This window comes from Physella acuta, unplaced genomic scaffold (assembly GCF_028476545.2).
Source record: "Physella acuta isolate Inbredline_101_S28 unplaced genomic scaffold, ASM2847654v3 ptg001308l, whole genome shotgun sequence".
In the NCBI taxonomy this organism is placed as follows: domain Eukaryota; kingdom Metazoa; phylum Mollusca; class Gastropoda; family Physidae; genus Physella; species Physella acuta.
In genome coordinates, this window is record NW_026732823.1 from 1 (window position 1) to 72,089 (window position 72,089).

The 72,089-nt window shown below is 37.1% G+C and overlaps 2 protein-coding genes across 3 annotated transcripts in view; one reads left to right on the top strand and one right to left on the bottom strand.

Moving 5' to 3' along the window:
* Positions 1-8,039: 8,039 nt before the first annotated feature.
* Positions 8,040-47,846, top strand: LOC131958269 (uncharacterized; the record flags this gene model as incomplete). Of its 2 annotated transcripts, none has more annotated exon segments than XM_059323200.1 (4): positions 8,040-8,081; positions 38,638-38,747; positions 40,569-40,715; positions 47,655-47,846. In XM_059323200.1, coding segments are annotated over 4 exon segments (344 nt in total), but the record flags the coding sequence as incomplete, so codon positions are not given.
* Positions 47,847-61,756: 13,910 nt separating this feature from the next.
* Positions 61,757-72,089, bottom strand: part of LOC131958270 (L-sorbose 1-dehydrogenase) — a 16,082-nt gene continuing 5,749 nt past the window's right edge. Inside the window, exons 6-11 of the mRNA XM_059323202.1 lie at positions 70,597-70,764; positions 69,508-69,658; positions 68,434-68,582; positions 67,508-67,685; positions 65,759-65,981; positions 61,757-62,259 (exon numbers count right to left, since the gene is read on the bottom strand). Of these exons, the coding sequence (XP_059179185.1) occupies positions 62,133-62,259; positions 65,759-65,981; positions 67,508-67,685; positions 68,434-68,582; positions 69,508-69,658; positions 70,597-70,764 (996 nt within the window). The 3' untranslated portion in view covers positions 61,757-62,132. The remainder of the gene's footprint in view (positions 62,260-65,758; positions 65,982-67,507; positions 67,686-68,433; positions 68,583-69,507; positions 69,659-70,596; positions 70,765-72,089) is intronic.

The following is a 72,089-nucleotide window of genomic DNA, read 5'->3' on the forward strand; positions in this document are numbered from 1 at the left end:
TATATATCATATATATATATATAATATATTTATATAATATACTATATATATATATATATATATATAAACTATATATATATATATATATTATATATATATATACTATATATATATATTATATATATATATACACTTATATATATATATTACACTTTAATACTTATATACTTATTATATGTACTTATATATATATATATTATAGTATATATATATATATATATATTATATATTATATATTTTATATATAAATATATATATATATATATATATGTATATATAAATTTAAACAATGTTTTCTAAAGAAGTCAGAGTACTACTGACCCGCCTGAACCCCAGCCCACGTGATTGTGACCGTCTCTATGTGAGGTAATTAACAGAAACAAACTGGCCACACCACTAACAACGAGCTACTAAAAAGAAAAGAAAGCCGTCGTTTCTCGGGTTTTTCCTGTTTCTGCCCACTAGTGCCGTTTATAGGGACCATTAAATGCCCCACCCGCTGGGCACCGTCACGGCAGGGTGGGCACCGTCTCTCTGAACATACACACACATACACAAACACACGCACACACATATATAGACATACACACATTATCGACATTCAGTGTTGCTTCTGTTAATTGGTCTAATGGTGGTTGCAATATTTTTTTTTTAAGTTTACTTTTATTTTACTTTCTTCTTTTTCTCTTAATCCTCTTCACTCCCTGTGAAGTAAAGGGCAGCAACAAATCTCCGCCATTCCACCCTGTCTTGGGCGAGCCACTTTAATTCATGCCAGGTCTTGCCAGTAGCCTGCACTTCTTCTTCAATCCCTCTCCTCCATGTTCCCAGTGGTCTTCCTCTCTTTCCTTTTGCAGGTGGGGTCCATTTTTGATTTACAAAGTTTCTTCCAGTCATCTCTTCGGGGGGGGGGGGGGGGGGGGGGGGCGGGGGGGGGGGAGGGGGGGGAGGGGGGGGGGGGAGGGGGGGGCACAAGTAAAAGTATATGTTTACTATATAAATCCCCCCCTTCCGAAAATATCAAGTGCCCCCCCCCCCCCCTTGGAGAAAAAAGTCTGAAAGAAACACTGCACCGTAAATTTTAAAAATGTCACAATAGGCATTCTGTTGTTTTCAGTGACTCAAATAAAATTTTGCTTTAAAAAAAGTTTGGACTAAGTTAGCACAAACTGTACACACGTATTTGCATTCCTGAAGTAATCGTGTGCGATAGATACAATACTCAAAGCCTATATTCAATTATATATGTGTTTGTCATGTGATTCGACAGTTTATATTTTACCCTACATCCCTTAAACAGATGTCACAGAAACCTGTGAACTCTACTTCATCTGCCGTGCTTGGACACCATGTCCGAAAGTTATCGCTACTTTAGTTACACATAGCATCGTTCCCATCTAATCTAGGCATTCATAGTGAATTTCACAACGCATTACTTCTAGTAAAAAAACAGATCGTGTTCATTTACTTGATACAGCAGGAAGAAGCTCCATTACACATTTTAATAACGTGTGAAAATCCTCCCCCCACCACTATATACACGGACTTAAGTAGTCACATGACTTTAGGTTAACATCAACACCTCCACTCCTCCACCCCCTTTTCTAGAACTTTCAACACGAACTTGACCCGTCCATTACTTTAAGTTAGTTAGAGTACTCCCGCCTTTTCACATGACCTCTCGCTCAACACCAGAAAAAAAAAAAAAACAATCAACATCGCCGGCCAGTCAAACCCGTCCCAGATGGGGCCTGATACAAATCAAGACGGGCCTCCGTCAAAAGACCCCTCTAACCCCGATCTGTCGTCCAGAAAGTTCTGCGCTGGTTTGGAAAGAAGGTCAAAGAGATATCAATCACAGAGTGTTAATTAGATTAGTTAGATCAATGACAATATGTTAAACACAACTTAGAATGTTGACAAAAGCTAATCATCGGCACAAAATAAATTAAAATTAAAGAATTCTCTTTAGGTCTAATTATAAATTGGACAGATGAAATAAAGTTCATATGTTTCTTGGCCTTGGCTTATGAAGGTAGGTAGGGTCAGCACTTTGCCCAGTCGTGAGTTAGGTACCCATAAAAACAGGATGGAATCAGGGAAGTTCTACCTACTTGAACGCGGATTCGAACTCGAGACTTCCGGATTAGCAGCCAGCGCTTTAACGCTTATGATTATTGGCATAGATAACTGCAATACCTTGTGAAAGTGTACATATATACACCACCGATCTCTCTCTCAGCATATATATATATATATATATATATATATATATATATATATATATATATATATATATATATCCACAAAATCAGATATATAAATATTTATATATAATACATTTTATACTTGATTTGTATTTATATACATACATACACATATATACATATACATACGAACGTAAATATATATATACATACATAATTTGTATGTACTTACACATTATTAAATATATGAATAATATACAGCAGCATTAATGTATATTGCTTCATCAGAGATAATTCAAGTTTCCAAACCCGAAATGTATTCATCGGTGCTGTAAAATCTAAAAATAGACACATCCATCTACATTATAACTGCCTTTGTGTTTTTCCCCCAAAAACAATTCATGTGAGAAACGGATTTACTCAGGGTTGAACAAATGTATTCGTTTTATCCCCCACGCAGTTAACCAAGCGAACACCCAAGAGACAATAATCCCGCTTGTTAGTTCAGCACGATATAAAAAAAAAAACCCAAACCGCTAGACGTCTCGCGAAAATTATTTTTAACTCTCCAGACCGCCTAATGAATTCTTCTCAACAAAAGCTATGAGTTGTTTACATTTTCCTTTCCCCTTTTAAATAATTACTTCTGGGTTGATCTCCCCTTTCTTGAATAGCTTGATAAACGCGAGACGTTGGACGCGTTTTGTGAGTGTTTTGTGTTGCTGTTTTTTTTTTTTCCAGATGAAAACTCTTAGATTGATTCGATATCATTATTTTTTGTTGTAGACTTGTGATGAAATTATACTTCTAGATCTACGAATTTTCTTTTTCTTTTCCTCTGCGCTACGGATTAGGATGTAAAAAAATTATATAATAATCGAATTTGTATAAAAATAATGCAATATTGAAAAAATAACTGAAGTAATTTTTTTTGTAATATACAGAACCAGAGGCGTAGCAAATGGGGAGGGGGGGGGGGGGGGCAGGGGGTACATATGTCCCCGGGCGCCGACCTTAGCGGTCGCCAAAATGGGTTGTAAAAACAAAATAAAATATCATTTTAGCTGCATTTTGGCATTATAAATAGTTTGAGTGGGCGCCAAATTGAAAGTTTGTCCCCGGGCGACGGGAAGGGTCGCTACGCCTCTGTACAAAACATAATAATGACGGCATGTTTGTGTGATAGCGCTCGACTTCCAATTTAAAAGTCTCGAGTTCAGATTTCGGTCCGGCTTTAGTCTGCATGCAGGAAGAGCCTGAGTCCACTCAGCTCAGATGGGTACCTGACTCATGTTGGGGAAAGTGTTGACCACACTATTCGTTCAGATGATGAGGTCTAGAAACAATTCTTCATCTATGCTAAACATCATTAGATCTGATAGAAGAACTTTACTTACTCTACACTATAAAGAATGAAGAAGTCGGTTAATTCTTTCTTCTTCTCCGTTCTTAATTTTAGTGTTGGATAAATTATACGTGTCAACTGGTTATGCACCATATGAACCGTTGACTCTGATTTCAGCCTGCTTTTCTTTTTTTTTGGATTTGCTTCCATAGCCTTTGTCCAACCAAGAACAAACTACAAGGCAGCAGTTGTTTGATTTTCGAGTTGTCTCTCCTAGAAGAGTGTCTGTCCCCAGCTAACGAGCCTGATCTGTCCGAGTTAATTATTTTTAATAATTTTAATAGTTATTTTTGAAAATCGCACGTACGTTTAGATTTGACTTATTTACCGACACTAGGGTCCGTGACTTTTTTCTTGTAAATCTCGTTTTCATGCTGTTGCGTCATATTCATCACAACTTTATACAGGTTTAAGTCTAGACTACAAACTACATCCATCACTGTAGAGTATCGGCCCCTTCTCTATCGCATCAGTAATTCACTTCTTTGATACAACTGACTGGATCTACTACTTTTCTAAAGCGGTTGGGGAGTTGTCGTTCTTGATTGGGGGGGGGGGGGGTTGGGACTACGTGATGTTTGATTACACGTTACTATAGAAATATTTTTTCGTCAGCGATAAATCTTCGATTTTCGTCTATCAATCTATTTCGATTATTTATTGGAAGTCGAGTTGGATGATTGAATAGTGTGTGTGTGTGGAGGGAGGTGAGGGGGTAAGTACATGAGTTGAGAATAGAAGTAAGATCTCTCATTATATATTTGTTTGTATATATGTTGCCAGTAAGTTTTGAGAATACGCTAGAAATCGTTTTAGGGACTTAGGTTAGAGGTGTATGTGGGGGGGGGGGGGGAGATGATAGATCACCAATGGTCATCAATAATATAAATGTTAATACTTGCGTTTATAAAAATATATGGAAACAAAATTTGAAAATATCCCCCCCCCAAAGAACAAATTCCTGATTTGTTTCAGCAATGCATAGTTTAAAAAATATCATCATCATCATCATTATAATCATCATCACCATCATCATCATCACAGTTGCTATTACCATCAAAATCCCAATCATTATCATAATCACAATTACAATCACCATCAACATCACCATCACTACCACCATCGTCATCACCATCACCATCACCATCGTCATCACCAGCACCAGCACCAGCACCACAACCATAATCATCACCATCACCATCACCATCACAATCACAATCACAATCATCATCACCCTCACCGTCTCTACCACCATCACCATCACCCTTTCCATCAACATCACTATCACCATCACCATCACCATCACCATCACCATCACCATCATCATCATCATCATCACCATCACCATCACCATCACCATCACCATCACCATCACCATCACCATCACCATCACCATCACCATCACCATCACCATCACCATCATCAATTTGACACTGGGTCGCAATCACACTTCTCTCCCTGACCCCTCAAATAACATCCATTCAATCCCGCACATTTACCATCATATTTTCCAAGCAGTTCACCATCTCGGAAATTGAATTCCAGATAAAAACAAATCTCGCTGAAATACCACCCACTCCCCGCCCCCACCCCCACGGTCTTTGTTGTCCCTCCCAGTTAACCTCAGCCACCACCCCATTCTAGAAGAACTCTCTTGAAACATCCAACCCGCGCCCAGAGCCAAGAAACACTACATTGCCTCTACCTTACTGAGTGCGACTTATTATTCAATCACTTTTCCCTCCTGATCCCAATGACCCCTACTTCTCTGGGGGTTTTGACAGGGGTCGCGCCAGATGTGAAAAGGGGAGATAACATCTCCGCGACGCCCCCGTAAATTGGCTACAGTTGTTAATGTGTTCTTGGCCGTAACTGGTGGGCGGATAAATTTTCGGAAGTTCTGGCCAGAGTTTAGGGTGTCTGACTTTTCTCGTGACGGGGGGACCTACATTGGATATACTATAAACGTGATGGATGGACGGTATTTATAAATTACATTGAATAGTTACGGTGTTCGGATTACGTAGGGGTACAGCGATTCGTCAAAGAAAATAACTCGAAGACGTGGAGGGTTGCGTCATAATGCCGAAAAATCAAGGGAGCTAATCAGTTAGAAGAAATGCGTTAAGCCTATTGCTTTTCTCACCGAATTTACAAGGGAAATAAATCGGCTAAGAGAGTGATGATAGAGATGAGTTGGTGGGAAGGGGTGGGGAGGGGCGGAGAAAAAGTAAAAATATATAATATATATATTTTTCGAAAATATATAAAGGGGTGGGGAGGCTAATAAAAACGGCCTGGTGAGGTGTGGGTGTATACACAATTTGTTAATGTGTGATGTTGTACATAAATTACACTTTTTCATACCAATAGACAATTAGAGGATATAACTCAACTAAACTAATACAGATTATAATATAGAAGCACAACATATGAATGACAAATAGTCACATGTAGGAACAGTTTTTCTTCCAGAATTTTTTTTTTCCGGGGAAGGGGGCATTTGAAATTTCCGGGTGGGGTGGGGACTAAAATGTCTGGGGGGTGGGGATCGGACAGTGTTAAAAGTTTATATTTTCTAAATAAATTCCCTTTTGATCCGGGGGGGGGGGCGGGGGCGGTAGAGTGTCTTCGGGGGAAGAGATGCCTGGAAGAAACATGTGAATTATACTTCACTTACCTCATGGACTGTCAGGTTCTAAAAAGAACTTTACTACTTTACTATTACACGTGGGCCTGTGATACATATTGTAAGCACTACTTCTCTGTTATATTTTTACAATGTGATTTATCTTAAAAGTTTACTCTATGAGCCACACAATATTATTCTTTACTGCTTCACCCTAGAGTAAACGATTTATTTAATTTTAGTTTAAAATCAGGAATTAAATTTGAAAAAGTACAAATTTAAAAAGGTGTTCACTTCAGCTTACAGTGCACTCTAGCCTAGAACCCAATTATATTTCCTCTGTAAAGATAGAAAACAATCTACAAATCCCAAATGTAAGCTAGAATCTGATTGGCTGATTGCGTTTCTTGTGGACAGAATCGCTGAAATAATTGGTATCGTATCGTGAAATATTCGCTTGAGCCACCGGCTCGATTTTGAGAAGAAAAAAAATCTCAAGGGAGGTCATTACCAATTTTTTTTTATTCAATTTTAACATTGAACAAAATTGTTTTGAAATTAAAATTTCACGCATTTCCGGAACTCAATAAACTGTTCAAATTTGGTTTCAGCGCAAAAACATTTTAAGAATTGAATTTTTTTTTTCATTTCTATTTGTACTTATTGGGACTGCGTGGTCAAATAGTTGAGCGTTCGTCAGCTAACCCTAAAGACTAGAGTTCGAATCCCGGTACATAGTAGGTCACTGAGTCTTCTCATCTCTGATGGATACCCGACCCACTTTACGAAAATTAAAGGCAGCTATGCAGAGCCCTGACTACACTGTACCATCATATGGCGAGGTCACAGAAACAGATGAACTCTACTTCACCTGCCATGCACCTAAAATTTCGGATCCCTGGCTATATTCGTAGCACGTAATTGAGTCCACTCAGCTCTGATGGATACATAACTCACGTTAGGGAAAGCAAAGGCAGGCTGGGCATAGTGCTGATCACACTATCCCTTCTTTGCTGAGGTCACAAAAACTGATGCACTCTACTTCACCTGTCCCATGGGCAACCATATCCGAAATGGAACTTTACTTATTACTTACTGACATCGACCTACGATTGAAGGGAATTTTACCTTTAATCCTATGTTGACCACACCGACAATATTTCTTATAACCAAAAATAAACTTGTAGACAACTATCTAGCAATACTTTCCTTATAATTTGTTATTATCTCTGACACTGTCTTATGGAATGACTTGGTCGGGGGATAGAGCGTTCGACTGCTAACTGGAAAGTCTTGAGGTCGTCTGTAGGACGTACGTGAGTACTACCAGCACTGATGATGCCCTGACTCACGTCATATGTTAAATTATTTAATTGCTACATATATCCTTGCTATTCATTGTTCGACAAACTCTACTTTCTCAAACCTTGTGGACCGTTTGAAAGTGAACCTTCACGTCAACGTTTCGCCTTATCTACATGATTGTATGACATAATCTACGTCAGTGTATCACATTATCTACTTCACTGTATCACATTATCTACGTCACTGTATCACATTATCTACGTCACTGTATCACATTATCTACGTCACTGTATCACATTATCTACATCACTGTATCACATTATCTACGTCACTGTATCACATTATCTACTTTAATGTATCACCTTATTTACGTCAGTCAACCTCGACTTGCCTTACCTTTTTATACTAAAAAATTTTTACTTTTTTTTTTGTCAGATAACTAAAAAAAATGTAATGTCAGTAAACTAATGTATTTGTTTTTTTTTTATTTTAGGGAAATGCAAAGGCAAGTGGCAGATACATGCGTGCTTTGGCGGTAAGTACATCTATTTCATTCAAATCAATTGATTGGTTGGGTTCAGTTTGAATTATGTAAACTGCTATTTGATTGGTTTTTTGAAAAATTCAAATATCATTAAGTATGTTTTGATTGGATAGATATTAACATTTCATTTCTACGGCTAGGGAGAGCTATTTAAAAACTTAAGAAAATAATTGATTGTGTAAATATGTACATGATTTATTAAAACAAAAATCAACATATTCTGATGAAGAAAAGAAATTTAAATAAAACCTAAACACTACGCAGAAAAATTGTTCAGTTGGTTTTTTTATTTAACTAAAGCCTGAACGCGTTTCAAAAATTTCCGCTCTTTTAATCTCGTACAATGGAAAATGTTCGCCAATATTTTTTTTTATGCTACGAATATTAGAAATTAAAGATTTTTATGCTTTTATAAAAATATCATTTCATTAAAATATGACAAAGTGCATTTAACTGTCTACTTAACTAAACCCATTAGGCACTTCTGTTGCGGAGATTGTAATATAAAAGATGAATGTATCGAATGTTTAGATCGAATGTTTCGATAGATTTATCTATCAACGTGCATGCTCGACATGGTTACACATGAAACAACAATCACACATTCCTTGCAAGCAGTGTTACATTCAGACTTTTTTTCTATGGAGAGGAGAGTACTTTTAATTTTCTGGTATGGGGGGGGGGGGGGCTAAGTTTTCGATCAAGAGCCAGGGGCAGAAGACGTTTTTCGAGTGGGGATGGGGGAGGGGGGGACTCTGATGCCTGAAAGAAACTCTGCTTTGCTACATGCAAACATGCGTGTTTTTTTTTTTTACGTTTCACACAAACTTCACGTAACGAGCAACGTTTTGAGTGCCGGTTCAAAATATTAGCTCGCAACATAAATCAAGCTCTAATAAAGCTAATTGCCTCTTTCATCAATCTCCACAAGTGGATTGAATTCTTCAGTAATTACACACGTCATATCCGTACCCTTATAGCGTTGATGCGCTCGTATTTAATACAAACAACATCGGAATGTATTTTGCAAGTGTGCCGTAATTAATCAAGTCCATACATTTCATGGAAGATAGATCCCGTATATATATATATATATATATATATATATATATATATATATATATATATATATATATATATGTATATATATGTATATATATATATGTATATATATGTATATATATATATATATATATATATATATATATATATATATATATATATATATATATATATATATATATATATATATATATGTATATATATATATATATGTATATATATATATATATATATATATATATATATATATAAGTGTGTTCGCATACATAATATCAAAAGTGCATCGAAGTACCATGTAGCATTAAAGACAACAGTTAATAACATAGTTTTTAACTTGTAAACATACTAGCCGACCTTTGAACTCTGCTCACATAACTCCACATCACCACCGACACGTGGCCTCCCATCATAACATAAACGTATCAATTTCCCTGAGTTGATCTTTACATACCCTCGACTTAAGACGCAGCTATTAACTAATCGTCAACCCTAAAAAATAACGTCACTAAGCGTCCCATGTCTTTAAATAGTTCGTATTAGAGGTATCAAACAACACTTTAAACAAGAGTAAATGTCATTGACAGTTTTTATTACATTTGTAGCTATTTACTAGGTCTTTAGTAGTAACTACAAACTTGCATGAATCGGGGTTTTAAAGGGCGACAATTCAATTTTTCTTTTATGTAAGAACACAATAATACGGTAAGAGTTATCTAAAATGTTTTTCATAATAATACCCAAGATTATTTATTTTTTTGTGCGGCAACAAAGAGTTCAAACTTACATTTAATTATCTATTAAGTTAAGTGTCGAGGGAAGAGTAGGCGAAATTAAGGCTTGACTTTGTCTGTTATGGAAATAATTCCGGTGATAAGAATTTTCGAGACTTCCTTAGTGTATGATTGTTAGTGTTTAAAAAAAAAACAAGGATAATTAGCGATGATAAGAATAATTAGTAATGATCCATTCTTCAAATGAGCAGGAAATGTTCTGTTTTTGCTCCAGGCGGGTTGGTATGGAATGGAGGTTAATGGGTTGAGGAATGGATGTGTGTTAAGTTGTGGTTGACTCAGGGTTGAGCATGGTTGGTGGTTAATAGATTGACGAATGGATGTGTATTAAGATGTGGGTTGTCTTAAGGGTTGGGTATGGTTGTTGGTTTGATAAGTTGTGGAGTGGTTGTGTTAAGTTTAGGTTGGCTCAGGGTTGGGTATAGTTGATGGTTTAATAGGTTGAGGAATTGTTAAATCGTTTGATGTACTTAGGGTTTAGCATGCTGGGGGAGTGGAGGTAATTGGATTTGAAGTCTGGTGCTTTAGTTGTACGGACGATGTCGCGGCAGGGGTTGATGGGGGTGGTATTAATAGTGTGCGTGGGAGGGTGGGATATTAGTGTGGAAGGGGGGGGGGGGGTAACAATAGTGCCGATGGGCTGGGTAGGTGGTCTTGGTGGGAGAGTGTTTGTGTGTGTGGGGGTGGGGGGTCATTAGTATAGCAGGGAGAGTGGGTGTGGTATCAGTAGTGTGGGTGTGGGGTCATTAGTATAGCCAGGGAGAGTGGGGGATGGTATCAGTAGTGTGGGTGTGGGGTCATTAGTATAGCAGGGAGAGTGGGGGATGGTATCAGTAGCGTGGGTGGGTGGGTGGGGGGTCATTAGTACAGCAGGGAGAGTGGGGGATGGTATCAGTAGTGTGGGTGGGTGGGGGGTCATTAGTATAGCAGGGAGAGTGGGTGTGGTATCAGTAGTGTGGGTGGGGGGTCATTAGTATAGCAGGGAGAGTGGGGGATGGTATCAGTAGTGTGGGTGGGGGGTCATTAATATAGCAGGGAGAGTGGGGGATGGTATCAGTAATGTGGGTGGGGGGTCATTAGTATAGCAGGGAGAGTGGGGGGTGGTATCAGTAGTGTGGGTGGGTGGGGGGTCATTAGTATAGCAGGGAGAGTGGGTGTGGTATCAGTAGTGTGGGTGTGGGGTCATTAGTATAGCCAGGGAGAGTGGGGGATGGTATCAGTAGTGTGGGTGGGTGGGGGGTCATTAGTATAGCAGGGAGAGTGGGGGATGGTATCAGTAGTGTGGGTGGGGGGTCATTAGTATAGCAGGGAGAGTGGGGGATGGTATCAGTAGTGTGGGTGGGGGGTCATTAGTATAGCAGGGAGAGTGGGGGATGGTATCAGTAGTGTGGGTGGGGGGTCATTAGTATAGCAGGGAGAGTGGGGGATGGTATCAGTAGTGTGGGTGGGGGGTCATTAGTATAGCAGGGAGAGTGGGGGATGGTATCAGTAGTGTGGGTGGGGGGTCATTAGTATAGCAGGGGGACTGGGGGATGGTATCAGTAGTGTGGGTGGGGGGGTCATTAGTATAGCAGGGGGACTGGGGGATGGTATCAGTAGTGTGGGTGGGGGGGGGGGTCATTTGTATAGCAGGGGGACTGGGGGATGGTATCAGTAGTGTGGGTGGGGGGGTCATTAGTATAGCAGGGGGACTGGGGGATGGTATCAGTAGTGTGGGTGGGGGGGGGTCATTTGTATAGCAGGGGGACTGGGGGATGGTATCAGTAGTGTGGGTGGGGGGGGGTCATTAGTATAGCAGGGGGACTGGGGGATGGTATCAGTAGTGTGGGTGGGGGTTGTATTAATGATATCTGTGACAGGTCGGGAATGGCGCACTACCTGCATAGTCATCGTGTCACGTGTTATAAGCAGGTGATAACCGCTGACAACATATTAAGTAACGAATTCGTGTCAACTAAACAGATAAACTCTACTTCACCTTGTTTTTTTGTCTGATCGGTTACATTGACTCGCACTGTACTTCGAAGAGTTTCATTCCAAAAAACATTACGTCTATCGTAGTAAATAATGTGGGTGGTTGGGGGGGGGGGGGAACTATGTGAATATAAAACCCGCTTTGATATTTATAAATGTGTAAAGTAATAAAGACAACTCTCCTAGTACCAGGTTTGTATTGGATTGTAAACATGTCAAATCTCTCGGTATTTTAAAAAAAAATGGATCCTCTAAACGCTGTTTTGTTCCGTTCGGCTATAATTAAATATTTCATCAGTGATTACGCTCGTTTTAATTGTACAGCACGCTTCCCACATTGTTTGCAGATATTCCATAATATCTTTCAATTCGATAAACAATGAACTGAAATCAATAAGATTTTACAGTGTTAAAATGGGTTTCTTTTTAAAATATTGTATCAATAGCACTCGTCGCGCGCGCATTTAAGAGCTTAAACTAAATAAAATTTTATGATGCCCCTTTTTTTTAATCGAAGCCTATGTTAAAATTTGAAAAAAAAATAGGCATCTCGCAAAAAAAAAAAAAAATAATAACCTACGTTACCTTGACTTGCATGTTGGCTGTAGTATTACAGTGTTCATCATCGGCTTGTGAGGACTGATTCTTTCATACTTGTAATCTACTTTCATTCAGTTAATCAAACTATTAATTGAGGTTATTAAGAGAGTAATATATCAGTACTTGAAGACATTGTTTCTGTAATTAAGACACAAAACATTGCGAATATTAAAGTTTTTAAGAACAGTGGTATCTAGTGTATACCTTGGGATTCTTGTAAAAACAAAAGAGTAAATAATTAATAGAAATTAATCAAACAACATTTCCATGTGACAAAATATATTGCTTTATGAAAACTCGTACTCTATGTAGCTTCTAACTAAATATTACAAATCTAGAATTCGCCGGCCAATAATTTCCATTAATTAAGGCCCTTTCAACCATTTTTCAAAACTCGAATATACGCATCCCACTAAACGACCCCTTTTATAGAAAAGAATATATTTTAGACGTATCGAAGGAAAAAAAATAACCGCTCACGCGAAAAAAACATAAAATCATCTCCACCCATTCATGCACGTGAATTCCATTCAACGGACAAGACTCCTTTTAATGCCAAATTTAATGATCTCTCGCGAGATTTGATTTTATATTTACCCCGCATAACACTGATTCATCGCGCTCCTAAAATAAACGCCGAATCTGAAAGAAATTCGTTAGAATAATTGAATCAACTTTCGCGGCTGTTGCCGTAGTTTGAGAAAAATACGCGACCCCGAATTTTCCGGGTTAACGACTGCTCATTTTTCAAAATTCTGCAGCTGTTGCTTCTAAGCTAATTGCTAAACGAGGCGTTCGGTCAGATGCAGCCTTATATTAGTTCATATTCCTCTTTTGTGTTTAAACAGGGTTAACAATTTGGGACAAATAAAATATTTCAAAAGTGTGAAATTTTTTGAAACTTACATTAATCAAGGCAGTGATGTCTTTTTTTTTTTAAAGATCTCGAAATCTCGTATAGTCATCATCATCATCATCATCATTCCTTTGTGGCCCCTGGGGAGCAAAGGGCTGCAACCACACATCTCCATATGACTCGGTTTTGGGCTGCCCCCTTTATCTGTGCCCATGTGTACCAAGCTGTTTTTGACTCTTCTTCAACCGTTCTTCTCCATGTCTTCCTTGACCGGCCCACCCTCCTTTTTTCCCTGGGGATTTTCGTATAGTGCTAATGACGAATAATTTGGAATCGCGATGTAATTACAACTTACATCGCAGACTTTGAGGCCGTAATCTTTTGAAAACAATTAATGCGTTGACGAGAGAAAATATAATACCACGAATGCCAACTCAAAATGGACGTAAATGGTATCATCTGGTCTGTTAATAGTTTTAAGAAATAATAATCCCTAACTAAATGAACAAATTAACGAAGATTGTGGCTGATAATCCCTGTTTTAGAGAGTACACTAAACAAAAAATACAATTTTTTTATAAAGTATTTGACGTATTGCTTTCCATTCGTTGGGTATGAAAAAAGTGCTCACGTTGTATAAACGTATCACCACTCTATAACTTTACAGGCCGAAGTCAACAAAACAGGTTAACAAAACTTCATTTACTGTATGTGCAGTAATTTATTCAAATTAATTCAATTTGTTCAATGTAATCAATAACGGTAAAAATAGAAGGTACGGAGGCATTTTTTCACATTGGCTGTTAAATTTTTTTTAAAGTAGTACCCACATAAAACGTATATTGACTTCCTAAATTTAATAAGTTAATGTAGGCAGAGTTTCTTCCAGGCATCATCTTTTCGAACGAAAAGGGATTTATATAGAAAACACATACTTTTACCAATGTCCGCCCCCCCCCCTTCTTTAAAATGTCAAAATAGCAAGTGCTCCCCTCCCCACCCCCGGAGAAAAAATTCTGGAAGAAACACTGAATGTAAGCCTTCTTCTTTAAGGCTTATTAGCCAGCAATTATTCTCATGGTGGTCTTAAATTCAGTACACATACACACACACACATATATATATATATATAAATAAATAAATATATATATATATATATATATATATATATATATATATATATATATATATATATATATATATATATATATATATATATCAAGTATCAGAAGTTTAATAGTATTCAATATTTATTTGAATGGAGGGTCCAAGGAGGGAGGGTAGGGGTTCATCTCCCTTACCCTCCCACCCCCTCCCCCCGCCCACAACAACTATTGTTCTTACCCCTGTAACCTGACCCCGATTCCTTTCGTCAAACCACGATCCCATTAAATCCCACATAATACATTATTCACATGTCACTCTACACTGCGTCAGTTCCCCGCCCACGATCCAGTCATTTCAATGACCAACAACTAGATTAGTCTTTACCAAGCCGAACGACGACCATTGTTCTTTACTAAACAAAACTCTATTTTTAGACTTCGCGAGACATACAACCACAATGCTCTACATCTCGAGTCTAGACTCTGCAAACATTGAAGAAACGAATGAACGAAATTGGTGGAACATGATTTCAACTTCTAATTTCGCATTCTTATGCATAAATAATATAATATTATTTTCTTTAAAACTTTTCACAAGGCTTTAATTTCTTAAAGAATACGAATTAGATATTAGGATCTGTTGGTAATTAAAAATAATTGGATCTAATGTGGTCTGTGTTCGGGAAAAAAAAATTAGAACTACTGCTGTCTTTGTTAACTAAAAATAACTAATTAGTAGGAAATGCAGTTATTTGTTAAGTTACTTTTTTTTTAAATCTGTTCAGTTAAAGAACAAATAAGATAGAACTACTGCTACTTTTTTAGATCCATTTTTGTGTTTGTTAAGGAAAATCACAAAGTAGTTACAGCTACTGTTAGCTTTGTTAAGTAAAATAACGAAGTAATAGCAGCTTCAGGAAGCTTTGTTAAGTAAAATCATCAATTAGTTTCGTTACTAGTGTCTTTGTTTAATGGAACAACTAATTAGTAGGAGAGTCTACTGGGTACCGGACGCGTCCCACATTGTTGACCGGAAGTGAGCGCCTCAAGATGGCGTCCACACAATCGCATTCACATCTTACACAGAATAATTCACCTCGCATTATATCGAATCGTATAGGCTACAAGTGTTACAAAACTATTCAGTAACAAGACATGTAATTTCTAAGTTGCCCAAATAGATTCAATATAGAAACAGCAGCCTGTTAATTGATTACATTAGAAATAATTAATTCAGCTTCAGTGCTTCACCAACCGGTCTATATAAGTTATAACTTTTAATTAACCTGAATGTATTATAGTTAACTTCCCTTTTCGAACCTGACATTCCCTATTGCAAATGAAGCAGAGTTCAACTGTTTCTAGGACCACGGCATATGAAGGGATAGTGTGGCCAGCACTATGACCAGCCGCCTTTACTTTCCTTATAGTGCGTTAAGTACCCTTTTGAGCTGGGTAGACTCAGAGAAGTTCTACTGACGCGTACCCGGATTCGAACTCGAGACTTTCGGGTTAACAGTCTAGCTCTCTACCTCTACGTCACGTCATATTTGTACTGGTAAAATATTGTTATCGTATTATGAGCTAATCCAGATTAAAAATTAAAACAAAAATTTAATGTTAACATAATTCATTGGTATTATAATAAAACTATGAAGTCCATACAAAAGCTCACACATATTTTTCCTTGACGTAGTAGCAATGAGGGGCAAATCGTGACTTATTAAAAACTCTCCCACTCCACCAAGCCTATTCCAGCACGCCCCAAATTCCATTAGTCTTTTTAAAGCTCCTGCCCTACCAACGAACAGTGCGTGCTTCGAACACCCAACTACGACAGCTTTTCTCTTGACTTAATACACGAATACCGCAGTCTATACAGCTACAGTTGTGTAGTTACTATTTTAAATATAACCGATGTAAAAGGTTAAACAGCGTGCGACATTTATGTTTTCGATTGTTATGAAAAGTTAAAAACAAATATTTTTTTGTGTTAAAGAGTAATAAGTAGATATTAAATTTTGAAATTTAAATTTAATAGCATTTTTTTTTAAACGACACCATTTTTAAGTTTGTTGTTTTTTTTATACGTTTTATAATCTTGGGTAAATATCAAATATTTTCAAATAAAATAAATTCTCATTACTGAGGAAGAGAAAATGATATCGCAGCTACTTGGCGGTAGCTAGGACCAGACTGGGTTAGGGGGTAGGGGGAGAGGATGGGAGTGGGGAGAGTGGACAGGATTTCATTAAGATATTTTTAATAGAGAGGGGGAAGAGGGGCGCACTTGAAACTTTAAACGGGACTATTTTAACTTCCAGGGGGATGAGGGCGGACACTGGTAAAAGTTTTTTATTTCTGTCTAAAGTATGTTCTATATCTCGTCCGGGAAGAGGGGAGGAGGGTGCTGGATGAGCTTTAAGGGGCACTGTCTTCTGTTGAGGGTGTATATATATATATATATATATATATATATATATATATATATATATATATATATATATATATATATATATATATATATATATATATATATATATGTATTATGTATATGTATATATTTACTAACACACACACACATATATATAGATGTTGAGGGTGTATATATATATATATATATATATATATATATATATATATATATATATATATATATATATGTATGTATTATGTATATGTATATATTTACTAACACACACACACATATATATAGATATAGGCCTCATATCTATATATCTATATATATGCCTATAGATGCCTATATATATATATATATATATTGCATATATAGATACATGTATATATATATGTACAATTATTCATAAATAGGCCTATATACCTATATACATTGATATAGAATATATATTACACATATATAGTTTAAATCAACTTTGACGAAGAACCTGATGTAACGTATTCAATGAACAAAGTTGTGTATCATGCGAGTAATTTCATCTCTCCGTTCTATTAACTTAGCCGTCAATTCCCCCAAGAAACCCCTTTTGCCCTAACAGGAAGGGGAGGCAACGCTGGATTTATTTAACTCTACAAGATCGACAACTCCCGACTCCAGCGGTCACATGACCTAAGGGGATATCCCATGCCAAGTACAATGACCATTTGTTTAAAGGAGCGGCTACAAGCACTCAGTGGCTTGTGGCGTGACGCAGGGGGGTGTTCGTTTAGGGGTGGGGGGGGGGCGATATATCTTCATCTCTTTCACGGCGATCTGGCTTGTTTTTCGTTGTTGTGTTTTGTGTTTTGTTTTGTGTTTACATCGAGCACGAAAAAAAATGAATGGTAAGTAGAAAGGGAGATAGGATTCTAGGAATTGTCTACTTTTTTGGACTTTTGGGGAATATATTGAAAGCAAGGGTGAAAATTGCGGGCAGGAGGGGGGGGGGTATGGCGTTTAAGTGTGGGAGGGGGGTGAGCTAAAGATTGGAAGTGAGTGGTGTTAAGTGATAGGCTAAGTTAAATGGCCTGAGGGTCGCGTAGGTAGGGTTAAGTGGCGAGTTGGTAGTTTGGGATGTAGGTGAAGTAGAGTTGAGGGGTGTTGGTGTGGGTGAGAGGAGATGTAGAGTTAAGGGGTGGGGTTGGTTTTAGGGGAGGTAAGTGATAGATTTAATGGGGTGGAGTTGTTGGTATAGGCAAGGGGATACGTTAGTTAAGGGGTGGGGTTGGTATTAAGGGGATGAGGGAGTAATATTTAAAGGATAAGGTTAATTAGTATTGGAGGTGGGGTCGAGTGACGGGGGTGGGATATGAGTGTGTCGTGTGTGTATTTTTTTAAAATCGAAAATAAAATAATTGTTGAACTGCAATTGCCTGTGACTATCTGCTCAGTAACGTCGATTAAACTGAGGTTTTACTAGTTTTTACAAAAACAAGTTAAGAAAAGTAATATTTTTCTACTTATACTAAAGACTTATGTATTTTTAATTATTAAAATAATTATAAAGCATGCGTAAATTGTCATTAATAATTTTTTTGCATAAAATATTGTTTATGTTTATTTTTTATTAATTATTTTATAATCATTTGTTTTATTTCAAACGTTTTTTGTCGAATATAATTATTTGTTACTTCCCCTATCATTACTTTATTAACTCTCACAAAATATTAAATTGTAGTTTTAACCCTCATTCCGGCAAACCTTATATACCAAGACTGGGGTTGTTGGTGTGGGGTGGGGGGGGGGTCGAGTGACGGGGTGGGGTATTTATTGTGGGGTCTGGGCGTTAGATTACAGGGGCTGGTGGTTGCTGGTGTAGGGTGGGGGTGGGGTTGGGGGGTCGAGTGACGGGGTGGGGTATTTAATGTGGGGTCTGGGCGGTAGATTAAATGGGCTGGGGGTTACTGGTGTGGGGTGAGGGGTGAAGTGGAGGGCGGATTAGGTTAATCTGAACAACAAGGTGATGGGTGGTGTAATCCTTATGTGGAATGTGGAAGAATAAACTGAACGTGCGAAAAAAAAATGAAAATCTAATATGTTAGAATTGATATTAACGTTAAATAATGTAGTGCTAAATACGATCTGATAGGGTAATACAACAGACACAATGATTTGGAATCTCGTTTTGATTACATAACTTGAAAAAACTAAATCAGTCGATGAATTGAGAAAAATAAAACTCGATTTAATTATTCTAAACAACCAACATCACGCAGGTTAATAAATTTAGATGAGTCATGGGTTAATTAAATTAAATTTCCTACTTTCTTAGTTTCAATCACCCGTTAGATTCTCCAAGTGTGTTTTTGTGATAATCTCTAAGGCTAAGGAAGAGAGAGTTACGCCTCCTTATAAACCTGCACCGTATTATCCAGCAGTTTAGTGTGTTAGAAGTATACTTAACTTGTTCTAACTGTAGTTATAAGGAGGACGGGTGGTAGAAGGGGGGGGGGGGGGCAGGGGGAGGGGTTACTGGATGCAGGCGTATAAAATAACAACGTTATGTCGTTATCATGGGGGGGGGGGAAGAGTGGCTTTCTGTTTACTTTGTATGGAAATTGTAAATCTTCTATTGACTGTGTTCGCCTTTTATAGGTGTGAGGAGTGTGTTGCTAGACTCGGTATTGCGGGTTAGGTCATTTGTCTGATTTTAGATTTAAAGGTCATTTGACTGCCCTAAAAAGGTCATTTATCTGATGCGAATTTCAGGGTCATTTGTCTGATTTCAGATTTAAAGGTCATTTGACTGCCCTAAAAAGGTCATTTATCTGATGCGAATTTCAGGGTCATCTGTCTGATTTCAGATTTAAAGGTCATTTGACTGCCCTAAAAAGGTCATTTATCTTATGCGAATTTTAGGGTCATTTGTCTGACTTCAGATGGGTCATTTGACTTCTTATTTAAAGGTCATTTATCCGATGCCAATTTATTGTATGGTTATTTGTCTCATTGCAGTTTTAAAGGTCATTTAGCTGATGACTTACCCCGACCGATCTACTGATATTGAAAGGTCATTTTTTTTCTCAAAAATATTTACATATGATTGCTGATTTAGAAGGTCAATGATTAAAATCAGATTATCGATCTCATTACCGATTTACGATCTATTTAGCTGGTGTTCATGGTATTATATTTATCCTTGTCAAAACACTTTAATTGTGTTCAGTAAGTCCTAGGGCTCCTAAAAGTCTGAAATGTCAGTTGTGATGATATCGAGATTCGAATCATTCTTGCACGATCTCGCGGCAGCTCACGATACTTCCTCGATACCACTAATGCAGCAGCATCTATCGATACTTCCACGATACCACTAATGCCACGATACTTCCTCTAAACGACTAATGCAGCACCAACTCGCGATATTTCATCGATACCACTAATTCTGCAGAAACTCGTGATAATTACTCGATACCACTAATGCCGCGATACTTCCTCGATCCCACTAATGCCGCGATACTTCCTCGATACTACTAATGCTGCGATATTTCCTCGATACTACTACTGCTTCAGCAACTCGCGATACATCCTCTAAACAACTAATGCTGCAACAACTCACGAGACTTCATCGATATCACTAATGCCTCGATACTTACTCGATACCCCTAATGTCGATACCACTAATGCAGCAGCAACTCACGATACTTCCTCTAAATAACTAATTCTGCAGCAATTCGCGATACTTCCTCGATACCACTAATGCCGCGATACTTCCTCGATACTACTAATGCCGCGATACTTCCTCGATACCACTAATGCAGCGATACTTCCTCGATACTACTAATGCCGCGATACTTCCTCGATACTACTAATGCCGCGATAGTTCCTCGATACTACTAATGCCGCGATACTTCCTCGATACCACTAATGCCGCGATACTTCCTCGATACTACTAATGCCGCGATACTTCCTCGATACCACTAATGCCGCGATACTTTCTCGATACCACTAATGCCGCGATACTTCCTCGATACCACGAATGCCCAGGGAGCCCAGCTATCTACATCATCAGACCGGCTCTGCTGTTATTAAATCTAAAGCTTTTCTTGTTCTACGGAAATGTATTGATTGCATGGATGGTGCTAAGTCCCCACCCCCACCCCCCACACCCCTACACCCACCACTACTGGTACCGGAAGTTGTCTAAGAGTTGTAACCGGAGTGATGTTGTTAATTAAACTTAATAAAACTGTAGGAGAGGGGGGGGGTAGGGATAATTAGCTGGGTGTTTTTTTTTTCTGAGTGAGTAATTAGATAAGAGTATTAGAATATGTTGTTGTTTTTTTTTTTTGTTGCGTTACATGAAAATAAATCAAAATATCCGATTGCCTTTATTAGAGCTTCATAATACGAGCTTGTGGTTTTAATTATGAGAGATTTTTGTTTTTAAAGTTGTACGATTTCAATAGCCGATTGTTTTAAGAACGAGGCGGTTTTGTGTGTTTAGGTTTGTTTTCTGGTGATTTATGTTGATTACCATTTTTTGTGTTCGGCTTAGAAGGTGTTGCTTATAGTATTATAAAAAAAATATATTTTAAGTCCATGACCCCCCCCCCCCCCCTTAACTCACTGAAGTGAGATAAAGAAATTTTTAAAACACCAGAAAATATTTCAGGTAAGACTTTGAGCTATAACAATATGTGTGGTCTGTTGTCTCTTACAATGGATATACTTTGCAATAAATTAGGTTAAATTGCTAAGTTAGGTAATGGTTTAATTTATAATTTAGTGTGACAGGTCTATTTATATATGCTTGCATATATATATATATATATATATATATTATATATATATATATATATATATATATATATATATATATATATATATGTTACGGTCAAAGCCCGAAGTCGGCCAATGCTAGGATTGGCCGGCCAATCCGCGCATTGGCCAATATCGCCTCCCATTGGTCGGTCAAAGTCCGAAACTTTGCTTGATTTCTGCCTTTGGCCGGCCAATCCGCAGACTGGCCATGGTGGACCGGCCAAAGTCTTAATTAGAAGATCATCTGGCTAGGGGCGACCGACCAAAGTCCGAATTAGAAGATCATGAGCAAATTTTGTTGTTTTTTTATGCCGTAAGAATCATGAAATTTAGTCTTTATTGATTATTAATTAAAGTAAATGACAGAAACATTAAATTTTTTTATTGCACTATAGTCTCAATCTATCAATATCATCATTTGTTACAACAAGTTGAACTTTTATGGCATTTAGAATTACATAGCAGCTTGTTATTTTTACACTTGCAGCGATTTGTTGTGCACTTAGTTGTGCAATTGCAGCGAGTATAGCCTTGGCCCCCAGTCAATGATTGTGAAAATGCGATGGTTCGTAGTGATTTTTCCTCAGTGCCAACTGACGACAATAAGAGCAGTTTTTCGTGAAGAATTGAAAACTCACTTCTAGCATACAGTTGTTTTAGAATACCATGTTCCGTTCCTAATTTGTAGAAACCGCCCTCGACGCTCATGACAACTGCAATCACGCTCCGGGGATCACCGCGACCTCAGTCAACATCTGGAACACGGATGCGTACATTGTCACCCACTTCACCATCTTTAAATTTTGTATTTGATGTGTTAAACATCTTAGCACCTTGAGTTTGCAAGCCAGTATGAGCTGCTGATATGTGTTCCATGATGTCTTGTTTGTTGTGACACAATCTGCAGGTAATGTTCCCTCCGTACCCTTCGTCTGCTTCATTGGGTATTCCACAAATAGTATGGACATCGTTGCCACAGGATCCACAAGAATGAGCTGCACTACAATGTTTTTCACAAACTATATAGAATCTGTTGGCCACATTATTATTTCGCAACTGGTCTGGACGTTCCGCCACGGCAGTAGATGTGTTAGCTGAGGATGTCGTTGCATTTATGGCAACCTCCATTTCTTGTTCAATGTTCTGAAGATCTTCCTCAGTAACTATTTTATCGAGAGCCCATATATGGAAACTAACATGGATTTACATTTGTTTTTCTTTTGACAGCCATCTGCTATGTCTGTCTAATGGTCTGACGGCCCTTTTGATCCATGTCGCCTTGCATATAGAATGCTATACAAACAAGAGCTAAACAATACGATACTCTCAATAAAAACGCACCCAGAATAATGAAAATGCGATCACATATTAGTCTAGATAGAACATTGGCCAGGACATCCCGGCCAGTGCGCGCATTGACCGGCCAATGTACAAAATACGCTGTCAAGTTTAAGCGCTTCGGACTTTGGCCAGTACGTCCCGGCCAGTGCGCGCATTGGCCGGCCAATGTACGAAATACGATCTTAGTGCTAAGTTCTTCGGGCTTTGGCCAAGAGAGCCGGCCAATGCGCGGATTGGCCGGCCAATCCTGGGGGTTTGGCCGCACTTCGGGCTTTGACCGTAACATATATATATATATATATATATATATATATATATATATATATATATATATATATATATATATATATATATATATATATATATATATATATATATATATATACATGCATGTTCTTAATTTAATCGAAAATAATTTTTTTTTTTTTTAAATTTAAAATAATGTTTGGACTGCACCAGCAACGGTAACGGAAATTTGTTAAACTGAGGTTTTACTAGTCTAAAAAGAAACAATTTAAGAAAGATAGTAGTTTTCTATTTACACTAGTGACGTATGTATTTTAAAATATTGTATTAAAAATTTAATCTGATTAAACCGTCATTAAAAAGATAATTATTAATTATTTTCTATAAAAAATATTTCATGCTTATGTGTAGTATAATTATTTTGTATTCATTTTCTTTTTTCAGGCATTTTTTGTCGAATATAATTGTTTGTTACTTCCCCCTATCATTACTTTATTTGAAGTTGTGCATTAAAGCTCACACAATATTAAATAGTAATTTAACCCTAATTCCGGAAAACCTTATATACCAGCCACAAGATATGAAAAAAGGGATATGAGAAATTGAGCACAAATGTAATGTGTCTAGCCCTATAGGCCTTTAGCAAGAGGCTGAAAGCCCTAAGTAGCAATACATTCAACCACACTTATATGGACAAAATGTGATATTGAAAATAATTAAAAAATAAAGCCTACTTTTTTTTCGAAAAAAATAAAGAAAGTAGCATGCTAGTTTTATTTTATAAAGACGGGATAATAAGTTCAGTTTTTTTTTTAAATCAAGTGATTGTTTAACATATGGGTAAGGAAATACTCAAATATATGATCAAATAATAATCATTAAAAAAGTTTTAAAAAACCCACGTTTTCTGATTGAACTAAAAAGTAGAAAATAAATGCTATAGGCCCTACATCACAATAATGCAAGCGATCACTCTACTATAAGCGATGAAAAACGTGGGGCGCCGAAGTAAAAGTTATATTACTATTGATTAGATAATACTATTGACTTTTATTAGGGAGCTTGTAGAGAGTCAACAGTATTAGAAACTGTAAGAAAATCACGGCGCCCCACGTTTTTGCTCGCTTATAGTAGAGTGATCGCTTGCATTATTGTGATGTAGGGCCTATAGCATTTATTTTCTACTTTTTAGTTCAATCAGAAAACGTGGGTTTTTTAAAACTTTTTTAATGATTATTATTTTCTACTTTTTAGTCTTTGTCTGTTTGTTTGCATTAAAATCTTGCTATCGATTTTATCTTTTCACTTTTTTTGGGTAAACGAAGACAACTCGTAAAAAGACAACTCGTAAAAAGACAACTCGTAAAAAGACAACTCGTAAAAAGACAACTCGTAAAAAACACGTTGTTTGAATACGTTACTGACTAGAACACATAGATTTGAACCCGTGTCGAGTGGGATAGCAATCGTGTGCCCAACCACTCGACCATATCGTCTCCCCCAAACTGGCCTACCTCCTGTAAGTTTAAACTCGGTTCAAGCTAAATTCTCTGCCCCTAAGCCTGTGGCGACATGTGATCGTTCGCTTCACTGCGCGCGAGGTACGCGTCGCTGGTTTTTTTTCTAATGGCTAGCAGAGGAGAATTATATATATAGATTATATAGCGGTCTAAAATGCTCAATAAAATGTTTCCATTGATCAATTTAGTAATAATAACAATTGAATATTCAATGGTCATCCAAAAGAAAGCTTCCCTGAAAATTTCAGCGCGCTAGCTAACTGGGAAGTGCCAGAAATTTCGATCGCAAGATTGGATTGGAAAGACAAACAAATAAATAAATAAACAAACACACAGAGAAAGCAAGTTAAAGAAAACGTGGGAATAACTATACATTTAAGGTTTTCTTTTTTAATAAACGTTTCCGATTTTCAATTTAGTTTTGTAAAAAAAAAAATAGAACGAGTGGTTTTGTTTTTGACACAACAAAGAAACGCGCTTAAAAAAAACTTTTGATGATTGCATTAAGTCTTCTAATTGGGATGGTGGCATGTGGTCAAATGGTAGAGCGCGAAACTGCTAACCTATTACTGCAGAGTTCAAATCTTATTTTGATTTAGATTTTCGTGTTTAAAATCATTATTCATGTGTTCAAGCCGTATTTCAAAGTGAGTAAAAAAAATAGAAATACTTTCACGTTTTTGTTTGTACAATGTGCTAGACCAACAGATCATTCACGATTTCCTTTGTACCAGAAAACAAATTCCGACCTAAATCAGCTGCCCGAGATTTTCAATATACCAGAGATCTGGCACAGTTTTCCGTGGCTAATTAAGGAAACCGCGCCTCCGTCTAGGCTTCTGCTACCCATCTAAGGCTAGAGCAGCCTTAATTAGGCACCCAATTATCAAGTCCTCTCGACCCTAATCGCGGTCTACCCCTCAGCTAAAACTGACCACCCACCCACCCACCCCACCCACGCCCGCCCAACGTGTTCACATTATTTTCGCAAACAAAATATTAATGAATCTTATGATTCCACATATATTTAAAAAATAACACACCAAACATTATTAATTAGCCACAATAAACACAGTGTCTGCAGTTGTGTATCTTGAAGTTAAACTAAAGCAATGCTAGTTTGTGTTGTGGTCATGGACAAGTATTCATCTGAAGCCCATTCGTCACACAATGTCCAGTGCTCAATGTAGAATATTCATCTGAAGCTCATTGGCCACACAATGTCCAGTGTTCAATGTCCACTATTCATTTGAAGCCCATTCATCACACAATGTCCAGTGGTCTATGCCCAATCATTAAGTCTTAAATTCCCAGTAATACACTATAATAACCCCCCCCCCCCCAGCCACCACGCGTATGGCCCCATCAGCGTCCTTCACCTTAACGATTTACATTGGAACATCTGCAACGTTGCTCCTTGACTAGTATGTTTCTGTCTTCCATTAACCCAATTACAACATACTTTAATTTTTTTTTCTTTTCTTTTAGCTAACCATTTGTTAATGATTAATGAGTTCTAATTATCCAACACACAACCCTGATGTGAAAAAATTATTATTATCGCCCATCCTTGTTACTAAACTCTCATAATCCCACCCCCTTTTTTCTGTAAATCTTTACTTTCATAATTTGTATAATTTTTTTTTCAGAATTTAGTTTAATATCGGTTAAATTTATATTTTGAAAATAACAATTTCAGCATTTCCAAAGCATTGATTATAATTTTAATTATTATTCATTAATTTTCCTTAAAAGCTTAACATTTGTTGAAAGTAATGTCGCTTTAAATTTTAAAAGCATTTTTCTTTTTAATTTTGAATTTATTGTACGATTTTTTTTTAATGTAAGCCTTTTGAAATTTCGGGTGAAAAAGTTGTAAAATGCATGTGAAAATTGATCCCACTGTTTGTTGTTTCAGCCTTGGTCTGACTTATAGCTTATATACCCATCTTAAACTTGTCAACTCCATCTGCCCTCTATATCTACAATCTACATCTGCCCTCCATATCTGCCCTCCATATCTACACTCTACATCTGCCCTCCATATCTACAATCTACATCTGCCCTCCATATCTGCCCTCCATATCTACACTCTACATCTGCCCTCCATATCTGCCCTCTATATCTACAATCTACATCTGCCCTCCATATCTGCCCTCCATATCTACACTCTACATCTGCCCTCCATATCTGCCCTCCATATCTACAATCTGCATCTGCCCCCCATATCTGCCCTCCATATCTACACTCTACATCTGCCCTCCATATCTGCCCTCCAAATCTACAATCTACATCTGCCCTCCATATCTGCCCTCCATATCTACACTCTACATCTGCCCTCCATATCTGCCCTCCATATCTACAATCTACATCTGCCCTCCATATCTGCCCTCCATATCTACACTCTACATCTGCCCTCCATATCTGCCCTCCATATATACACTCTACATCTGCCCTCCATATCTGCCCTCCATATCTACAATCTACATCTGCCCTCCATATCTGCCCTCCATATCTACACTCTACATCTGCCCTCCATATCTGCCCTCCATATCTACAATCTACATCTGCCCTCCATATCTGCCCTCCATATCTACACTCTACATCTGCCCTCCATATCTGCCCTCCATATCTACACTCTGCATCTGCCCAGCATATCTGCCCTCCCTATATGCCCTTTATATCTGCGCTCCATATCTACAATCTACATCTTCCCTCCATATCTGCCCTCCACATTTACCCTCCACATTTACCCTCCACATTTAACCTCCACATTTACCCTCCACATATGCCATCACCACCTACTCTCTACATCTACCCTCCACAGCTGCTAAGCCAAGCTGTCCATCTTAACCTCCCACCCCATTACCCATCCACACCCAACCATCATCCTCTCACACCCATCATCTCACCCCCATCTCACCATCTCATCCCATCATCCCTTTACCTACCATTTAATTTTAAACTGCTACCTACCATACATACCTAGAAATAAAACCAAAAAAAACACACGAAAACTATCACTATGCACAGTAACAAGTTTCTTTAATATAACTCAATCACTAAACCGTTCAACATATACCCTACTCTATACACGAAAGCTTTAAAAATATCTACCCAATCTATATTTAACTCGCTCTAAAATCTAATATTTAGACTTAATGTAAACATTCTAAAATTGAATGCTCGTGTATTGAATTCAATAAACCAACGATAGTCGGGGTCGGTTCGAGAATAAAGGAGGAAATCTTTGTAATCAACAGCAGCAAATTATATCCGTTAATTGGGATATCGATTTTTTTACCGTTGGTTCTATTGTGGTGATTGGGTATCGATTGGTAAGAAAATATTGGTTTTGTGTTAGTGTGGTGTAATCATTGGTGTGGGGATTGTGTTGGGGAGATTGCGGGAAGTGTGGGGGAGGGTTTTGGAAGAGTATAAGGGAGGGCGTGGAGGTAGTGTGTGGGGTGGGGAAATATGTGAGGGAGATTGCGGTTAGGTGTGGATGAGGGAGTTTAAGGGAGGGTGTGGGGTAGAGTGTGTGGGGGGGGGGGGGAGAATGTGTGGGGGGTGCAGGGCGGAGATCAGTTTTTTGTGTTGATTAGGTATCGATTGGTAGGAAAATATAGTTTTCATGTTGTGTGTTGTAATCATTTGTAGTGGTAGGGGAGGGTGGGGAGGAGAGTGTAGGAAGGGGGGGGGGGGGGTTAAGGGAGGATGTGGGATGGCGTATGTGAGGTAGGATGTGTGGGGTGGAGAATGTGTGTGGGGAGGGAGGTGCAGTGGTGGGGAGGGTGTGGAAAAGAGTGTAGGGAGGATTTTAAGGGAGGGTGTGAGAGGGCGTATGTGAGGTAGGGTGTGTGGGGTGGAGAATGTGTATGTGTGTGGGGGGGGGGAGATGCAGGGCTGGAGAGCAGTTTTTTAAAGTGTTGTTTTATTGACTAGCCTCCCTGACTCGGCCATAAACTAGTCGAGGGGTTAGCTAGTGCAGTTCCACTTTGTTTACCCGGCACTCACATGTCTAGGCCATGTACATATATGTACTCACGCTTACGGTTCGAGTCTTATGTGACACGAACTGATTAGGTTTGTGTTTGATCAAGACGAAATACTACGTTGCAAAATACGTTTGAAATATATGTGTATTGTCTCGTTGCAATCTCAATCTATACTGTTCTAAATAAACTATAGTGTTGCTAGTTATAACTTCCAAATTTTATATTTGGCTTTATTTACTTTACTGAAAACAAGTTGCTGAATAATTGTTTATTGGTTCGTTTTTACTTTCTCGTATATACGAAGTATAGAGAAAGTATTGTAATCGTGCAAAAAAAAAAAAATCGAGATCTTTACAAATCTCGACGTTTTACACCTCACCGACACGGAAAAACATAATTTTGCAATCTTGTCCGTATGTCTATGTGTCTGTGTGTGTGTGTGTGTCTGTGTGTCTGTGTGTAAACACGATTACTTGAGTACCATTACAGCTAGGTTGATGAAATTTCATATATAAGTATTTTATCAAAATCGTAGATCCGTATCAACTTTTGAGCGATTTCCGATAACCGGAAGTGGTACTTTTTCTACTTTGAATTTTTCAAAAGCCTATAACTTGAGATTTATTTCAGATAGATAAATGAAATTTTGAGTAATTTCCGTTGACCGGAAGTACACATTTACGCTATTTCCGATTTCTCAAAAAACGCACGTAAATTTATAAAGTACTAATAATATCCCGCACTATTATGCACATTTTATTAGGCGTTCACTTAGTGTGCAATTCTTTTTTTTTACGAGATTCCATTCTATTATAAAAAGTTTAAGTAATTAAAAATGGATTATAAATATTGTCTATGTCCTGAGTTGCCATCCCTCGTAGTTTTATATTAGAATATCCGAGAAAGTTTAGGGGAGATCACTTCCGGTTTATTTTGTTTATCACAACTAGGAGTTATCAGATATTTCAATCTTTAATCGATAAACCCACAAGTATGTGCAGCTTTGTTTTTTAATTATTAAAAATTAGTCCCTTTTAAAACCTAACGGTCTTTGTGGCAAGTGAAGTAGAGTTCACCTGTTTCTGTGACCTCGGCATATAAAGGTAAGGTGTTTTCAGCACTATGCTCAGTCGCCTTTACTTTCCCTAACGTGAGCTAGGTACCAAGCAGAGCTGGGTAGAATCAGGGATGTTCAACTGACTTGAGCAAAGACTTCAACTCGAGGATTTCGGGTTAGTAGTCTAGCGCTGTACCACTAAGCCACACCCTCACTTCCTTAATAATCAGTTTATAATTTGTTTCTGTAAGCGTCGTTAGACTTAGCTCATGATGTTATTTATCAGACAGTTTCAGCTATGAGATTATGGTATTGCAAGAGTTAAGGCTAAAGCTTCGACAATATCACCATTAAGATTGGCGAAGTAAAATGGGTTAAGATTTTTATTTGAATCCAACATTGTCTCATTGGTTAATTTGCTGATACTGCTAATCAATATGTACACTCTAAGTTACGAAAGTAAACGAAAGTTTGACAGCCAAAACCCCAGCTTTGAACTAAATGTTAATAGAACTATAGCAAAAAAAAAGAAAAAAAAATAAATACACTAGGAAGTTCCAATAAAAAGTAATTAAAACAACCCGATAACCCACTCCATCGCTTTTAACGAAAACAAAAACAAAATGTCAAAACAGGAAAGAATTAACGGACGCGTTAAGCAAAACCCGAAGCCAAGTTTTCCCGCAAGTTTTCCGGGGTTTACTTTTCATTTTGAGTTGTCCGCCTTGTTATTTGAGCGTAACTTGCGCAATGGCGCGGGGGGGGGGGGGGGTACCGGGAGGGATGGAGAGATTAGCAGAGACGCGTTCCCCCGTTGCTAGGGTGGTAGAAAGATTACGTGGGTGTGGGGACAGGTTCAGGAGGTTTGTGTGAACCTAGCGCCTGCTTTTCTTTGATTTTGTAAAATCTTTTTCTTTATTTTTATTATGTAGTTAAAGTAGTGTTTAGAATTTATCGTACTACTAGTTTTGCGGTTTCTAAATAATACAAACATGGGACGGTGTGGTCTAGTAGTTGAGCGCTAGACTAATAACCCAATAGTTTTGAGTTCGAATCCGGGTTCAAGTTAGTGGAACGTCCCAGAGTCGACCCTGCTCAGAGGGGTAACTAACTCACGGTAGGGAAAGTAAAGGCGGCTGGACATAGTGCTGACCACATTATCTCTTTATATGCCGAGGTCAAGAAACATATGAACTCCACTTCATCTGCCCAATGGATTGTTAGGACTTAAGAGAAATCTTTACTTTTTACATAATATAAAAGGGACGTTAGGTATAGTCATATTTTGTGGTGGAATAATTTGTCAGCGGCGTATCTGCGCATTTTGGCTTCCAAAACGGGTTTTGTCCCCACCTCAAACCGGAACCCACCCCTACATGAGTACGTACATCAATCATTTAAAGAAGTCAAAGTAAAGCTCACATTCAGACCAAGATGATCTATTGTAAACATGAAGTAGAGTTCGTCTTCTCTTTTTTTTGGAAAAGAGTAGTCAGCACTGTAACCGAACGTCTATGTTTACCTTTAATCGAGTCGGGTACCCATTACAGCTGAGCTTACTCAGAGACTCGTGCCTGGGATTGGAACCCGAGACGTTGAGATTAGTTACTGAATGCTCTACAACTCGACTAAATCAAAACTACAAACACCAAATCCCACTGTTTCTCCTTGTATAATTCATTACAAATAATCTACAAAATGTCTCTTCAGTCAAAAAAATAAAAAATCGCGGACCCCTAACCTAATCGATGAGACAAGAATAAAGTACATTTCCCCATTACCGAAGCTACCCCAACAGCTCAGTAAAGACATCCCTCTTAAACAGCGCTATATTCCTTAAGTCGTGCGAATAGTTTCGCACCTAAACTGTCCCCCCCCCCCCCCACCGCCACTAGACATGACCGCTAGAGGTCAGTCAGACGGCGGCCATTTTTCGGCGCTCCAGCGAAGACCTCGGCGGACGACACGCAGACGTTTAATCAATTTACTTCCCGGGGACGGGGCGTGTAATTTGATTGTATAGACTGGTTGTTTTCATGCTGATAGGGGTGTCAAGTTTTTTTAAAAAACATTGTCTCAGTTTAAGACGGTCCATTTAATACTGCAGACATGTAAAATGATAGTCTAATTGCAGAGCGGAGATATCTTAGCACTGTATAATAATAGTTCGTCGCCTTAACCTAAATCAGGAATGATTTAAATGCTAAATGTGGATTTTTAAATCAAATAAAATATCGTGTTTCCAAAGACATCGAGTTGAAAAATGTATTTAGACAACACGGGATAAACCACAGATGTCCTTTTTTTTTTATTTAGTGCCATAGTCATGTAGTACTTGTGTATATCTATCACTACAACAATATGAAAGTGTAAAACCAACCTCTATCCCCTTCAATATTTAGGATTTTTAAAAAATACTAAAGGATCTCAAACACTAAATCTCATTTTCTCAAAAGTAGAAAACTGACAATTGTGGTTTATCCCTGTGGTCTTCGTATGAAAAAGAAGCATTTTAAAATGTAGTTAAAAGTTAAATGTATCAGATATAAAAGATACACTTCTGTGCGGGGAAGAAATATTTTTCTTTGCTTCACAAAAGAAATACTGCCAACCCTAATATACAATGACCTTATATATATATATATATATATATATATATATATATATATATATATATATATATATATATATATATATATATATATATATATATATATATATATATATATATATATATTGGTGTTGTTGGAACAAATTTGACAGACGTTAGACCGTTTTCCTGGACAGAAAATAAATTGTTTCTATTTGGATACGCCCTCCAATGACCTGCCTCCCTTGCATGCAAGACTAACGTTTTAGTAAGTTTCATGTTAGATTTGAAACCTTCCAAGCACGTCTCTACCTTTACGACCTCTTAGTCTCCGGCTAGCTAAGTATCCGGCTAGCTTAGTCTCCGGCTATCTTAGTCTACGTCTAGCTTAGTCTCCGGTTAGTTTAGTCTCCGGCTAGCTAAGTCTCCGGCTAGCTTAGTTTCCGGCTAGCTTAATCTCCGGCTAGCTTAGTCTCCGTGCTAGCCTAGTCTCCGGCTAGCTTAGTCTCCGGCTAGCTTAGTCTCCGCCTAGCTTAGTCTCCAGGCTGTCTTAGTCTCCGGCTAGCTTAGTCTCCGGCTAGCTTAGTCTCCGGCTAGCTTAGTCTCCGGCTAGCTTAGTCTCCGGCTAGCTTACCCTCCTACAAACATTTCTCAGTTTGGTGCAGTGAGATCACGTGATGTTCTGCAGAAAACTGCTCGCCTACCAGGCCAGGACCCCTACCGTGACACATAAGTGCTGGCTACTTGAATTACAATTGATTTACGACTTTGGGGTACTCAATAAAAAAACTCATTCCGGGGTGGTTGTTTGAAAAAATTTAAAAAACTTTAAAAAAAATTCAATTCCTTCCACCGTGGTCTGACTATGTAGGCTATGTGGAGTTTAAGAAATGTACTGAATATCTCAAGATTAGGAAACATAGTAGACTAAATGTACTGAATAGCAAAAGATAGGAAAATGGAGAGCTAGTGTTTCTTCCAGACTTTTTTCTTAAGGGGGAGGGGAGGCTTGAAATATTTGGGGGGGGGGGGGCGGACTAAAATTTTCGAGGAGGGGGGGGGGGGGGGCTAGAATTCTTTCCCCCCCCCCCCCCCCCTGAAGAGATGCCTGGAAGAAACTCTGTGGAGAGTTGAAAAAATTTACTGAAAGGTTCATATTTAGGCATCGCGGAGTATAAAGAATGTATCGAATAGTTCAAAGTTAGGAAAAGTACAGTCTGAAGAATAGACAATATTTCAAATTTAGGCACTGAATGGTTTAACTTCAGACCAATAGAAAAACAAACTTTATAGGCCTGAGAAACTAACTGTAGATCGAATGTGAAGCATTGATCTTTTCCCTGGTCTATGTAATAGTTTGAAGAATGAGATCTAAGCCAAATTGTCATGTGTCCGTCCAATTTTAAGGCCAATTCCATCCGCTGTTATGATTAGGCTTATTCGATTCGAGGCATAGTAAACGATATCACTTGAAAAATAAAAAAAACAGAGTCTTAGCTTTACATTCAGTTATAGATTGAAAGAGGAATGTCGTAGAGCATGCACAAATCTCCCATCCCCTTCCACGACCTTTGGCCTCGAGAGAGATTTCTTCTTCTTCGTTCTTAACTGTAATTGTGGATATCCACCAATACTATTAACTAATACTTTTCAACAAGTTAAGGGCTTTCTGGCCATTTACTCCTATTTTAGCCAACTTTTCTTTCTGGATTTGCTTCCATAGCCATTGTCCATCTAAGAACAACCAACAAGGCAGCAGTTGTTTGATTTTGGGATTTTTCTCTCCTAGATGGGTCGCCAGCTATCGAGTCTCATTTGCACCAATCGACGGGGATAATAAACTACATATACCAGTGGCGTAGCGAGGTCGGGTGTCACCCCAGTAGCGACCTTTCCCGGGGACAAACTTTCAATTTTCGATTTTCACCCCCCCCCCCCCCCCTCGAACTTTCGATTTGCACCACCCCCTCAAACTTTAGATTTGCACCCCCCCCTCTCACATTTTTCTCTATATATTTTGCTATTTTTTTGCCTTGGTGTCACCCCCCTAAATGGTATTACTCGGTGCGGTCCGAACCCCCCCCCCCCCCCCCCCGCTACGCCTCTGACATATACCAAGGCCTGTTGCCTCATACAAGACCAATGCTGTTATACAGTTATGAAAGATATCTCGATCCTCAGCTTTTTTTTTCTAAGACTCTGTTTTTTATTTTTCAAGTGATATCGTTTACTATGCCTCGAAACGAATAAGCCCAATCATAACAGTGGATCAATGTGGCCTTAAAATTGGACGGATACAAGACAATTTCTGTCCTGTCTTGCAGCCCCCCTTAGCTATAGCAGGGTTGTCGCGTGCCCGGTTGAGAAAGAAGTGTTGGCAACCCTTGCCCCATCAACTAATTTACTAGAGAAACATGAACATATAAACCCTTGAACACAAATTGTGTCTCCATCGTTTTAATCTTCAAAACAAACCAAACAAATGTCAAGTAATCATTGTTTTATTCGATAAATTTAAGCAACGATTACATCATTTATTTAGGACAAATGCTCCTGTTGTTTTTAAATGTTATTCAATTTGTCTTACACTTTTGGTAATGGGTCTATTAAAAACCTTAAAGGTCATGTTTAAATAATTTATTTAAAAAATTATTTCTTTTTCTGAAGCTTCAACGAACTCTTGTATTTTATCACTCAGGAAAAAAATTGTTAATATTTTCCCTACTGAAAAAATTCACCAATTTTTTTTCCATTAAACCTATAACACGATAACCTCACAATTCAAGAAGCAATTACATTTTCGAACTCTTTTTTTTTAAAGTGTAACAACATACTTTGTATTCGCTTTCAACTTCGAATCATATTAAAAGCTGACAACATTACGAAATGAAAATAATTTTCAAATTTTCAGAGATTGGAATTTCCAATCTATTTTCGTGGTCGTGTAACGCTATATTCAACAAGTTATGGGATCCACCGTCGTTTACTGAAAGTAGTATGCTCAGAAATCACTTTGTTTTGAAAAAATGGTCATATGATAAATTAGTCGTATTTTGGTATATAAATGTCAAGCAACCTTGCAGCGATTGACCTTTAAACGTTTATAAAAACAAAGTTTATTAAAATATATCTATATATACATACATATATATGTATAAATATATATGTATATATATATATATATATATATATATATATATACGCAATATTATACATATATATATATATATATATATATATATATATATATATAGAGAGAGAGAGAGAGAGAGAGAGAGAGAGAGAGGGAGAGATGTATCAAATTTAGTTTATTAAGCGAATGTTAGCATACAAAAACGGTGACATTGAACATAATTCGTGACCCAGATTGTGGAGACATTGTTTCTCAACAGTTGATTAAATATTGCACAGCGAGCTGTCCTTGTCTTTTGTTTCTGTCTGTCGAGGCTTTAGCACAAAGTTTTTTTAATAAATGTCAATACACTGCTCGTGTTTTGATTTATTCACGAGCTATGGAATGTCGTTGATATTGTGACGTTAATTGCGCAAAACGTGGTCACAACTAGACCATATTAAAACGTTGTATTGTAAACCGTTGTATTGTAAAACGTTGTATTGTAAAACGATGTATTGTAAAACGTTGTGTTGTAAAACGTTGTATTGTAAAACGTTGTATTGTAAACCGTTGTATTGTAAAACGTTGTATTGTAAAACGGTGTATTGTAAAACGTTGTATTGTAAAACGTCGTATTGTAAAACGTTGTATTGTAAAGCGTTGTATTGTAAAGCGTTGCATTGTAAATCGTTGTATTGTAAAACGTTGTATTGTAAAACGTTGTGTTGTAAAACGTTGTATTGTAAAACGTTGTATTGTAAAACGTTGTATTGTAAAACGTTGTATTATAAAACGTTGTATTGTAAAACGTTGTATTGTAAAACGTTGTATTATAAAACGTTGTATTGTAAAACGTTGTATTATAAAACGTAACTGTAGTATTGAAGCTATCATTTTAATGTGACATATCTATTTAGTTGACAAAATAAACTTTACTTTTGAATAACAATGTTTCACAGGGAGTACGCCCTACATTTTTGACTAAACAATTTTCATTTCAGAACGAAGTTAACTTTTTGACTGATCATATTTTAGCGTAATTAACTTTCAGACGGACCATTTTTTTTTTAAATTAATTTAACTTTTTGACTGCAAAAAATACTTTTCAAACGAAATTTACTTTTTGATTGTCCATCCTTTGACAAATTAAGTTAAATTTTTTACCAACCTTTCTTTTTTAAATGAAGGTAAATTTTTGACAGATCATTTTTCAACATAATTAACGACCTTTTTTTTTTTCAAAAGAAGTTAATTTTTAAAACTGCTCATTTCTTTAAAAAGAAGTTACCTTCTTGACTGCATATCCTTTTCAAAATGATTTTAGACCGATCATTCTTTATCAATCAAAGATAACATTTTTTCTCAACCGTGCTTTATGAAATAATTTTTTTTTACTGGCGATTATGTTTCAAACAAATTTAACCTTGCTTCACAGATGAGTATTTTTGGACAGAATTCCCCACAAATTAGTTAACAAAAAGGGCGCATAACCAGTTGACACGTATACTTAATTGTGTTGGAGGTGATCCCTTCCAACACTAAAATTAAGAACGAAAAAGAAAGAAGAAGTTTCCAAAAAAAACAAAAAATAGTTGATAGGTTAGAAAGGAACTACTAGAATAACTCTAATCTTAACTCGCGTTTCCACCCAATCCACTGTACCTCCCCCCCCCCCCCCCACCATCCCCCTCCCCTCACCAAACTTTAACTACCATCCACTATCAGACGGTCAAACACACGACAAGTAATCAGCTAATGCAACACGCCATTAAGCCCTACCTCTAACATTACGATCACCGAACTTGAACTGGAGTCCATGTCAACATATCTCCCCCAACGATATCTTTCATCACATTTACAATGAATCCGTGCACATGTTAGTCGATCTAATTGGATTTTAATAATTAATGGCATGCAATTTCTGAATGGGTACTTTGTTCTTTCGATCTTTAATTCCATGGGAGTGGGTGGATGTTTTGGGACGTTTGAGTGATTTGTAATATTTTATTGATGGTAGATTTCTTTTTACTACCACTACTAGATTACTTCACAATATATACATGGTTGTGTTGGTAATATATATAGTTTTTTGGTGAAGTACGGGTTAGGTTAAATACGTCAAAATTTGGTTACGTTGAGGTGGTACTATTATTTTCAGAATTAAACTGTGTTTTTAAGGGATTTTATTGTAAAATTTCAATTTAATTATTTGATTTTTCGATCTATTTTGCTCAAACAAAAACATAATATTATTTATTTCTACCTGTACACCGACGTTCTTTTAAAACATGGGCTAGTATTTCTTTACTATTTTAAGCATAGTTTTCTGTAGTTAAATGCTCCATTTTAGCATGGATTAATTGCTTTTTAAAATCATAAACTATTTAGGCTTATCCATCGATTAGGGTCTTGTCTTGTGTTTAGCAATTACTGCTCTTTTAAGTAGTGTACCGTTTTTCAGCAATGTTCTATTTTCAATATTGTCCTGTTAACAACAAAAACTACACTTTCCAGTAATGTCTGGTGTTTTTAACAACGTTTTTAGAAATGTCCCGTGTTTTCGGCCAAAATCGCTCTTTTCAGTATAATCATGTGTATACATCACTGTTGTGTGTTTTCAGCAAAGTCCAAGGTTTTCAGAAATATCTTCACTTTTCAGCACTGTCCTCTGATTTTTAGCACTGTCCTGGCCCCAACTTACCGGTCTCGGCATCAGCAGACCTAAGCTTGTATTGTCACCTGTCTTCCCCACTTCCCTACCCAACCTTACCACGCCTACCATCGACAAAGCTACACCTGTATTACCACCTGTCTTGCCCACTATCCTGCCCCTCCTTACCACGCCTACCACCAACAAACCTACACCTGTATTACCACCTGTCTTCCACACTTCCCTACCCCTCCTTAACAAACCTACACCTGTATTACCACCTGTATTACCACCTGTCTTGTCCACTGTACAGCCCCACGTTACCAATAGACCTGACCTTATATTCTCACCTGTCTTCCCCGGTGTTCTACCATACATACCACCAACATACCTGACCTTATATTCTCACCTGTCTTCCCCAGGTAACGGCAAACGATCGGACCCCAACATGAGCCAAGATACAGAACTCCCGGCCAGCCTACTTAAGACGGTCCTGATATCTGACGCCCAGAAGCTCAACAGAATGTTATCTGTAAGTCTGATTGTGTCTTACTTCTTCGTTCTTAATATTCTTTTCATTCTTATGTGTTACGATTTACGTTTTTTTTTCAAATATCTGTCTTTGCACTTTCTGAGTGTAACATATACAAACTGTGACTATGTGCGTAGGCTTATCAACCTATTCCGGCACCCGGAGTGAAGAGTGAATTTCGCGCCTCCTCTCCTATTCGTATATCGTCATTAATTTTTAGTCATTAATGATAACCCTGTCCATAAAAATATTTTTAAAATTTAAAAAACAAATGTTACACTTTTGAACCTGATGGTCAATGGGGCAGTAGAACAAGGGTTCACTTGTTTTTCCGACCTCGGCATATGAAGGGATAGTAGGGACAGCACTATGCCCAGACGCCTTTATTTTCACTAAAGTGAGTCAGGTACCCAGTAGAGCTGGATGGACTCAGTGACATTCTGCAGACACAAGTCAGTACTTAACCTTTCTCTAGTCATGAGACCTAACTCCGTCATCCACCAAAACTAGCACAACAAATGACAACTACTGCAGTCAGAGTTTCTTCCAGGCATCTCTTCGGGGGAGGGGGGTGGCGAAGGAAGTCTACTCCCCCACCCCACATTTCCCGCCCCCCCCCCCCCCCCGGAAAATTTAGTCCGCTCCCCTCCCCGAAAATATCAAGTGCCCACCCCCTCCTCCTCGCCCCGGAGAAAAAAGTCTGGAATAAACACTGACTGCAGTGCTCCACCAGCGATCCCAGAAATACCCACAAACTGCACTGGACTCTAATCCTCATAGACCACAATACAACGACCGATTTTTTTTTTTTAAATTGATCAACCACAATCAATACATGTTTGGCTGTGCAATTCCCGGCTAATTTCATAAAGCAGGGGAAGAAAAAAACTTAATCAATCACGACAAAGAAAAAAAAAATAATAAGATAACCGCATTAAGAAAAATCGAAATCTCCAAGTGTAAACAAGTCTCCTTAAGTCTTGTTGAATGCATGCTGTGTTGAACAGAACGCTGGCCCGGCAAGGGTTAAACAAACGACGTCGCAGTTCATCTGGCCGACCGTAAACCTCGCGAGGTATGCCAATACTTAAAAGCGCAGAAAGAAAGAAGAAAAATTTGAATACGTTTTTGACAGGCCCCCAAACAATACAGAGATTAGCCAGTGTTTAGGGGGAGGAGTGAGGTTGTGAGATAGAGACCACGATTACTAATCTTAAGAGTCTCGAGCTCGACTCATAAATTAGAGCAGGTACACAATTTTTGAGTCGACCCAGCTTTGATGAGTACCTGACCCTATTTAGGGAAAGAATATCTGGCACATTCTACCCTCAACCCCCCCCCTCCGCTCATTATTTCTCCTACCCCCAATCGTAATCAGCGTGGTCAAATAGGGCTGGTAAGTAGGTCACCACCAGCTCTACGGCTCAATAAAACCTGCTTGAACCATATAACTGGTTGGTGACCTACTTACCAGCCCTATTGTTGAGCGTTAAACTGCTAACCCGAAAGTCTAGAGTTCAGATCCCAGGCTCAAGTACACAGTTAGTCCCTAAGTTCTCCCAGCTCTGATAAGTACGCGAATCACGTTATGAAAATTAAAGGCGGATGTTCAACGTCGTGACCACACTATCCCTCCACATACCGTATTCACAGAAACGAGCAAACTCTACTTCACCTACACCATGGACCGTAAAGTGCATGTTGTTTTACGCCAAAACCACAACACTTGTCTCTTTAATTTCGGTTAGAATTCTGTCAAACCCCCCCCCCCCAACCAGATGTCCCGCGAGAAACTAAAATCACGCGTGTTTTGATCTCTAGCAGGAGAACGAGGCCCTGCCAGATGAGGCCTCTCAGCCAGCCTACCCCTACGACGACACCGTCTCGAAGAACGACTACGATTACAACCAACAGCTCAACAGGATCACGCCAGAGATCAGGAACCTGCGGAAGTACCTGGAGGCTTTGGTGAGTACTGGGGGCTTTGTTGAGTAGTAAGGGGCTTTGGTGAGTACTGGGGGCTTTGTTGAGTAGTAAGGGGCTTTGGTGAGTAGTAAGGGGCTTTGGTGAGTACTTGAGGCTTTGGTGAGTACTGGGGGCTTTGGTGAGTACTTGAGGCTTTGGTGAGTACTGGGGGCTTTGGTGAGTACTTGAGGCTTTGGTGAGTAGTAGAGGCTTTGGTGAGTACTGGGGGGCTGTGTTGAGTAGTAAAGGGGTTTGGTGAGTACTGGGGGGGGGGCTTTGTTGAGTAGTAAAAGGCTTTGGTTAGTACTAGGAGGCTTTGGTGAGTACTGGGGGCTTTGGTGAGTAGTAAGGGGCTTTGGTGAGAACTACTGTACTAGGGGGCTTTGGTGAGTACTGGGGGCTTTGTTGAGTAGTGGGGGCTTTGTTGAGTACTGGGGGCTTTGTTGAGTAGTAAGGGGCTTTGTTGAGTACTGGGGGCTTTGTTGAGGAGTAAGGAGCTTTGGTGAGTACTATGTGGCTTTGTTGAGTATTATGGGCTTTGTTGAGTACTATTGGGCTTTGGTGAGTACTATGCGGCTTTGTTGAGTACTATGGGCTTTGTTGAGTAGTAAGGGAGGGGCTTTGGTGAGTACTAGGGGGGCTTTGGTGAGTACTGGGGGCTTTGTTGATTAGTAAGGGGCTTTGATGAGTACCTGGGGGCTTTGGTTAGTACTGGGGGCTTTGTTGAGTAGTAAGGGGCTTTGGTGAGTACTAAAGGCTTTGGTGAGTACTGGGGGCTTTGTTCTGTAGTAAAGGGCTTTGGGGTGTACTATGGGGCTTTGGTGAGTACTAGGGGGCTTTGGTGAGTACTGGGGGCTTTGTTCTGTAGTAAGGGGCTTTGGTGAGTACTAGGGGGCTTTGGTGAGTACTGGGGGCTTTGTTGAGTAGTAAGGGGCTTTGGTGAGTACTGGGGCTGAATACTAAAGGGGCTTGGTAAATATTTTAACTACCTGGAGGCTTTGATGAGTATTAGGGTGCTTTGGTTGGGGTTTTAACTAAAGGAGACTGTTGAGTACTAGGGGCTTTGGTGTGTGCTGAGGGCGATTCTTAATACTTTGTTGGTTACGGGAGAGCTTCGGCGAATGTTTTGACTGCCTGGAGGCTTTGTTGAATACTAACGGACTTCTGTAGATGCTAGATCTACCTTAAGGCTTTGTTGAGCTCTAGAGAGATTTGTTGAATACTAGGGGTTTTGGTAAATGTTTAACTACCTAGAGGCTTTGGTAGGTACTAGGAGAAAGAAAATGTAACTATTTTGGGCCATGTTTCAAATGTCTAAGGATTTAGTCATTGTTTTAGGTACCATTTATTCTTTTGGCATTTTATTAAGAACCTGAGTGTTTTGTAGTGAGTACCTTATGTTTATGTAAATTCCATTGATGTTTTGGTCCGTTTTTTATATACCCGAGTGATAGGCTGGGTGTTTTGAGTATCTGCGCATGACCGGAAGTAAGATGTTTAGACACTTGTAAAATGTAGTCAGTAATTTAATGGCTGGGGTCGAATACGTTAGTTTGTGTAGGTTTTTGAAAAACTTTGACCAGTTTAAGACATAACTAACGTGAAATTTTATATCGACTTTATGGCATATGTAGAACCTTCTTAATAAATTTACTTTGTTTAAAACTTTCAAATCGTGATTTACTCACAAATAAACATCATATGTATGACACAAAGTTGAGCTTTAAAAAAAAAAGAATTACTACACGATTTTAGCTTAAAATGAAAATTGGGTCGTTTCAAAATGGTCAGGAAGACGTTTCACATTCAAAAGTAATGCATCAAAAATGTCGTCTCATATTACAATGTCTATATCTAATCATATTTCGAAATATCATTGATTGCGCTATTTTTTATTAGAATTTTTTTCTGCACAGAAAAAAATAAACAGCGCTACCATTAAAACGTGAATAGCTTCCAAACAAAACAAAAATTAAAAATCTCCGTCGTGTAAGAAACGAAACAAAAACTGTCATTAGATAAATAAAACATTGAAAGAAATAAACCGGTAGTGATCTCCCCTAAACTTTCTCGAATATTCTTATATAAAACAACAGGGGATGGTAACTGGGGATATAGTTATGATTTTTAATCCATTTCAAATACTGAAACTTTTAAAAATAGAATAGAATCTCAGTAAAAAACAATTGCGCACCAAGCGAACGCCTAATAAAGGTGTGTATAATAGTGCGCAATAGTATTAGTACTTAATAAATTTACATTAGTTTTTTGAGAAATCGGAAGTAGCGTAAATTACTACTTCCGGTCAACGGAAATTACTCAAAATTTAACAGAAGGTAGAGAATTAGATCTTTTACTCACATGTGAAATTTCATTTATCTATCTGAAATAGTACTCAAGTTATAGGCTTTTGAAAAATTCAAAGTAGAATAAGTACCACTTCCGGTTATCGGAAATCGCTCAAAAGTTGATACGGATCTACGATTTTGATATAATACTTATATATGAAATTTCATCAACCTAGCTGTAACGGTACTCAAGTTATCGTGTTTACACACGGACACACACACAGACACACACACACAGACATACGGACAAGATTGCAAAATTATGTTTTTCCGTATCAGTGAGGTGTAAAACGTCGAGATTTGTAAAAATCTCGATTTTTTTTTTTGCACGATTACAATACTTTCTCTATACTACGTATATACGAGAAAGGAAAAAATGGAAGAATAATTAGGTATTTTCAATGTAGAAAAAATTAATGACGCTTTATAGCCAAAACTGTTAGCTAAAGACAGAAGTATTTACTTACAATTCAACTGATTTTAGTATCTTTAACTGTCATGTGTTCAAGTTTGATTGCGAACGTCTGAAAGAAACAAATATTTTTAAACCAGGTTTATAATGCACGGCTATCTCAAGACTATGTTTTTATAAAATAAAATAAAAAGAATATTCTCAAGTTTTTAGTAAATATCATATTTTAGATACATATTTCAATATCAGATGTCCCATCTTAAACCCGTATCACACATTTAATTTGATATTTTATCCTACAGTGAACAGACACACGTTTCACAGATATCCCATCCATCCAACAAACAATACCCATTATAACGATGTAAAGTTGACATTTCATACTTTATAGAGCTTTGACCGTGCCAAATAAAAGACAGTATAATTATAATATTTTTTGATATATTATTTGACATACATCGCTCACACAAACTACTTTTAAAAATTTTGTAATATCACTTGAAATATTATTTGACATACATCGCTCACACAAACTACTTTTAAATATTTTGTAAAATCACTTGATATATTATTTGACATACATCGCTCCCACAAACTACTTTTAAATATTTTGTAAAATCACTTGATATATTATTTGACATACATCGCTCCCACAAACTACTTTTAAATATTTTGTAATATCACTTGATATATTATTTGACATACATCGCTCACACAAACTACTTTTAAATATTTTGTAATATCATTTGATATTTCATTTGACATATATCGCTCACACAAATTACTTTTAAATATTTTGTAATATCACTTGATATATTATTTGACATACATGGCTCACACAAACTACTTTTAAATATTTTGTAAAATCACTTGATATATTATTTGACATACATCGCTCCCACAAACTACTTTTAAATATTTTGTAATATCACTTGATATATTATTTGACATACATCGCTCGCACAAACTAGTTTATGTTTCCATCAAAATCAATTAGAAAATTCAATATTACACTGAATGGACGTTTAGTATTCTATAATACATAGACAACGTTCCCGTTTTTAATAGTTTAATTCGCTAAGAATGCTATTTGAGATATTTAAAATTGCTCTTTATGCAGACTTTACCAATAATTATCTATCTATATAATTCTCTACGTTGCCCAACCATGCGTTGTCGAGTCGGTAAAGCTCATGGTTGCTATTCCGAAAAGTCTCGAATTCGAACCCCCGGGCAGATGAGGCTCGTTAGCTCGGGACAACCACTCTTCTAGGAGAGACAACTCCAAAATCAAACAACTGCTGCTTTGTAGTTTGTTCTTGGTTGGACAAAGGCTATGGGAGCAAATCCAAAAAGAAAAAGCAGGCTAAAATCGGAGTCAATGGCCTCAATGGATCATCCTTGACACGTAATCCTTAATTGTGTTGGAGGCGTGGTCGAGTCGGCAAAGCTCATGGTTGATAAATTCAAAAAAAAAAAGTCTCGAGTTCAAACCCTCTGGCAGATAAGGCTCGATCCCTTCCAACACTAAAAATTAAGAACGAAGAAGAAGCCCAACCACGCGGGACACAACGCACAACCCTCCTCCCACCCCTCCCTCGCTCTCCAAGCATGCGCAACAGTGTATGCCCACCCACACCATTTGGACAACTGTGTCTTTCAGAAAGTCTTCACCCCGTAACTAAATAGCAGGGCATGCAACGCCGCGGGTTGGCTCGTATACAAAATTAGACGTATAGTATAGTGCGATGTAAGAACTCTCTATCGGGATATTGTTGAAATATTTTAGTGTTTAGTTTATACTCTTTTTAACACGGGACGGCGTGGGAAAAGTTGAGGAAAGTAAAGACGGCTAGGTAAAATGCTGACCACACCTTTCTTTCCTTATACCGAGGTCAAGAAACGTATGAACTGTACTATATTAAGCATCTGCTCGATGGATTGATAGATTTAAAGAAGATTCTTTTTGTAATAGGACTACCGTAGGAAATCCAAATGTATAATGCAAAGTAAAAGAAAAATCGTGATGAAAAAGAAAATTACATTGTATTTGTTGTCAATTAATCGTGGGATTATTTTCTAAGCCCCCCCCCCCCCCCCTAATACTCAGATTAAAAGGAACCCTAAAAATAAAGAAATGCGACAAACAAAATCACTAATGTAACAGATGAAAAGATGGCTTCAAAAATGCCATTTAACTTTTAACCTTTGCTTACATCATAACAAAGCACCAATGATGAAAGTCTAGACAATTGTGTCTGAAGCTTTTGAAACATTCAGATTTTACAACAACAAAAAAAAACAAAAACAAAAAAAAAAACTAAATTTACCAGAAAAATTCATTTTGATTGTGTCATACCGTTCAATTTTATTTTTAAAACCCAAAGTCCTATAAAGCTAGTGGTCTTACAGGCTATATTCAACAGCAGTCCATGTGTAGCAGATAAAGTAGAGTTTCTTAATGTGTGAACCCTGCATTAAGGAAGATATAATGAAATCAGTACAATGCCAAGCTGCCTTTATCGATAGATCACAAAGGGTTATGTTTACCACTGACAACAAAAACAAAAACAAAGAAAAAAAATATATCAAAATCAAATGACAGACATCGTATGTATAATTGGTTTTTCTGTAAAAAAATAAATTTAAAAAAAAAACAACTATGCAATATATTCTATACATATCGTTTTCATACAAGGTTTAAATATCTGGGTTGTTATTTACTTTTCTCATCCATTGCGCAAACCACTTAGGCGTTTAAAAAAAAAAATGTCAAATAACGGTATGGGAATGATGTATGGTAAAAACAAATTGTGAAACCTAAAAGAACAATTTTTTTTTTAAATTAAGCGGGTGTGATCTTTCCTAAACTTTCTCGAATATTCTTATATAACACTACGGTGGATGGCAACTCGGGATTTAGACATGATTTTAATCCATTTTTTAATTGCTTAAACTTTTTAAAATAGAATAGAATCTCTAATATAAACAATAATTGCGCACCATGTGAATGACAAACAATATCTGTATAATAGTAAGGAATATTAGTACTTTATAAATTCATATTAGTTTTTTGATAAATCGGAAATAGCGTAAATTACTACTTCCGGTCAACGAAAATTACTCAAAAATGATAGAGGTCGGAGAAATTAGATCTTTTACTTACATGTGAAATTTCATTTATCTATCTAAAACAGTACTCAGGTTATAGGCTATTTTGAAAAATTGAAAGTAGATCAAGTCCCACTTACGGTTACCGTAAATTGCTGAAAAATTGATAGAGAACTACAAATTCGATATAATACTTATATGTGAAATTTCATCAACCTAGCTGTAGCAGTACTCAAGTTATCTTGTTTACAGACACACATAATACACAGACATACGGACAGAATTGCAAAACCCAGTTTTCCCGACTCGATTACTCATAAAACGCCTACATTTTGATAACTCTGGATTTATTATTTTTGCCCGATTAAAATAAGTCCCCTATACTTAGTATTTGATGAAGTACTGTGGTGAAAAACGGTGAAAACTGTCAAAATTTCATGTGATTTTTAGCAGGATTTAAATACTTCCTCTATACTCTGTATATGGGAAAGTAAAAAGCACAAGATATATTTATTTTGACGACAATCAGAAGTGTATTTATGTTTTATACTAGCACGTTTCCATCGCTGGCAATGTATATAATAGACTATGTTGCATCTGTATTTGAAAAATGCGAGGTTGTGTTTTTTGACTGAAAGCAAATCACGGAGACAGTGTTACGAAAGGTAGCTGAGTCTAGCAATATATTTTTGCTCAACACATGTGTGTGAGTCTGAATGATTATCAGATTATAGCTTGCAGTGACGTCACTAGGAGACGGTGTGGAAAGCGGGTTAGGGGTGGGGCGTTACGGAAGGGGGGGGGGGGGTGGTGGGGACACTAAATGGAAAAATCGTAAAATCACAATGTTTATCTTGTTAAAATAAGAATGCAGTAGGGAGAGGGGTTTCACCAAAACGAAAAAGTAAAATTGTTGAAAGTGGTGGGGTGAGACACCCCCAGTTACTCCAAAGTGTGACACCCTACCTAGTGACGCCGCTGTACCTAAGACACATATAAATACATTTTTTTTTTAATTTTACAGATACATTTTGTTTAGTTTTAAATTTTTGTTTTCTTTCCCGTCCGCAGAAAATCCAACATGCCTTGAGAGAAAGCGGCGACGACCTGATTTGACCGGACAGGAGTCGTTGAGCGACGGACACGATAGGTCAGCCAATCAAATCTCACAGCCGCACCACGTGACTTCCTCGTCGCTAGTTTCGTGTCCAGGTTTTTCTGGCCACTCATTTCAAAAACAAATAAAGTATCATTTTAATGCGATTTTTTTTCCCAGCTTTAATTGTGTTGAGATGGTTTGTAAAAATGCTACTGTGAAAGACTAAACCTTAATATTTACCATCAGCTAACATAGAACATATCAAACAATAAAACGAAATAAACACGCTTTTTATCTTTTCGTTTTCTTTACATCTTTAGTAATGTATTTTATATAAAATACTTGTCATCCAAAAAACCAAATTGAAACGAAAAACTAAAAAAAAATATTGTAATGCAAAACCTTAGTATAAAACACATAGACATACTAAAAATGTATCTTTTATTTGGACTTCAGAATGTAAAAGAAAATATTAATCTAAATAATGTCTAGTCGGGGTTGGGTGCGTTACGGATTGGAGGATTTATGATCCTAGTTTTGTGTATGTCATCGAGATATAATGTGCGGCTTCGAGACCAATCCCAACGATGAAATTCTATAGAAGATTGTATTTGACCACGTCGATAAAAACAATAGGTACGAAACTTCTATAAACTGGCTGAAATTAAATACACAAAACGAATAATTCAGTTCTGTGGAATTATAAAATATAAACATCTTAGAATATTCAGCGAAGTAAAACAAATATACATTTGTTTATAACTTTGCCTAGGTTTGTAGACAATGCCATCACTTAGAAGTTAAACAATGACAGATTAAAATAATTCTCATTTGATTCGTTTCTCTACAATTGAATTGGATGAGTGTGCCGGTTTTTGAACAGTTTGAAATGCGACACAGAACTTGTATTTTGTCAGTATTTTCTAAGATAAACGTGCAAACATAAACTTTAAACTTGAACCGATCAGGTCAATGTAAAAGCTAGATAACTGAATTATAAATGTTTATAGCTTCCATTAAATCTTTGAAGTTTTTCAATCCAACGTAGAAAAAACCCGATTGAGTATTATGTTAACATATTATGAGCTAATTAGTTTAAGTGTTTATTTTTCCCATTTCTTTTTCTTGTTCCTTTTTAACTAAAATATTTTAGCTAAATGATTCGCCAATAAACGACATTTATTTTTTGCCAAGTTTTTACCCCATCCATACCCTCCCACAATAGTTATAGACAGAGGCGTAGCGACCCTCCCCGGCGCACGGGGACAAACTTTTGATTTGCACCCCCCCCCCCTCAAACCAAACTTTTGATTTACAACACCCCCCCTCAACCCATTTTGGCGCCCCCTAAGGTCGGCGCCCTGCCCCCCATCGCTACGCCTCTGGTCATAGACCATTACAAACAGACCTTAAAATTACGCCACACATTATGCTAACCTGCTCTCTTTTAAACACACCAAGGATTTGTGTGAGAGTTTTTGTACAACATGTTTTAACATGAGAACAGATGCATTTTTCCACACTCAGAACCAAACAATAGGATACATTTCAAACAATAACGAAGCGAATAATGTAATCGAAGTTGCATTTCTTTTATTTTAAATTATATGTATCGTTTTATTTGAAATGTAAACAAATGGGTACAGCAGTAGAACTAGACTTTTAGACTGTATGAAAGTACGAGTTATCCTTTTGCCCTATACATACATACCTATATACAGCCATTATATATATATATATATATATATATATATATATATATAATATGTATATATATATATATATATATATATGTGTGTGGTGTGGGTGTGTGAGTGAGTGTGAGTGTGTGTGTGTACCCAATGTTATTAATTTTAATCCCTAGAGATAGACATCAAAATGTTTACTACTCCAAATTTCCCATTAATTCAGTCTTGAATTGCGAACAAAGAAAAACAAAAACATACCCACTTAACGAAGAATAGGCTTGAAAAGTCTATGTAAGCATACTAAATTTTTGAAAAAATCTTTTTAAAAATATGGCAAGCGATAAAATTATAGTTACATTTGTAAAAATTAAACCCGTCTGAGAACCATCGATTACACTCATTTTTATATTTTTGTATAAAATATAAGCCGTTGAAAAGCAGTTTAGAATTATTTTATTAATTCAAACAATTTCAAAAACTGCCCTCAACCTCCCCATTGAAGTCAAGCGGAATGGCCAGGGAGAGTAAAATGTTTGAAGTCAGAACAATTGTTTTCCATGATAAAAAATACACAATAGTGTTCAATGGTGTATAGTGTACTATTGTATTTATATTAAATAATATAACATCCCCAATCAACACAGCACCCTGACTTTATTAATCCAATTTTAAAATAAAATTGTTGGCTAAATTACTATTATATTACTAGCAATCATTTCTTTGACTATTTCTAGCCTTAATGAAACCGGAAGTAGTTTTGTACTTATTACACAAACGTTTAAAAATATTCAATTTTGGTTGAAAAATATGCTTTCTGGCAACAAAAATTAGGAACCATTTGAAACCAACTTTTTCAAGTCTATTATCGTTTAAGATTGTAAAGCTTCGAGCAAATGTTTTCATTTCAATATTAATCACAAAATAAATATACTTCACATGTCGTTCTTAAGCTTCTATATCACCCGGACAACAAAATTACATTTTGATTGTATACAAGCAAAGAAAAGAAACAAATAATTAAAGTCTTCAATTTCCTTGAATATTTCTGAGTAACTTTAGTTTGCAGTATTTACCGTACGAAATGTTAACTTCCTTTTCTAATTAAAAACACAGAAATGAAAAGAATAAACCTCTTTATAATGCTTAATAAGTGTCTAATTAATCAATTAATCCGTTGACGTTGATAGGAAATGTTGCTTAATTTATTCTGAAGTGGGCGGTGGGGAAAAAAATGATGATTGAATATTAATGACTAGATTTCAATCTAAGGGCGCCCTAAAGGAATTGTTTTATTTTGACAGGAGATTTATTTAATTATGCAAGCTATTAAAAGAAAATGTTCTCGTTGATTTTGTTAAGCGTGTTGTCTTTTTAAAGTTAAGATGCGCAAACGTAGCATTGCGCACGGGAAGTCGCTCCAGCATGTTTGTTTATTTTGGTTGAGTTGTTTTCGGTGCAAGATTAGCGTGATTGAAAATTCACCAATTGCACTCCATCAATCTTAAGTGCTTAGGAGAGGAAGTTTTTGTTATTAACTACACTTTCTTGACAGAACTTGCCAACGAATGGTCTGTCTTATCAGCCTTACAAATTGCATACATAGAGGGGTTTTTGTTTTATTTTTATTTTTAAAAAAAAGATAAAATTTCGAAGTCCATTTTAAAATTTAAATGAATACTTTATTATACTAAGAATTCAAATAAAAGCAAAAACATGATTTACCGTCTTTTTTTAAATACAAAAATGTGTTATAAATTTTTTTTGAAAAACAAATCTTATTTTGAAAATTGTTTTAAACATGGTATTAAAAACTAGCCTATATATATATGTGTATATATATATATATATATATATATATATATATATATATATATATATATATATATATATATAATTATTTATAAAATAAATACTCAAGAATTGTAATAAATCCGTTACTAACTTTAATTATTCAAAAGTCATGAACAAGCATGAACTAAGAGTCTCTCCTTTAAAATTTAATGAGTTCTCTTATTCTTATCTAAATTTACCCTTCCCCCCTCCACCCCACACACAAATACCCCTAGTCACACCCTTCCTCCCATTTAAATGAGATAGCCTCTCCACCTCCCGAGGTACAGCGTGGCCTAGTGGTACTGCGCTGGACCGCTAACCCGAAAGTCTCGAGTTTGAATCCCCGAGTCAACCCAGCTCGGATGGGTACCTGGCATTCACGCGACGCTAGTGAATGTAAAAGCTGGCTGGGCATAGTTCAGACTAGACTATCCCTTCCTACACCGAAGTCACAGGAACAGGCATACTCTGCTTCATTTGCCTCATAGATCATACGTTCGAAAAAGGAACTTCACTTTTTGAGTCCACATCTCCAATAATCATATTTTGTGCGGCTCTATTCAATAGCCCCTGCATTCAACAGTCCTGGAAATTATTATTTTTTTGCGTTTATATTCCCTTGTGGGTTCCAGTCCAACGCCTGCATCGCGATATTTTCGTCTTGTCTTCTTATGATGGGAGTGATAGATCCCCATTTAAAGGCTGTAATATCTATGTAGGCCTACTGCTGTCTCATGATTTGCCACCTGTGGTCTTAGGAGATTTTTTTCTGGCCATTGTATCATGAGGATACATCGGTTGAATCAGAGGCGTCGCTAGGGGGGGGGGGGGGACCGCACCGGGTAACACCATTTAGTGGGGGGGGGGAGACGACACCAAAACATAATAAACTGGGAGTAATCTCCCCTAAACTTTCTCGAATATTCTAATATAAAACTACGGGGGATGGCAACTCGGGACATAGACAATATTTTTAATCCATTTTTAATTACTTAAAATTTTTATAATTGAATAAAATATCGTAAAAATAAAGAATTGCACACCAAGTGAACGCCAAATAAAATGTGCATAATAGTGCGGGATATTATTAGTACTTTATAAATTCACATGCGTTTTTTGAGAAATCGGAAATAGCGTAAATCACTACTTCCGGTCGACGGAAATTACTCAAAATTTGATAGAAGGCAGAGAATGAGAACTTTTACTTACACGTAAAATTTATCTATCTGAAATAGTACTCAAGTTATAGGCCTTTTGAAAAATTGAAAGTAGAAAAAGTTCCACTTCCGTTTATCGGAAATCGCTCAAAAGTTGATACGGATCTACGATTTTGATATAATACTTATATATGAAATTTCATCAACCTAGCTGTAACGGTACTCAAGTTATCATGTTTACACACACAGAGAGAGAGAGAGAGAGAGAGAGAGAGAGACAGACACACATACACACAGACATACGGACAAGATTGCAAAACTATGTTTTTCCGACTCATGGAGCCCTAAAACGTTGAGATTTGCAAAAATCTCGATTTTTTTTTTTGCACGATTACAAGACTTTCTCTATACTTCGTATATTCGAGAAAGTAAAAATGTTAGATATATAGAATATATGTTTTTTTGCCAGTTCAATGGATGATAAATTAAAGTTAAAAATATTTTAAGTTCATAATGAGACAGCGGCAGGGCACCCTGACGTAAACATGCAAGCTGCAGGGAAAACAATGCTACACCCAGCTGTATTAACAACCAACATCTTTAGTATTAAATGTAAACACTTTAAAGCTTTTACCAGAGAGGGCAGGGGTGGCACCAACTAAAAAATGAATATAGAAAAAAAGGGGAGTGACTCCATGAGGTGCCGCACCGGGTGACACCCGACCTAGCGACGCCACTGGATTGAATTAGTTTAAGAACTAGCCTGTTTGGTTTTGTAAAATCCAAATTAGTAGTACTGCATTGACGTCGGTGCTGATGATGATGATCATTCTTTGAAGTGACATGACTTTGGAATTTCATATCGGGCGTAGAGAGTTTAAAGGCTGTAGTGAATGAGTGAAGGGGGATGAATGGAGGTGAATTTTGTATGCACTTTGTACCCTGTCCCTCTTCAATTCTCGTGTGGGGAGCAGTGTTTCTTCCAGACACCTCTTCGGGGGGGGGGGGGGAGTGGGGGGGAATGGTTGAGTCTACCGCCCCCCCCCCCCCCCCCCCAACGAACAAAATGGAATTTATATAGAAAATATTTACCTTTAACAGTGTGTCCCCCCCCTTCCAAAATTTTAGCCCCCCCCCCGCCCCATACCCCGAAAACGTCAAGTGCACACCCACCCCGGAGAAAAAAGTCTGGAAGAAACACTGCCGGTGAGTTGTGTCAGGTTATCATATCCCAATTTATAACTGTTTGTGTACGTGTATATAAGCGGTGTGAGATCGTGTATGATCGCTTCAGTTCAGTCCAGTTCTTCTAGCTGGTTAGTAGGTTTATTCTGTGTACTTATAGCCATCGTATCGTAGTTTCTGTACTAGTTTATGTTAATATTTAGAATAGCCTGTCTTTGGGTAGAGAATGTAGATGGTATTTAATTCTTGTTAGCGTTAACGAGCCTTGTTTTATTTAGTCTGGTGTTTTGAACCCGTTTGTGGTTGTTTCGCCTTATATGTTGTGCGACGCACTGGATCACCTGTAAAGAGGGGGAGGGAGGGGGGGGGGGGTTCCGTAATTTTGTGACGGTGCGTGATGAGGGGGAGGGGGGGGGGGGTCAGATGCTGGGACGTCACACTTTTGCATTATAAAAAAGCAATGTTAGAAAACGAGTTTTAGCCGTTATTTTGTGTTTAAAAAAATTGTTTTTAATAAATTGTAATAGGAATTGATTAAAATACTGTATGTTGACGGAGTTCAGACAAGACTTTTTTTAAAATATCGATATTTTAAGAAAAATTCAACAGCAATTTTGAGGGAGGGGGGGTTGTAGGCTGTGGTGTGACGTCATTTTAGGGGGGCTTTTTGTGACGACGTGTGACGGAGGGGAGGATGGGGGGGGGGGAGCGTCAAAAAAGCGTGACGTCATTTATGAATGACCCCTAAGAAGAGAAGGATTAAGCGAAGGACTTGAAGCCCTGCCTCTTAAAACAGAAGTTACAGTAAAATACACCAACACAAGACATCAACTTGTTCAATGGAATTTCTCTTTTAGAAGAGCTTATGACGCATACAAATGAAAGTCTCCTGGAAAGCTAGCCTTCTGACAAACCTCTTAACGTCCAAAATACTATTTTTAAAAAATAATAATCAGATTAGGGCTTACTTAGAAATTAATCATAACGAAGCCCACACAAAGTCATTAAATAACATAAAAAAGATTAACTCTACTGCACTTATTTGAAAAGGCACACGTTCCTTTTTACTTTCTCGTATATACGAAGTATAGAGAAAGTCTTGTAATCGTGCAAAAAAAAAATCGAGATTTTTACAAATCTCGACGTTTTACATCTCACTGATACGGAAAAACATAATTTTGCAATCTTGTCCGTATGTCTGTGTGTCTGTGTGTCTGTGTGTAAACACGATAACTTGAGTACCGTTACAGCTAGGTTGATGAAATTTCATATATAAGTATTTTATCATAATCGTAGATCCGTATCAACTTTTGAGTGATTTCCGATAACCGGAAGTGGTATATTTTCTACTTTGAATTTTTCAAAAGCCTATAACGTGAGTACTATTTCAGATAGATAAATGAAATTTCACATGTAAGTAAAAAATCTAATTCTCTTCGTTCTGTCAAATTTTGAGAAATTTCCGTTGAAGGGAAGTACTAATTTACGCTATTTCCGATTTCTCAAAAACGCATCTAAATTTATAAAGTACTAATAATATTGCGCACCATTATGAACATCTTTATTCGGCGTTCGCTTGGTGTGCAATACTTTTTTCTATGAGATTCTATTTTATTTCAAAAAGTTTAAGTATTTAAAATGGATTAAAAATCATAACTATATCCCGAGTTCCCATCCCCTGTTGTTTTATATAAGAATATTCGAGAAAGTTTAGGGGAGATCACTCCCGGTTTATTTACCAAAGCAATCTACTACACTGTAGTTACAAGTAACCAGTAAACAGCTAATTCAGTACATTAAGCAAATGGCAAATCACCACATGAACCTACTTACCTAACTATCATGGGTACTGCATTGTACGATAAATTGCATGTTGCTAATTTGCAGCAATAGAAGCTGACCGTCAACACAGTCGTATACATGAGTCTTAAATGAACATTCAAGTAACTTTCCTCCTGCCCTGCTAGTAGTGTTTCTTCCAGACTTTTTTCTCCGGGGAGGGGGGGGGGGCGGAGGTCTACATTTTCCAGGAGGCGGGCACTAGTAAAAGTATATGTTTACTATGTAAATTCCATCTCGTTCGGGGTGGGGGCGGTAGACTTTCTTCGCCCCCCCCCCCCCCTCCCCCGCCCTCCCGAACAGTTTGTTTCAGACTTTTTTCTCCCGGGGTGCACTTGAAATTTTCGGGAGGGCGGACAACTATTTTCGGGGGGGGGGGGAAGGGCGGACACTGTCAAAAGTATATATTTTATATATAAATTCCATTTTGTTCCCCCCCCCCCCCCCCCCCCCCGAAGAGATGCCTGGAAGAAACTGCTCCCGAAGAGGCCTGGAAGAAACTCTGTCTGCTAGCTCGCCGGGGATTGATTATTCTAGTTGCCTCCCTTGTATAAATTTGGACACACCGTCACTCTTGCTTCTAAAACCACGGTTAAATCACATGTTATAACATTAAAAACTAGTCATTCCTACACATGCTCAGATTACAGGAAAGAAACTGATTCGCCAGACCCGGAAGTTTAGCTTTACATTATCTTTTAACAAGAACACCTGTATCACAGTGGCGTAGCGAGGTCGGGTGTCAACCGGTGCGGCACTTAATGGTGTCACCCCCCCCCCCCCCCCAGAGGCATAGCGACTCTTATCGGGGAAAAACTTTCAATTTTTTCTCTATATATTTTACTATTTTTTGCCTTGGTGTCACCCCCCTAAATGGTGTCACCCGGTTATATCCGCACCCCCCACCCCCCCCCCCCCCTCGCTACGCCTCTGCTGTATCATAATGTTGATGAGGTGAGAAGATGGTCGGGCGGAAGAACCTAATGTTGACAACTCTAAAAGACATGAGTTCGATTCGAACCACCAGAAATATGAGGCTGTTTAGCTGGGGACAGCAACCTATCAAGGAGAGACAACTCTAAAATCAAACGGCTTCTGCCTTGTTTGTTCTTGGTGAACAAAGGCTATGGCAGCAAATCCAAAATGAAAACCGGGCGGATGTCTAGAATTCGGCAAATCACATGTTGACATGTAATATGTGATAGCGTTGGATGATATCCCATTCTTCCTCTTCTTCATCGTTCTTAATTTTTAGTGTTGGAATGGATCGAACTCGAGGCTATTTCGGTTTAGCAACCAAGCCGACCCCTCTCCAACACAATTAAGTATACGTGCCAACTGGTTATGAGCCATTGAGGTCATTGACTCATCTGCCCGAGGTTTCGAACTCGATACTTTTCAGTTTAGCAACCATGAGCTTTACCGACTCGACCACGCCGACCCTTAATTTTACAATTAAAAACCCAGGATAATAATAATTATAATAATAATAAAAGTAAACAACAACAAAACCATTGTCAAAGTTGTACAAATGATGTATATTTAATGACACCCAACTCAACTCTGCAAGCATGTGATAAATTGATGAAATAAGACACATGACCATACAACACAAGAGCACATCAAATAGAACATGTTTACAGTAACAACTTGCCTCCATCAAAATAAATCACACAGCAATCAAATATAAATGTACTCATAAAATCTAAAATATTCTTCAAATACTACAAATATCATCAAATCTAAAATATTCTTCAAATACTACAATATCATCAAATCTAAAATATTCTGTGTTGACAATATCGACTAGGTAAGAACTAAGGAGGAACCAGTTATTTAAAAATAAAAAATCAGCAGCAGTGTTGATCACTGAGTGATACAGAACTGTGGCCAAACTCAATTACAACATAAATCAGGAGACAGTAGGTTTTCTAATTGAACAATGTTTACACTAATCACAATTTAAAGTGCAAAGAGAATCTGTTCTTCTAGAAGCTGTTTATGTTTTCTGAATAGAACAATCTTTGCATAATATAACTTGTTAGGTGAATCTCTTCTTCTTGTAGTTGTATATGTTTTCTATATAGAATGTTTATTAGTAGAACTTTTTCATCACCTGGATGATTCTGTTCTTGAAACAGAGGTCCAGGCCCATAGTTAACTTTTATTTATTACATTAAAACAAAACTCATAAAAAATTCCAGGTATTATCAGTTATGTATAGTTAAAACAGGGAGAGCACTGCTTGCAATACATTGGTGAGGTCATTACGCAAGCCAGTAGGGGGCTGGGATTTGTAGGAAGAGAGTTATGAGCAAAGTATATTTGACTATTTTTACGAAGCTCGGAATAGCAATTAAATATTATGTGTGCACAATTTCTATCCCACTACTAAGAAAATGAAATTTTGTTCACTTGAGAACATCTAACCAATATAGTATAAAGAAACATTGAAAGTTTTTGAAAGAAGCAAACAGGAATGACTATTTTTACGAAGCTCTGAATAGCAGTTAAATATGATGTGTGCACAATTTCTATCCCACTACTAAGAAAATGAAATTTTGTTCACTTGAGAACATCTAACCTTGTAAGTTTTTGAAAGAAGAAGAAGCAAACCGGAATGACTTTTTCTTCCTTACAATGCCAGCTGCCATCCCTCCGAAATCCTCTAACACCTATATTATATAAAGCAGTAAGATTCAAGAAGGTTACAGTTTCCTTGATTTGAAAATAAAAGCCCAGTGCTATAGGCATGCCTGGAGCACCAGTCAGGGGAGGGCATCAAGACAGCTGACCAGTGAACTAGATCAAACTTAGGATGGAAGTGTTTCCATAGTAACGGTTAGATATTGCCACAAGCTAAAATTAGTTAAGTAGGCAAAGTCAACTTTAAAACCAGAGTTAAAAGACACAAATATTTACCAACATATTTATATTAAAACAGAAGTGACTGATACACAATTGAAACTAAAATCTTTATGACACAGCTGGGGTTGGCTGTCTTGAGGCCTGCCTGGCTAAAGGGAGACACCTCCTGAGCCCATCATGCCCATAAAGAAATCATAAAACTTATTAATTCAAACCAGTATTTACTTATAAAATAATGTGAACTGTATTGTTGATTGTATGCGACTTGATTAAATAACTCAATGGCTTGATTATATGATAGAGACGATGAAAAATTTGACAGCTGATCATAAAAATTATAATTTCTTTAAAATAAAATATTAATAATGCCTTTAAGGAAAAAAACTGAAAAACGTTACATTAAGGTTTACAAAAATAATTAAGAAATTTGAGACTACCATTAATGAGGACAATTGGTAATAAATAGTGCAGCTATAAAATGCATTATCAAAAATCATTAACTAAAATTAATCACCACAAGAGGTGAGACACAAAAAAAAACAACTTGTGTTCAACCAATTATACAGCTCTGGAACTTGATTGTAAAAAATTCCTGTTACTTGTGAAGGCAGGTAAAATTCAGTATGCAAATCTTTCCCAACCTCGTTTTCTTAATTTAAAAAAAAATTAAAGCTAGTTGCAAACATAAAAACATATTTTAAAGAAATACTGAATATTTAAAAAGCAAATGACTAACCACTCCTTCTAAAAAGCAACCATTTTAAATTTTTTTTAAATTATTAGCCTTAAGCTATAGGTTAATGTGTTCTTTGAATACAAAATATCAAACAAAATATAAAGCGGACAATATTATGTTAAAAAATAAATATTACCTAGATAAAGCAATAGCATGGTTTAAAAAAAATAAAGTTAAAGCTAGAAAAGTTATTTGAGTAGATTTACAACAACCACACTTTAAATTAAACGTTTATCAAAAAGTAAATTTATGATAATACAAATTTAGCATACATCATGTCTACATATTAAAAAGTGTATTTAAAAAAATAATTGACAAATATTTAAACAAAGAAGGTAGGCAAACAAATGCAGCAGTCAATTAAAAATCTGGATCAGGTCTTAGTTGACAAAACAAATATTAAGCTAGAGCTTATTAAGGAAGGTATGCAAACAAACAAAGCAGTAACTTAAAAACCTGGATCAGTTTTAGTCAGGAAGGAAAACAATAAGTATAGAATATTTCACTGGAAGTTTAATGTTTGTAAATATTTTGTACTGCCTGGATAGGGTTAAGCTACAGCTACAACATGGCCCTACTGAGTTAATTTTGTCTCTACAATACTTCATGTGAAGTATCATGATTATGGTGATCAATAAATCTGATTTTAAAAAGTAAAATTACTCAGCGCTATATTTCTTTTTTTTAAATTTGATTACAGTGAACAAGTTGTGGGCCTTGATTCTAAAAACTCACCAAACAATGAAAAGTAAGATGGGTAAGAGTGTAAGAATAAAAGGATCACTGCTGTTGTATAACATTTAGACAAACAAATAGTGAAATAAAACTAAAGTACAGAAATTATATTTTTTTGTATAATTTAAGCTTTTTAGAATTGAAGAATACATGAATCATCAACAGTACTTTAAAAATGCCTTTATCTAATGGCATAAAAATTATAGAATCAACAGAATTAATTATTTAAAGAAATTTTTAACACAGCAAGTTAGCTACAGTAAACATCATCTACACATTAGTGAGTGATGGATTTAGAATTTGATGGTCAAGTTAATTGTAAGATTATGCAGAGTAGGGAATGATAAGTGACATAAGGGTTTGGGTTCAAGTCTGAATTGCACTCAGATTTTTATTAAAGGACTTAAAATATCCATTAAGTTGTCTAGCCAAAAAAAAAAAATTAAAGCAAAGAATCAAGAGAGGTAAGTTTATATAAATAGCAAAGTAAATGGAGCTATGCCTTTATTATAGAAAAAAAAATTAAATATTTTTGAAAAACACGTTAAAATTAAAATATTTTTTCCAGAAATTCTGTTTACTATCTATATTTTTATACCTATTTTATCACATTACTTACCAAGCTAAAAAGAACAACAGGGTCATTTGATTGTGGAAATACGTGCATACCATCACATGAACAAATTGATCACTTTAAAATCTAATACAAATCCCGAGGTAAAATAAAAATATGTGAGACTTATTACTCTTTTATTTGTATAACAAAGTAAGAAGTCCCCTAAATTAAAAAAAAAACATATTTTAAACAATAAGTAGAAGTTTTTTAATATTTCAAATAAGTATGATAAGTAATTGCCAAAACGGAAGTGTATTGAACTTAGCAATTGGCTTGACGTAAATCAACTTAAATCCTATAAGTTTTCAAATGATTAAAAAGTTGGAGATGATATAAAAAAAAGTAAATTCATGAAATAAATAAAATGATAATCTCATACCCTGCGTGATAAAGAAAACATTAGATAATGAGACATGCAGATGAAACGAAGCAATACTGTGTGTTCAAAAGCTAAGTAATGAGACAAGAAACAGATAGAGGTTAGATCACTGGCAATACTGGGTCTTTAAATAACAGCTAAGTAACGAGACGCACAAGAGAAGCAAATGAGCATAGACTTAACAATACTGTTCTGAAGGAGAATAAAATCTCTTACCACTAGATAGTTATTGGTGCATATGACATTATAAGGGGGAAATATACAAATGAATGATTATTCTGTCAATGTTGTAATACTTTGGTTAAGTATATTATTGAACATACATTTTCTAGTCGCGAATAAATTACAGTCTAATGCACTAAAAAAATAAATGAAAAATCCCAGACTTACAGTAATTAAGTATATTGATCCAGACTAATATAAAATGTAAGGCACTAATTGGTGTAATAGAGACAGAGATATTAACATTTTTATGTTTGAGTGCTATCTTATATTTCCATTGAAAATTCGTTTTTTGTTTTTCACAATTTTAACTGGAAATGATTTTGAATAAAAGATAAAATCACTAAAGCATTTTCCAAAAAAAAAACAGTTAAAAAAAAAAAGACATAATAATTTTAAGGTAAAACATAACAGTATGAGAAATAATCAAACTTCATGACAGAAACAAACCTTTAGGAGCAGGTTGGAAGTATTAAAAGCAGTAATAAAAATACAACAAAAGACTAGGAGATATAACTTAGTATCCTTATCACAGAGAACCTTAGCAATGCAGCAGAATCATCACGTAATTCAGTTTTGATTGGTTGATGAATTAATTAATTAGCAGAGTGATGCTTGATTGAAAATAAGGGGTAAAAATTGTTAATAAAAATAAAACTTATCACAACTAGAAAATAAGAGAACTAATTTCCTCTGTTTAGAAAGAAAATTAAAATATTTAAAGCGATCAGTTAGAAGTTTTAACTTTATGCAAAATTCTTAAAAAAATATTCAGGAAATTATTTTTTTTTTCTTTCTTTAAAATGAAGGAGCACAATGACAAAAATTAAATATCTAGTTTTAAAATAACTTCCTAGATATTCACCATATAAATATATATATAATATGTTAAATTAAGCTGAAAACTCCTTATTAATATCTCTGAAAAATTCAATCTTCACCAATTTTAGCCTAGTGATGAAAACTATTTTTCTTTAGCTTAATTGAGTCATGTAAATTTTGTCTTGAATACATATTTGCTGGGATAGTGAAAATAAATTAAGTGATTACAAGCAGGTGTTTTTAAAATCTATCATGTGCAGCAGAAATTCTTTCACCCGATTCCACAGGATTAAAAACATTAGAATAAAACAAAAAAAAAACAAATTGGTCGTGGTATAAAAATATAAAAACAGAAGAATAAATAAATAATTTAACTGAGCTTGATAAAATCAGCAGCTTTTTCAGCTATCATAAAAGTTGGAATGTTGGTGCCCCCGGTTGTGATGAATGGAATAATTGAAGAGTCTACTACTCGAAGATTTTTTATACCCTTTACTCTGAAATTACAAGAATGGATGTTGCCATTTGATATAAGAGCGTAACACAATAACTATATTTACATTCATATGTATACCTACAATTAAAAAATTTGTAAAAACAATTTGTTTTTTTTCACAATAAGTAAAATGCTCAACAAAAACAACTATCAGAAAACAAGCAAATTCAGCACTCTTTTACTTATACTTTTAATCACACTATTTATCTGTGATCGAAGTCTCCAGATTAGTTACAAGCCAGGTAGTTATGTGTCTAGCACAGAACTAATGAGTGTCCAGATTGACCAGCCCAGCCCTAATGAATTACTGACTGTGAAACATGGCTGGTCATAGTACCTCTCAGGATAGAATTTATATCCTCTACTATCATTTTCGGCAATAAATTATAAGCATATATATTACGGCTACAGGACATTACCCCCCCCCCCCCCCGGAGCAATTACCCCCCTGTCAATTGTCCCCCGGGAATTACCCCCCCCCCCCCCCCCAAGTTAGAATCCTAACTCTAACTAGAATTCTATACCTATATACTACTTTAATCCTAACCTTAAGAAAAAGACCAAAACCTAAAGCATCCACCTTAGCTTAAAACTTCACACAAAACCAAAACCAATGCTAGACATTGGTTTAAGCCTAACCCTAACCCTAGCCCTAAACCTGTTTGGGGATGTGGGGGGGGGGGGGGGGGGGGTTGTGATGTCCTACTGGGCGGGGGGGGGGGGGGGAGGGAGTAATTGACAGGGGGGTGATTATTACAGGGGGTAATGTCAGGGGGAGGGGGTAATTGACAGGGGGGGATGCCCTGTTCCCATATATGACTCATTATCCCAGGCCAGCATATCATGTGACTCACCTTAGTGTCAACAACAGTTGAGTTGTCCCCCACCCATTTAGATTATAACCAGATTTATGGCCCATATCCCACATCTTAATGTGTCTCACAGCATCAACAACAGTTGTGTTGTCCCCCACACATTCAGATATAACCAGATATATGGTCCACATCCCACATTTTAATGTGTGTCTCACCTTAGCTTAGGGTCAACAACAGTTGTGTTGTCCCCCACACATTCAGATATAACCAGATATATGGTCCACATCCCACATTTTAATGTGTGTCTCACCTTAGCTTAGGGTCAACAACAGTTGTGTTGTCCCCCACACATTCAGATATAACCAGATATATGGTCCACATCCCACATTTTAATGTGTGTCTCACCTTAGCTTAGGGTCAACAACAGTTGTGTTGTCCCCCACACATTCAGATATAACCAGATATATGGTCCACATCCCACATTTTAATGTGTGTCTCACCTTAGCTTAGGGTCAACAACAGTTGTGTTGTCCCCCACACATTCAGATATAACCAGATATATGGTCCACATCCCACATTTTAATGTGTGTCTCACCTTAGCTTAGGGTCAACAACAGTTGTGTTGTCCCCCACACATTCAGATATAACCAGATATATGGTCCACATCCCACATTTTAATGTGTGTCTCACCTTAGCTTAGGGTCAACAACAGTTGTGTTGTCCCCCACACATTCAGATATAACCAGATATATGGTCCACATCCCACATTTTAATGTGTGTCTCACCTTAGCTTAGGGTCAACAACAGTTGTGTTGTCCCCCACACATTCAGATATAACCAGATATATGGTCCACATCCCACATTTTAATGTGTGTCTCACCTTAGCTTAGGGTCAACAACAGTTGTGTTGTCCCCCACACATTCAGATATAACCAGATATATGGTCCACATCCCACATTTTAATGTGTGTCTCACCTTAGCTTAGGGTCAACAACAGTTGTGTTGTCCCCCACACATTCAGATATAACCAGATATATGGTCCACATCCCACATTTTAATGTGTGTCTCACCTTAGCTTAGGGTCAACAACAGTTGTGTTGTCCCCCACACATTCAGATATAACCAGATATATGGTCCACATCCCACATTTTAATGTGTGTCTCACCTTAGCTTAGGGTCAACAACAGTTGTGTTGTCCCCCACACATTCAGATATAACCAGATATATGGTCCACATCCCACATTTTAATGTGTGTCTCACCTTAGCTTAGGGTCAACAACAGTTGTGTTGTCCCCCACACATTCAGATATAACCAGATATATGGTCCACATCCCACATTTTAATGTGTGTCTCACCTTAGCTTAGGGTCAACAACAGTTGTGTTGTCCCCCACACATTCAGATATAACCAGATATATGGTCCACATCCCACATTTTAATGTGTGTCTCACCTTAGCTTAGGGTCAACAACAGTTGTGTTGTCCCCCACACATTCAGATATAACCAGATATATGGTCCACATCCCACATTTTAATGTGTGTCTCACCTTAGCTTAGGGTCAACAACAGTTGTGTTGTCCCCCACACATTCAGATATAACCAGATATATGGTCCACATCCCACATTTTAATGTGTGTCTCACCTTAGCTTAGGGTCAACAACAGTTGTGTTGTCCCCCACACATTCAGATATAACCAGATATATGGTCCACATCCCACATTTTAATGTGTGTCTCACCTTAGCTTAGGGTCAACAACAGTTGTGTTGTCCCCCACACATTCAGATATAACCAGATATATGGTCCACATCCCACATTTTAATGTGTGTCTCACCTTAGCTTAGGGTCAACAACAGTTGTGTTGTCCCCCACACATTCAGATATAACCAGATATATGGTCCACATCCCACATTTTAATGTGTGTCTCACCTTAGCTTAGGGTCAACAACAGTTGTGTTGTCCCCCACACATTCAGATATAACCAGATATATGGTCCACATCCCACATTTTAATGTGTGTCTCACCTTAGCTTAGGGTCAACAACAGTTGTGTTGTCCCCCACACATTCAGATATAACCAGATATATGGTCCACATCCCACATTTTAATGTGTGTCTCACCTTAGCTTAGGGTCAACAACAGTTGTGTTGTCCCCCACACATTCAGATATAACCAGATATATGGTCCACATCCCACATTTTAATGTGTGTCTCACCTTAGCTTAGGGTCAACAACAGTTGTGTTGTCCCCCACACATTCAGATATAACCAGATATATGGTCCACATCCCACATTTTAATGTGTGTCTCACCTTAGCTTAGGGTCAACAACAGTTGTGTTGTCCCCCACACATTCAGATATAACCAGATATATGGTCCACATCCCACATTTTAATGTGTGTCTCACCTTAGCTTAGGGTCAACAACAGTTGTGTTGTCCCCCACACATTCAGATATAACCAGATATATGGTCCACATCCCACATTTTAATGTGTGTCTCACCTTAGCTTAGGGTCAACAACAGTTGTGTTGTCCCCCACACATTCAGATATAACCAGATATATGGTCCACATCCCACATTTTAATGTGTGTCTCACCTTAGCTTAGGGTCAACAACAGTTGTGTTGTCCCCCACACATTCAGATATAACCAGATATATGGTCCACATCCCACATTTTAATGTGTGTCTCACCTTAGCTTAGGGTCAACAACAGTTGTGTTGTCCAGCACGTCCCCCATCCTACAGGTTCCCACTGGTCCAAACGCTGGCTGACCCCTGGCACGTATCAAACAGCGCCAGTAGTCATCACTGTCCATCACAAACTGACCACACAAGGCAGATGGTCCATCCGCGTATACAGCATCCAACTGTTTCATTGATGGCATACCCAAAAGCTTCTTACAAAACTTTATACCTGTAAAAGATAATATACTTTACACATACGGATTAACCTAAATTGCATACAAAAACATTAGGACTCTAAAAGAATATATATAATTTACACTTTAATGTATACAACTTTAATTTGGGATATTTGCTCTGTTTAGAAATAATTAAGAGAACTTAATGGCAGCAGAAGAAAAAAACCTATCACAACAGAAATATTAGCTTAAACTATATCAGAAACTTGCAATATGTTATCTCTATGCATAAGAATTATCTCTAGGTCATCAGTGTTCATTTAAGCTCATTTTGGGTTCATAAATAGCCCTCCAAAGCATTAGGTTATTGTTATATCTTGTTATTGTTACGTCCCTTGTATTATATATTTCATAGTTATGTCCCTTGAATGTGTTCTGATTACACTAATTGTTTATTTAGTGTGAGAGAGATCTGATGGTTACAAGTAGTGAGAGACTGATCTCTAAATGTGTAATAAAGTGTTTGAGTAAACTTGATAAAGTCTACTGTTCTAGTAACAGTTTGAATAATCCTAATATATAAAACCCCATGTTCGCACATCTCTCTCTCTCTCTCTCTGTCTGTCCACAAAATATTTTTGCCGGACATCACGTCAGAATCGGCAGCGATATATGAAGAACTTTTTACGGACTTTTGTTGAAAATAATATGTTAGATGTTTTAAATGTATAACCACAATTTTATTTAAAGAAGAAAAATAAAGGCATATTCGAAAATAGAGAAACAGTATTATTTATGCAACCGGAAAAGTGTATAAACTTGGGACAAAAACACATTTAACAATGACGTCGCTTATTGTTTACACTAAAACAAGAGCACGAAACTGATGACGTCATCTTGTCATCTTCCAAGTTTAGAATTTTAAAAAATGAACTTTTTCATTCAAATATGGTTTAGAGCTATGTATGCTATGAAATGTATACAATACAATTTTCTCGGCCTAAACATAAAAAAAATTATTTTATCTATTTGGATTCTAGATCTAGAGGTTCTAGATCTAGATATTGATCTAGATCTAGATGTTCTAGATCATCTAGATCTAGAGATTCTAGATCTAGATGATCTATAAAGCTAAGTTCAAATTTGGCAGGATCTTGCCTTGGGGCGACAGAACACGGGGGCCGGTTGGCCGAAAAGTCTACGATGAGGGGGTCAAAACTGACCTCAATTGACCGGCGCCTTATATGGGCGAATTAATTAAGCATTCAAATTCTCAATGTTTTCGAAAGCCTAAGCGAAGCTGGGCAGCATGCCTAGTATAACATAGATCATGTGAATGATCAAATGATATATATAACATAGTTAATTTGTTAATTGCAGCAATTCTTATAACAATTTCCCAGTTAATTTAATATTGAATAAGATCTAGGTTGAAAATTAAATTTTATTGTGTTATCATTTGCAATGTTTGAAAGAGACCACATCAAAAGAAATGGATCTAAAGTTAGATTTGACCACAAACCTACACACAAACTCACCAAACCACAATCTAACATTAAAAAAAAACTAAAAGAACAACCTGACAAAATGACTTCCACGTCATCATCTTTTTCCAGGTAGTTTGGATCAATGAGGGGCTGGCTCCTAGGGCTGGAGTTCTCCAGTCTGATGGTGCCTCTGCTGTGTGGTCTCAGCACTGTGCTGTAACACGCCATCCCATTGGTGTATTTTGTTCGTGATGCCAGCTCAGACAGGGTCTAAACGATTGGTTCAAAAACATCAGCTCCCAGAAAAATGCTCAGTAGAAAACTACGCATATACCAGCTAATTATACTAATACCTTTAATTTTGTCATATTTCGTGGAAAATAGTCATTCTTTTTTAATGTCTATAAATTCTCAATTTTTATTTTTGAAAACAAAAATGCCATTGCACACCATTTTGTGCATTGTTTTTAATTGCGCATTGTTATGGTCACCAAAATATCTGGCACTTACAATCGTTAAGTTATGGATTCAAACAGTCTACAACTCAAATTTTTTAAATACTTATAAATTAGTTTAAAAAATTGTTGGTAAGAAAATGCGTAGTATTTTTTTTTTTCATTTCAGCTGCTTTTGCAATTTGGGTTAAAAACCTATCTTAAATATAATCTGCAACATTCACACGGGTAGAAAAACTAACTAGGGTAGCGTAGAACACCCTACCAAACCATCTATTATCAAAAACCTAGCTTAAATATAATATGCCAGCATTCTTACAGGTAGAAAAACTAACTAAGTTAGCGTAGAACACCCTACCAAATCATCCATTATCAAAAACCTAGCTTAAATATAATCTGTGAGCAGTCTTACAGGTAGAAAAACAGTTAAATCAAATAATTGGGCTTTTTAAAAAAAGTAATTTACATATACTTATTAATATATATTACCCGAAAATTAAAAATAACAAACAAGCTACAAAAACATAATGCAGAAAAATGTAAATACTTGGCATATTACTAACTTCATTAGAAAACCCAATAGTCTTTCCATAATTTGTAGAGAGTAGCATCCCTTTAAACACAACTTGTAAATCAGGCCATGATATGTCCTTGTTTCTCTCTGTGTTTGTGTAGGCAATAACTTCAATCCCATTGGGTGAGGCCAGCATACCTGAAAATTAACAGGTACTTTTGTATTCTATTCGGCCAGATGTTTAACATATAGAAATTAGATACAAGAAGTATTGTTTTTTATTCCATTGCCATGAGGCATGTGTGTGTGTTAGAAATGAATGATGAGCCCACTATCGAAAACTGGTAAGTGAATTTTAATTTTTAAAATTCAAGTTATTCTTACAGATTGATTTATTGACAACCACATTGTTATACTAATTTTTATTCTGAAAAATATAGTTTAAAATAAAATCTTTTAACATAAAAAAAAAAAAATAAATAAAATAGGTTTAAAATATTTCCTGAAAATCAACCTGACAGTAGGATTTAAAAAAGGACTCCTCAAATTAAATTTTTATTTTCTACGAGTGAGCCCAATGTCTAGTAGAAAACACAACATTTTTTTTTTAAAAGTGCCATTGAGTGATGCTAGTTTGTCTGTAACAAAGAGTAAGTTGACTAGAATCAGGAACAAACTATTCAACAGTTTAAATGCCATGATTTTTTCCTCAAAAGTCTTTTATGCATTTTTTTCAGTACGTTAAATTTTAATACAATAAAGTTGCATGACTAAAAACAATTGCGCAATAAATAAACAGGAAAAATGTGTGTATAATTAAGTGGTAAATTGTACTTTAGGTAGGAAATTTTAATTAATTCTTTAGAAATTAATTAAACATCCAATTAAGTGACATCAAATTTGATGTCAGATTGTTTCATCACAGGGGTTTGACCCATGTGCAAAGTTTCAGATAAATTGGTTGGTTGGAAGTGGTCAAAATTTTGCTTGCAAGTTTTGATCAATGACGACAGAAAAATAGCAAGACAAGCAAGTTACCATAAACGCTTGTAAAAACAGATTCTGTTTTAACAAAATGTTAAATAAAATAAAATAAAACAAAAAGGAAAAAAAACCAGCTCACCTTTACCAACCAGTTTGTACTTGACATTTTCCCAGAAGGACTGGAGCCTCTCCTCTGTGATGCTGATAGGTGCTTTGATGGCCACAGGGAACTCATAAGTAAACCTGTCTTGTAGATTTTCACCCACTGGCAAGTCTGCAATCACTGGAATCTAAAAAATAAGATTTGTTGGTATCACTATAATTGGTCACAAATAAAACAAGAGTATGTCTCACATATAAGTCTTGACAATAGGGATTATGTGGTGGAGTGGTAGAGCATATAAATGGTAAATTCTTCTACTTTCTTCTTCATCCAACACAATTAAGTATATATGTCAACAGGTTATGTTCCAAATATGCCATTTACTCAGATTTCAGCCTGCTTTTCTATTTGGATTTGCTTCCATAGCCTTTATCCAACCAAGAACAAATTACAAGGCAGCAGTTGTTTGATTTTGGAGTTGTCTCTCTTAGAAGAGGTGCTGTCCCCAGCTAACGAGCCTTATCTGCCTGAGGGTTGGAACTCGAGACTTTTCAGTTTAGCAACCATGAGCTTTACCAATTCGACGACGCCGACTCCCTGATTGGTAAATTGAAAGTCACCAGGCTCAGCTATTTGGCTACAGTCCGTAGAATATTTTGAATTAACTAAATTCTTATGGGTGCCTTAAAGTTGGCAGTAAAAAGTACAAATGAGTGGGCATTGAGCTGACCATACAACCACTCTTCAATGATGTGATTGAGGAAACAGATGGGATGATATACTCTACTGGTTGAGTACAAGGGCTACTAGGGTACTAAGTACATTATAGAGTGTGTATGTAACAAAAAGTGAAATGTATAGTGAAATACAAAGTTAAACTCACACTTATAGAAAATTTATATGGTTAAAAACGCTTTTAGATGTGGGTAAACAGACCTTTCTAGAAGACATGCTTAAACACAATTTTAGATGATGTGGTTAAACACACCAATTTAAGAAGCTGTGGTTGAGCAATTTTAAAATTTGTGGTTAAACGCACCAGAAGTTAGTTAAACACTTATTTTTAAAGATGTGGTTAAACAGACATGATGATGTACACTTTACAATCAGTAAGGCCAGACAAACCTTAAGCTTCTCAAGGTGACTCCTGGGCCCCACCCCAGACAAGAGTAAAAGTTTGGCCGAGCCCACAGTCCCAGCGCTCAGAAGAACCTCTTTGTTGGCCTTGACTGTGTGGACTGTTCCATTACGTTCAAACACAACCCCTGATGCTCTGTCTTTGTCAAACAAAATCTGAAAATAGACACATAACTCTACTTCAACTGCACAGGCAGGGCAATATTTCAAATGGACAACACTTTACCTAAACAAATTAATAAGTAACCAGGGATCTCTAAGATAAAGAAAATACCCAGAAAATAGCATCAAATACATAGTTAAACTTAATTTTAAAAATTGCTTTGAAATCATTTCAATACATTTTCATTTACTATTTAGTAGTCTTATTTTGGTGACTTACTTTAGTGACTAGGGACAACTTACTTTAGTGACCTGGGACTTACTCTAGTGACCAGGGACTTACTTTAGTGACGAGGGACTTAGACAGGGAATTACTTTAGTGACAAGGGGCTTACTTTAGTATCAGGGACTTACTATAGTGACCATGGACTTACTTTAGTGACCAGGGACTTACTTTAGTGACAGGGACTTACTTGAGTGATAGGGACTGTCCGGAGAGCCTGGTACGTCGGACTCCCAAGTCCCCTACATGATAGCGAGCCAGGAGATCTGTCCGCACAAGACAGGCGAATCTCCGTTGCTTGCTCTAAATGGCGTGGGGGAGGAGAGGTGCGAGACTGCCGGGAACCAAAAAGGGTCTGCTCGCGATCCTAACCAGATGTCTTGACTTTAAGCTGCGGCCTTCACGTGGCTTCGGACGAGTGCCATTAGTCGGACCAAACTCATGACCCCCCTAGTGAGTGCGGAATGGCTAGTGGTAGCCAACAGCAGCTAGAGGTTTTTGATCTGGCCGAGTAGAACTGCTGTATGCATTAGGCTCTTTCCGAAGAGCTTGGTACGTCGGACTCCCAAGTCCCCTACATAACAGCGTGGGGGAGGAGAGGTGCAAGACTGCCGGGAACCAAAAGAGGCCTGCCATGACCTCAACCAGATATTTTGACTTTATGCTGCGGCCTTAACGGGGCTTTGGAATAATGCCACTAGTCCGACCAAACCCATGTCCCCGTAATGGACGCGGAATGGCCGATGGCAGATAACAGCAGCTAGAGGGTTTTGATCTGGCGGAATGCCCCCCACGATCAAGCTGGGTACCAGGCGGTGGGACGACGTCCCGCGTCTGGTGGGTGGGGAAGGAAAGCCAGGTGAGAGCCCACGGAAGTAGCGACCGAGGTGTGGGAAACTCTCTCGGGGTTTGCCACACTGAGACCTGCCTGGCTAATGGAAGTGAACCTTCTGAGCCAGTTTCCGTATAAGAAAGGAAGTGATAGGGACTTACTTGAGTGAACAGGGACTTACTTGAGTGACCAGTGACTTACTTTAGTGACCAGTGACTTACTTTAGTGACCAGTGACTTACTTTAGTGACCAGGACTTACTTTA